Raw genomic sequence first — 60,948 nt, forward strand, 5'->3', positions numbered from 1 at the left:
GTGCTGACGAAACTCTCCCTCGACCCTCTCCTGGATCAAGAGTTTGAGGGACGTCATCAAGCTGAACGTGTGCTGAACTCAGAGGTGTCGTACATTCGGTACTAGATCGATTGGATCATGAAGACGTTTGACTACATCAAACGCGTTAACCTAACACTTCCGCTTTCGGTCTACGAGGGTACGTGGGCACACTCTCCCCCTCTCGTTGCTATTCATCTCCTAGATAGATCTTGCGTGATCGTAGGAAATTTTTTGAAATTGCATGCTACATTCCCCAACAGATATGGCCATCATCTTGTGATTTTGATCTCCATGTCCAATGCATTGTCATGATCTCCATCGTCACCGGCTTGACGCCTTGATCTCCATCGTAGCGTCGTTGCGTCGAGGTCGTCACACCAACTATTGCTTCTACAACTATCGCTAACGCATAGTGATAAAGTAAAGCAATTACATGGCGCTTGCACTTCATACAATAAAGAGAACACCCTAAGGCTCCTGCCGGTTGTCGATATTACAAAACATGATTATCTCATACATCAACATATATCACATCATATCTTGACCATATCACATCACAACATGCCCTGCAAAAACAAGTTAGACATCCTCTACTTTGTTGTTACAAGTTTTACGTGGCTGCTACGGGCTTCTAGCAAGAACCGTTCTTACCTACACATAAAACCACAATGGTGATTCATCAAGTTTGTTGTTTTAACCTTCTTCAAGGACCGGCCGCAGTCAAATTTGATTCAACTAAAGTAGGAGAAACAGACACCCGCCAGTCACCTTTATGAAAAACTAGTTGCATGTATGTCGGTGGAACCCGTTTCATGTGCATGGACATGTAAGGTTGGTCTGGGCCGCTTCATCCCACAATACCGCCGAATCAAAATAAGACGTTGGTGGTAAGTAGTATGACTATCACCGCCCACAACTCTTTGATGCCACTGTTGGGAAACGTTGCATGGAAAACAAAAAAATTATACGCACACGCAAGATCTATCCATGGAGATGCATAGCAACGAGAGGGGGAGTGTGTATATGGACCCTCGTAGACCGTAAGTGGAAGCGTTTAACAACGCAGTTGATGTAGTCAAACTTCTTCGCGCTCCAACCGATCAAGTACCGGACGCACGACACCTCCACGTTCAGCTCGGTGACATCCTCCACCTTCTTGATCCAGCAAGACAGCGAGGTAGTAGATGAGTTCCGACAGCACGACGGCATGGTGACGGTGATGGTGAAGTGATCTCCGCAGGGCTTTGCCTAAGCACTACGAAAATATGACCGAGGGAGTAAGCGGTGGACGGGGGCGCCGCACACGGTGAACCAATTGTCTGTTGTGTGCTAGGCGCCCACCTCCCACATATATATAGATGGGAGGGAGGGAGGAGCGGCCAAATGACGCGCCTAGGTAGGAGGAATCCTACTTGGGGTCCCTCCCAATCCGCGCCCCCCTTTCCTTATTTGGAGTGCGGGGAAAGGCACGGGAGGGTCGCGCCGCCCCTTTCCTTTCTCCCATGAGAGAGAGAGGCAGGAGGGGCTAGCCCTCCCCCTTTTCCTTCCCTAGGGATGGACAAACAAGGGAGGGGGTGCACCAGCCCCCTTGTGGGCTGGTTTGTCCCCTTCTTTTGGCCCATAATGCCCATAACTTGCCGAGGGGTGCCCGGAACCCCTTCCGGTGACCCGGTTCCTTCCTGGTACGTCCCGAAACACTTCCGATGTCCAAATACCATCGTCCTATATATGAATCTTTACCTCTCAAGCATTTTAAGACTCCTTGTCATGTCCGTGATCTCATCCGGGACTCCAAACAACATTAGTCACCAAAACATATAACACTATATCGTCAACGAACGTTAAGCGTGCGGACCCTACAGGTTCGAGAACTATGTAGACATGACCGAGACACCTCTCCAGTCAATAACCAATAGAGGAACCTAGATGCCCATATTGGCTCCTACATATTCTACGAATATCTTTATCGGTCGAACCGTTATGACAACATACGTAATTCCCTTTGTCCATCGGTATGTTACTTGCCCGAGATTCGATCGTCGGTATCTTCATACCTAGTCGAATATCGTTACCGACAAGTCTCTTTAGTCGTTCTGTAATACATCACCTTGTGACTAACTCCTTAGTCATTTTCTTGCAAGCTTATGATGAGTATTACCGAGAGGGCCCAGAGACGATACCTCTCTGATACTCGGAGTGACAAATACTAATATTGATCTATGCCAACTCAACAAACACCTTTCGAGATACCTGTAGAGCATCTTTATGATCACCCAGTTATGTTGTGACATTTGATAGCACACAAGGTCTCTGGGAGTTGACATGGAGAAAGAAATAGCAATAAAATTGAACGATCATTATGCTAAGCTAACGGATGGGTCTTGTCCATCACATCATTCTCCTAATGATGTGATCCCATTATCAAATAACGACACATGTCTATGGTTAGGAAACCTTAACCATCTTTGATCAACAAGCTAGTCTAGTAGATTCTTACTAGGGACACGGTATTTGTTTATGTATTCACACATGTATTTAGGTTTCTGATCAATACAACTCTAGCATGAATAATAAACCTTTATCATGAATAAGGAAATATAAATAACAACTTTATTATTGCCTCTAGGGCATATTTTCTTCAGGGACTTGCCGTCATAGCTCGCCATAGCTGCAACTTCGTCTACTTCGTTTGTGTCCAATGACCAGACCAAGACGTCACAGAACCCCAGCTTGATCAATAAACTTTTCCTCTTATATTCGCAATATCTAGATTGCAATCTCAGTTTCTTACTTGTTCTTCGTTTGCTTGCAGGAAATAGACTCTCGTGGTCAGGTTGATCGTGCTCCGGCGTGGTCAATAACCTCTCGGAGTTGGTTTAGTGATTCCTAAGGCGCGACGTCCTCGCCTGTTCGTAGTTAGATCGTCAAAGTCTACTGCTCCGAAAACCATAATCACCATTGTTGGGGAACGCAGTAATTTCAAAAAAAAATCCTACGCACACGCAAGATCATGGTGATGCATAGCAATGAGAGGGGAGAGTGTCGTCCACGTACCCTCATAGACCGTAATCGGAAGCGTTATGAGAACGCGGTTGATGTAGTCGTACGTCTTCACGATTCGACCGATCCAAGTACCGAACATACGACACCTCCGAGTTCAGCACACGTTCAGCTCGGTGACGTCCCACAAACTCTGATCCAACAGAGCTTCGAGGGGGAGTTCCATCAGCACGACGGCGTAATGACGGTGATGATGATGCTACCGACGCAGGGCTTCGCCTAAGCACTGCTACGATATGACCGAGGTGGAATATGGTGGAGGGGGCACCGCACACGGCTTGGAACAATCAACTTGTGTGTCTTTGGGTGCCCCCCTGCCCCCGTATATAAATGAGCAAGGGGGAGGCCGGCCAGCCTTGGTATGCCCCAAGGAGAGGAGGAATCCTCTTCCTACTAAGAAGAGGATTCATCCTTTCCTAGTCCAACTAGGAAGAGGGAAGGGGGGAGGAAAGAGAGGGAGAGGGAGAGGGAAAGAGGGGCCGCACCCCCTCCCCTAGTCTAATTCGGACTCCTCATGGGAGGGGGCACGCCACCTCCTAGGCTACTTCCCTCTCTCTCCCCTCAGTCCCACTAAGGCCCAATACTTCCCCGGGGGGTTCCGGTAACCCCTCCGGCACTCCGGTTTTCTCCGAAACCATCCGGAACACTTCCGGTGTCCGAATATAGCCGTCCAATATATCAATATTTACGTCTCAACCATTTTGAGACTCCCCATCATTTCCGTGATCACATCCGGGACTCCGAACTACCTTCGGTACATCAAAACACATAAACTCATAATACCGATCGTCACTGAACTTTAAGCCTGCGGACCCTACGGGTTCGAGAATAATGTAGACATGACCGAGACTCGTCTCCGGTCAATAACCAATAGCGGAACCTAGATGCTCATATTGGTTCCTACATATTCTACGAAGATCTTTATTGGTCAAACCGCATAACAACATACGTTGTTCCCTTTGTCATCGGTATGTTACTTGCACGAGATTCGATCGTCGGTATCTCAATACCAGTTCAATCTCATAACCGGCAAGTCTCTTTACTCATTCCGCAATGCATTATCATGCAACTAACTCATTAGTCACAATGCTTTCAAGGCTTATAGTGATGTGCATTACCGAGAGGGCCCGGAGATACCTCCCCGACAATCGGAGTGACAAATCCTAATCTCGATCTATGACAACTCAACAAGCACCATCGAAGACACCTGTAGAGCACCTTATAATTACCCAGTTACGTTGTGACGTTTGGTGGCACACAAAGTGTTCCTCTGGTACTCGGGAGTTGCATAATCTCATAGTCATAGGAACATGTATAAGTCATGAAGAAAGCAATAGCAACAAACTAAACGATCATCGTGCTAAGCTGATGGATGGGTCAAGTCAATCACATCATTATCTAATGATGTGATCCCGTTGATCAAATGACAACTAATGTCTATGGTTAGGAAACATAACCGTCATTGATTCAACGAGCTAGTCAAGTAGAGGCAAACTAGTGACACTCTGTTTGTCTATGTATTCACACATGTACTAAGTTTCCGGTTTAATACAATTCTAGCATGAATAATAAACATTTATCATGATATAAGGAAATATAAATAACAACTTTATTATTGCCTCTAGGGCATATTTCCTTCAGTCTCCCACTTGCACTAGAGTCAATAATCTAGTTCACATCGCCATATGATTTAACACCAATAGTTCACATCACCATGTGATTAACACCCACAGTTCACATCGCCATGTGACCAACACTCAAAGGGTTTACTAGAGTCGGTAATCTTAGTTCACATCGCCATGTGATTAACACCCAAAGAGTACTAAGGTGTGATCATGTTTTGCTTGTGAGAGAAGTTTAGTCAACGGGTCTGCCATATTCAGATCTGTATGTATTTTGCAAATTTCTGTGTCAACAATGCTCTGCATGGAGCTACTCTAGCTAATTGCTCCCACTTTCAATATGTATCCAGATTGAGACTTAGAGTCATCTGGATCAGTGTCAAAACTTGTATTGACGTAAACCTTTACGACGAACCTTTTGTCACCTCCATAATCGAGAAACATATCCTTATTCCACTAAGGATAATTTTGACCGTTGTCCAGTGATCTACTCCTATATCACTATTGTACTCCCTTGCCGAACTCAGTGTAGGGTATACAATAGATCTGATACACAGCATGGCATACTTTATAGAACCAATGGCTGAGGCATAGGGAGTGACTTCCATTCTCTTTATATCTTCTGCCGTGGTCGGGCTTTGAGTCTTACTCAATTTCACACCTTGTAACATAGGCAAGAACTCTTTCTTTGACTGTTCCATTTTGAACTACTTCAAAATCTTGTCAAGGTATGTACTCATTGAAAAAAACTTATCAAGTGTCTTGATATATCTCTATAGATCTTGATGCTCAATATGTAAGTAGCTTCACCGAGGTCTTTCTTTGAAAAACTCCTTTCAAACACTCCTTTATGCTTTCCAGAAAATTCTACATTATTTCCGATCAACAATATGTCCTTCACATATACTTATCAGAAATGATGTAGTGCTCCCACTCACTTTCTTGTAAATACAGGCTTCACTGCAAGTCTATATAAAACCATACTTTGATCACTTTATCAAAGCATATATTCCAACTCCGAGATGCTTGCACCAGTCCATTGATGGATCGCTGGAGCTTGCTCACTTTGTTAGCACCTTTAGGATCGACAAAACCTTCTGGTTGCATCATATACAACTCTTCTTTGAGAAATCCATTAAGCAATGCAGTTTTGACATCCATTTGCCAGATTTCATAAAATGCGGCAACTGCTAACATGATTCAGATAGACTTATAAGCATCGATACGAGTGAGAAAATCTCATCGTAGTCAACATCTTGAACTTGTCGAAAACATTTTTTGTGACAATTCGAGCTTTATAGATAGTAACACTACTATCAGCGTCCGTCTTCCTCTTGAAGATCCATTTATTCTCAATGACTCACCGATCATCGGGCAAGTCAATCAAAGTCCATACTTTGTTCTCATACATGGATCCCATCTCAGATTTCATGGCCTCAAGCCATTTTGCGGAATCTGGGCTCATCATCGCTTCCTCATAGTTCGAAGGTTTGTCATGGTCTAGTAACATGACTTCCAGAACAGGATTACCGTACCACTCTGGTGCGGATCTCACTCTGGTTTACCTACGAGATTTGGTAGTAACTTGATCTGAAGTTACATGATTATCATCATTAGCTTCCTCACTAATTGGTGTAGTAGTCACAAGAACAGATTTCTGTGATGAACAACTTTCCAATAAGGGAGAAGGTACAATTACCTTATCAAGTTTTCTACTTTCCTCCCACTCACTTCTTTCAAGAGAAACTCCTTCTGTAGAAAGGATCCATTCTTAGAAACAAAACATCTTGCCTTTGGATCTGTGATAGAAGGTGTACCCAACAGTTTCTTTTGGGTATCCTATGAAGACGCACTAATTCGATTTGGGTTTGAGCTTATCAGTTTGAAACTTTTTCACATAAGCATCGCAACCTCAAACTTTAAGACACGACAGCTTTGGTTTCTTGCCAAACCATAGTTCATACGGTGTCATCTCAACGGATTTAGATGGTGCCCTATTTAACGTGAATGCAACTGTCTCTAATGCATAACCCCAAAACGATAGTGGTAAATCGGTAAGAGACATCATAGATCGCACCATATCCAATAAAGTACGATTACAATGTTCGGACACACCATTATGCTGTGGTGTTCCAGGTGGCGTGATGTAACACCCCGGTGTAATGATGCTACAGTAACCCCTGGGGTTCAGTTAATTATTTTGCTAAACAAGTGCTTGATCATCTTTGTCTCCTCTCTCTTTCAATTTCCAGTTGAATTCAAATTCAAATTTTGTGTGGAATTCAAAATGCTCAAACATGAAAACTAAAATGTTCATCATGTGTAAAATATTCTCCTCGTAATATTGGTGGTGATCCAGCATTTTTGCAAAATGCCTAGGTGGGCTAAAATGGCTAAAACAGAAAAGCAAAAAAGAAAAGAAAAAGGGAAAGCAAAAAAAGGGAAGGGGCCAGAGCCCCTGGCCTCCCCCTCGACCTCGGCCCACCCCTCCACCCGGGTCAGCTGGCCCAACAGGCCATGTGGCCCACTCCCCCTCTCCCTGTCGCTCTCCCCTCCCCATGTTCAACCGACCGTGGGCGCGCGCTCACGCGTCGCCGCCGAACCAGCTTGCCGTCGACGATGAGGGATAAGACACCCGACGCCTCGGGCTCCCCTCTCCCCTCCCACTTGCCCTGATGCCCCCACTCGCGCCAGTCCCTATCCCCTCTCCCCGCTTGCTCCGTCGCCTCGCCTCCTTCTCAGAGCCACCGCCCGAACGCCTCTGCCGCCGCACACCGTCGTCCTCACGGTCCCCGTCGCCTCCGAGCCGAGCCATCATGCCGTAGAGCTCCGCCCTCGCCTTCTTCATCGACCGGTGGCCTCAGCTGGTGCTGGGAGGCCCTGTCGGTGCCGGACGCCGCCACGCCCTTCGTCTTTGACCTTCGGACGCCCGAGCTCGCCGCCGTCGATTCGCTCCGGCGAGCTCTCCCCCGAGCCCGCTTTGCACATCTGCAGGAGCGTTGTGAGCTCCTCTCCTTCTCCCCTCACTCCCTACTCATCCCCGCGCTCGTAGCCGCCGACCACGTCATGGCCGTACTCGTCGCCGTAGACGAGCTCGCCGCCGTGACCACTGTAGCCCGAGCTCGCGTCCGAGCTCGTAGACGAGCTCCTAGAGCTCGTGCGAGTCCAACAAGACCCCTAGCATGCCTTCCCGTGCCATGCAGCACCGTATCCGATGACGCCCGAAGTCCGGCGTCCGCTACGGTGCTCGCCGCCGTCACCCCCGTCCAGCTCCGGCCTCGTAACCACTCCGGTTGGACGCGGCATCTTCTCCTCGTTCGAACGCGCCCGCCCGTGGCCATTTTGGCCGCCGGACGGAGAATCCCGACGCACGGCCGCGCCCTCCGCCGCGTTTTTGGTCGCCGGAGTTGTCTCCGGCACCGACGCCGACGTGGCGTAGTGGGCCCCGCCTTTGTGTCACTGCCAGTGGGGCCCAGGGACCCTAGTTGACTGGGTTGACCAGTCAACCCTGCTGACTGGGCAACCCCAGCCACTGACCAGTGGGGCCCTCCCCCCTAATTAATAGGAATTAATTAAATTAGTTTAGTTAACCTAAATTAGACACTGATAGGTGGGCCCAGTAGTTTTACTAACTAATTTTAGATTAGTTTGCTACCCTGTTTAACCCACTGTCTATGACAGGTGGGTCCCCCATGTCAATTTGACCAGTCAACCGAACTGTTGGCTACTGACGTCACTCATACGCCATGCTGACGTCATATTCCTTTTCTGTTAAATTAAGTAATTCCAAAATATTGTTTAATCTTTAAAAATTCATAGAAAATAAACCGTAACTCCGATGAAAATGTTTTCTATATGAAAGTTGCTCAGAAAAATCCCACGAATCCGAATACGCAGTCCGTTCATCTGTCACATGCCCCTAGCATGCTGAACATGGAACATTCCCCCCTCCGGTCCTCTGTGTGACATAGATCCGGAACCGGGAAAACATTCCCGGTTGACTTCTCCCTTCGCCGGTATCGTGTAGCACCGTGTTAGAACACGTCTAGCTCTGCCTGTTGTCCTATAATGCACTTGCTTGCTCTGTATTTACTGTTTCTTCCCCCTTCTCTCCGGTAGACCTCGAGACCGATGATGCCGCTGTGATCGACTACGTCACCAACGACCTCTTCTTGTCTGAGCAACCAGGCAAGCAAACCCCCCTTGAGCATTCCGATATCGCCTATTTCTTTTCCTCTCATGCTTGCATTAGAACTGCTACTGCTTTCTGTATGATCCTACTCTGATGCATAGCCTGTTGTTGTTACCTGCTTTTATACCTTACCTACTTATCCTAAGCTGCTTAGTATAGGTTGGTTAGAGATCCATCAGCGACCCCCACCTTGTCCCAGTTGCCTCGCTTTATGTTCGATGACTCGATCAACGTGATCGGCGTCCAGGCCCCAACACCGCACATCACCCCCTAGTTGTACGACTCTGTAGAGTTACCATCGAGTGTCGAGAGTGGGACCTCTTACATCACTCCTGATGAGATCTCTGTAGTGTAGCTATACGGTCGAGGTCATCGAGGGTGATTTCCTCCTTAACCACTTCCGTTACCGCTCTATCGTGCAACCCCTCAAGTGTGAACCTCGAGGGTGGATCCTCTTACGTTCACCTTGATGATAACATCGAGTGGGATTCACCGGGGGTGATTCCTCAGGTTTTCCCCTTGGTGTTAGACACACAGTTACTATGGTTACTATGACTTTGCACTGAGCCATGTTACTAAAGACGGGTCGGCCCTGAGGGGCACCCGCGCGAGCTTAATTGCGAGTGATGTGGAGACGGGTTGACCTGGAAGGTGCCCGCGAGATACTTACGAGGCGTGGCCGGGCATTCTTAGACCTTGCCGCAAGTACTCGAGACGGGGCGACGGGGTCACATCGATCGTGAGTCTCTGCTCATTACCGCGCGTTCCTAATCCAGTACGATTTGGATATTTGATCCGAGGGGCCTCTGGCCTGATAGCACTAACCATCACGTGGGCATAGTATGGGCGTTCTGCGTCGTATGCATCAGTCGAAGCTTATTAGATGTCAGCGACTGAGCGGCGCGCGCCGGGTTGGACTGCGTAAGCACCTGCCTTGTTGAAGGAGGTAGCTAGGTCTGCTCACCGGCTGCCCACGCAACGTGCAGGAGTTCTCGGGGAGATGGCCCATGACCCCTGGGGGCATAGATTTAGTCCGGCGTGCTGGCCTCTCTATTAAGCCTAGGTCGGGTTGCGGCGTATTGTTTGGCCAAGGCCGGGCATGACCCAGGAAAGTGTGTCCGGCCGGAGTTAATCGAGCGTGGTGAGTAAGTTGGTGCACCCCTGCAGGGAAGAAAACATCTATCGATAGCCTGTCCTACGGTAACGGACACTTGGAGTTGTATCCCGATCGATACAACTAGAACTGGATACTTGTGATGAGAATTGGATGGTGATGAGAATTGAATTGTGATGACAACTGGATAGTATGGCTCTGGGATTGCTTTCTCGCAGGGAGTCGAGAAAGGATCTCTGGCCGAGGTTGATAACACTTCTACTACTTTACTTTATGCTACTCTACTCCTTCCTGTTGCTGCAAGATGGTGGTTTCCAGAAGATGCTAGTCCTCGATAGGCTAGGCTTTCCCCTTCCCTTCTGGCATTCTGCAGTTTAGTCCACAGATACAACCCATTCCTTTGATACAGATGCATATTTAGTTTAGATCTGATGTAAGTCTTGCGAGTACTTTGGATGAGTACTCACGGTTGCTTTGCTACTCCTTTTTCCCCATACCCGATTGTTGCGACCAGATGACGGATCCCAGGAGCCATACGACACCATAGAAGACTACTGCTACCCCGAGGGTGCCTACTACTACGTGACGGCCACTGACAACTTGGAGTAGTTAGGAGGCTCCCAGGCAGGAGGCCTTGCCTTTTCGATCGTTGTTGCTTTTGTGCTAGCCTTCTTAAGGCAAACTTGTTTAACTCATGTCTGTACTCAGATATTGTTGCTTCCGCTGACTTTGGTGTTTTCGAGCTTATGTATTCGAGCCCTCAAGGCCCCTGGCTTGTAATATAAAGCTTGTATTATTTTAATTTGTGTCTAGAGTTGTGTTGTGATATCTTCCCGTGAGTCCTTGATATTGATCATACACATTTGCGTGTATGATTAGTGTACGATTGAATCGAGGGCGTCACACGTGAGTTGCGAAACTATTCCACATTGCTTCAAATCAAGACCAAACTCGTAACTCAAATATTCTCCTCCACGATCAGATCATAGAAACTTTATTTTCTTGTTACGATGATTTTCCACTTCACTCTAAAATTCTTTGAACTTTTCAAATGTTTCAGACTTATGTTTCATCAAGTAGATATACCCATATCTGCTCAAATCATCTGTGAAGGTCAGAAAATAACGATACCCGCTGCGAGCCTCAACACTCATCGGACCCCATACATCAGTATGTATTATTTCCAATAAGTCAGTTGCTCGCTCCATTGTTCCGGAGAACGGAGTCTTAGTCATCTTGCCCATGAGGCATGGTTCGCAAGCATCAAGTGATTCCAAAAGCCCATCAGCATGGAGTTTCTTCATGCGCTTTACACCAATATGACCTAAACAGCAGTGCCACAAATAAGTTGCACTATCATTATTAACTTTGCATCTTTTGGCTTCAATATTATAAATATGTGTATCACTACGATCGAGATTCAATAAACCATTCACCTTGGGTGTATGACCACAGAATGTTTTATTCATGTAAACAGAATAACAATTATTCTTTGACTTAAATGAATAACCGTATTGCAGTAAACATGATCCAATCATATTATGCTCAACACAAACACCAAATAACATTTATTTTAGGTTTAACACTAATCCCGAAGGTAAAGGGAGTGTGCGATGGTGATCTTATCAACCTTGGAATTACTTCCAACACACATCATCACCTCGCCCTCAACTAATCGTTGTTTATTTTGCAACTCCCATTTCGAGTTACTACTTTTAGCAACTGAACCAGTATCAAATACCGAGGGGTTTGCTATAAATACTAGTAAAGTACACATCGGTAACATGTATATCAAATATACCTTTGTTCACTTTGCCATCCTTCTTATCTGCCAAGTATCTAGGGCAGTTCCACTTCCAGTGACCATTTCCTTTGCAGTAGAAGCACTCGGTTTCAGGCTTGGGTCTAGCTTTGGGCTTCTTCATGGGAGTGGCAACTTGCTTGCCATTATTCTTGAAGTTCCCTTTCTTTCCCTTTCCCCTTTACTTGAAACTAGTCGTCTTGTCAACCATCAATACTTGATGCTTTTCTTGATTTCTACCTTCGTCGATTTTAGCATCACGAAGAGCTTGGGAATAGTTTCCGTTATCCCTTGCATATTATAGTTCATCACGAAGTTCTAGTAACTTGGTGATAGTGACGAGAGAACTCTCTCAATCACTATCTTATCTAGAAGATTAACTCCCACTTGATTCAAGTGATTGTAGTACTCAGACAATCTGAGAACATGCTCACTGGTTGAGCTATTCTCCTCCATCTTGTAGGCAAAGTACTTGTCAGAGGTCTCATACCTCTCGACTCGAGCATGAGTCCAAAATACCAATTTCAGCTCTTGGATCATCTTATATGCTCTGTGGCGTTCAAAATGTTTCTGACGTCCCGGTTCTAAGACGTAAAGCATGGTGCACTAAACAATCAAGTAGTCATCATACCGAGCTTTTTTAAACATTCATAACGTCTATATCTGCTCCTGCAATAAGTCCGTCACCTAGCGGTGCATCAAGGACATAATACTTTTGTGCAGCAATGAGGATAACCCTCAGATCACGGAGCTAGTCCGCATCATTGCTACTAACATCTTTCAACTTATTTTTTATCTAGGAATATATCAAAAATAAACGGGGAGCTACATCGCAAGCTATTGATCTACAACATAGATATGCAAATACTATCAGGACTAAGTTCATGATAAATTAAAGATCAATTAATCATATTACTTAAGAACACCCACTTAGATAGACATCCCTCTAGTCATCTAAATGATCACGTGATCCAAAACAAGTAAACCATGTCCGATCATCACGTGAGATGGAGTAGTTTTCAATGGTGAACATCACTATGTTGATCATATCTACTATATGATTCACGCTCGACCTTACGGTCTCCAGTGTTCCGAGGCCATATCTGCATATGCTAGGCTCGTCAAGTTTAACCCGAGTATTCCGCGTGCGCAAAAATGGCTTGCACCCGTTGTATGTGAACGTAGAGCTATCACACCCGATCATCACGTGGTGTCTCGGCACGACGAACTGTCGCAACGGTGCATACTCAGGGAGAACACTTATACCTTGAAATTTAGTGAGAGATCATCTTATAATGCTACCGCCGAACTAAGAAAAATAAGAAACATAAAGGATAAACATCACATGCAATCAATATAAGTGATATGATATGGCCATCATCATCTTCTGCCTGTGATCTCCATCTCCAAAGCACCGTCATGATCACCATCGTCACCGGCTTGACACCTTGATCTCCATCGAAGCATCATTGTCGTCACGCCAACTATTCCCTCCACGACTATAGCTACCACTTAGTGATAAAGTAAAGCAATTACATGGCGATTGCATTTCATACAATAAAGCGACAACCATATGGCTTCTGCCAGTTGCCGATAACTATGTTACAAAACATGATCATCTCATACAATAAATTTAGCATCATGTCTTGACCATATCACATCACAACATGCCCTGCAAAAACAAGTTAGACGTCCTCTACTTTGTTGTTGCAACTTTTACGTGGCTGCTACGGGCTGAGCAAGAACCGTTCTTACCTACGCATCAAAAAACACAACGCGGTACAGTGATTGCTTTTTGATCTTCAGAAAGAACCATGTTCATTGAATCCGATTCAACTAAAGCTGGAGAAACAGACACCCACTAGACACCTGTGTGTGAAGCACTGATGTCTACTACACAACCTTCTTCTTTTAGACGTTGTTGGGCCTCCAAGTGCAGAGGTTTGTAGGACAGTAGCAAATTTCCCTCAAGTGGATGACCTAAGGTTTATCAATCCGTAGGAGGCGTAGGATGAAGATGGTCTCTCTCAAGCAACCCTGCAACCAAATAACAAAGAGTCTCTTGTGTCCCCAATACACCCAATACAATGGTAAATTGTATAGGTGCACTAGTTCGGCGAAGAGATGGTGATACAAGTGGTATATGGATAGTAGATATGGGTATTTGTAATCTGAAAATATAAAAACAGCAAGGTGACTAATGATAAAAGTGAGCGTAAACGGTATTGCAATGATAGGGAACAAGGCCTAGGGTTCATACTTTCGCTAGTGCAAGTTCCCTCAACAATACTAACATAATTGGATCACATAACTATCCCTCAACATGGAACAAAGAGTCACTCCAAAGTCACTAATAGTGGAGAACAAACGAAGAGATTACGGTAGGGTACGAAACCACCTCAAAGTTATTCTTTCCAATCAATCCGTTGGGCTATTCCTATAAGTGTCACAAACAGCCCTAGAGTTCGTACTAGAATAACACCTTAAGACACAAATCAACCAAAACCCTAATGTCACCTAGATACTCCAATGTCACCTCAAGTATCCGTGGGTATGATTGTATGATATGCATCACACAATCTCAGATTCATCTATTCAACCAACACATAGAACCTCAAAGAGTGCCCCAAAGTTCCTACCGGAGAATCACGACGAAAACGTGTGCCAACCCCTATGCATAGGTTCATGGGCGGAACCCGCAAGTTGATCACCAAAACATACATCAAGTGAATCACGTGATATCCCATTGTCACCACAGATATCCACGGCAAGACATACATCAAGTGTTCTCAAATCTTTAAAGACTCAATCTGATAAGATAACTTCAAAGGGGAAACTCAATCCATTACAAGAGAGTAGAGGGGGGAAGAAACATCATAGGATCCAAATATAATAGCAAAGCTCACGATACATCAAGATCGTATCACCTCAAGAACACGAGAGAGAGAGAGAGAGATCAAACACATAGCTACTGGTACATAGCCTCAGCCCCGAGGGAGAACTACTCCCTCCTCGTCATGGAGAGCACCGGGATAATGAAGATGGCCACCGGAGAGGGATTCCCCCTCCGGCAGGGTGCCGAAACGGGTCTAGATTGGCTTTCGGTGGCTACGGAGGCTTCTGGCGGCGGAACTCCCGATCTATTGTGTTCTCGGACGTTTTTAGGGTATATGGAGATATATAGGCGGAAAAAAGTACGTCAGGGGGGCCACGAGGGTGGAGGGCGCGCCCAGGGGGTGGGCGCCCCCCTGCCTCGTGACCTCCTCGCAGATCCCCCGACGTGCACTCCAAGTCTTCTGGGCTTCTTTCCTTCCAAAAATGAGTTCCGTGAAGTTTCGGGTCAATTGGACTCCGTTTGGTTTACCTTTTCTTCGAAACCCTAAAACAAGGTAAAAACAGAAACTGGCACTGGGCTCTGGGTTAATAGATTAGTCCCAAAAATGATATAAAAGTGTATAATAAAGCCCATAAACATTCAAAACAGTAAATAATATAGCATGGAGCAATCAAAAATTATAGATACGTTGGAGATGTATCAGCATCCCCAAGCTTAATTCATGCTCGTCCTCGAGTAGGTAAATGATAAAAACAGAATTTTTGATGCGGAGTGCTACTTGGCATAATTTTAATGTAATTCTTCTTAATTGTGGCATGAATATTCAGATCTAAAAGATTCAAGACAAAAGTTCATATTGACATAAAAACAATAATACTTCAAGCATACTAACTAAGCAATCATGTCTTCTCAAAATAACATGGCCAAAGAAAGTTCATCCCTACAAAATCATATAGTTTAGTCATGTTTCATTTTCGTCACACAAGAATGCTCTCATCATGCACAACCCCGATGACAAGCCAAGCAATTGTTTCATACTTTAGTAATTTCAAACTCATAAACTTTCACGCAATACATGAGCGCGAGCCATGGATATAGCACTATGGGTGGAATAGAATATAATGAGGGGGGTTATGTGGAGAAGACAAAAAGGAGAAAGTCTCACATCAATGAGGCTAATCAATGGGCTATGAAGATGCCCACCGATTGATGTTAATGCAAGGAGTAGGGATTGCCATGCAACGGATGCACTAGAGCTATAAATGTATGAAAGCTCAACAAAAGAAACTAAGTGGGTGTGCATCCAACTTGCTTGCTCACGAAGACCTAGGGCACTTGAGGAGGCCCATTGTTGGAATATACAAGCCAAGTTCTATAATGAAAAATTCCCACTAGTATATTAAAGTTACGAAACAAGAGACTCTCTACAATGAAGATCATGGTGCTACTTTGAAGCACAAGTGTGGTAAAAGGATAGTAACATTGTCCCTTCTCTCTTTTTCTCTCATTTTTTTGGGGCCTTCTCTTTTTTTATGGCCTTTTTTTGGGCCTTCTCTTTTTTATGGCCTTTCTCCTTCTCTTTTATTCCTCACTTGGGACAATGCTCTAATAATGATGATCATCACACTTCTATTTATTTACAACTCAATGATTACAACTCAATACTAGAACAAGGATGACTCTATATGAATGCCTCCGGCGGTGTACCAGGATATGCAATGAACCAAGAGTGACATGTATGAAAGAATTATGAACGGTGGCTTTGCCACAAATACTATGTCAACTACATGATCATGCTAAGCAATATGACAATGATGAATGTGTCATGATGAACGGAATGATGGAAAGTTGCATGTCAATAATATCTCGGAATGGCTATGGAAATGCCATAATAGGTAGGTATGGTGGCTGTTTTGAGGAAGATATAAGGAGGTTTATGTGTGACAGAGCGTATCATCACGGGGTTTGGATGCACCGGCGAAGTTTGCGCCAACTCTCAATGTGAGAAAGGGCAATGCACGGTACTGAAGAGGCTAGCAAGGATGGAAGGGTGAGAGTGTGTATAATCCATGGACTCAACATTAGTCATAAAGAACTCACATACTTATTGCAAAAATCTACAAGTCATCAAAAACCTCGGCACTACGCGCATGCTCCTAGGGGGATAGATTGGTAGGAAAAGACCATCGCTCGTCCCCGACCGCCACCCATAAGGAAGACAATCAAATAACACCTCATGTTTCAAATTTGTTACACAACGTTTACCATACGTGCATGCTACGGGACTTGCAAACTTCAACACAAGTAATTCTCAAATTCACAACTACTCAACTAGCACGAATTTGATATTATTACCCCCATATCTCAAAACAATCATCAAGCATCAAACTTCTCTTAGTATTCAACACACTCATAAGAAAGTTTTATTATTCTTGAATACCAAGCATATTAGGATTTTAAGCAAATTACCATGCTATTTAAGACTCTCAAAATAATCTAAGTGAAGCATGAGAGTTCATATATTTCTTCAAAATAAAACTACCACCATGCTCTAAAAGATATAAGTGAAGCACTAGAGCATCAACAAACTACTCCGAAAGATATAAGTGAAGATCAATGAGTAGTTGAATAATTATGCAACTATGTGAAGACTCTCTAACATTTAATAATTTCAGATCTTGGTACTCTATTCAAACAGCAAGCAAAGCTAAAGAAAATTACATTCTAAGAACGGCAAACATCATGTGAAGAAGCAAAAACTTAGGATCAACCGATACTAACCGATAGTTGTTGAAGAAGAAAGGTGGGATGCCAACCGGGGCATCCCCAAGCTTAGATGCTTGAGACTTCTTGAAATATTATCTTGGGATGCCTTGGGCATCCCCAATCTTGAGCTTTTGTGTCTCCTTAATTCCTCTCATATCATGGTCTCCCTAAATCTCAAAAGCTTCATCCACACAAAACTCAACAAGGACTCGTGAGATAAGTTAGTATAAACCATTGCAAAAACCTTATCATACTCTAATGTAGAAAATCACTAAAATTATTATTCAACATTGCATACTAAATGCCTCTGCATATGTAATAGTCCTATCCTCAAATATAATCATTAAAGAAGCAAACATATGCAAACATAACAGCAATCTGCCTAAACAGGATAGTCTGTAAAGAATGCTGCAACATCCATACTTACCTAGCTCCAAAAATTATGAAAGAAAATTCCCACAGTAGTAAATTTATCAGAGCTTAATATGCAAAAGGTTTCAAAATTTTATCACATTCTGACTTTTATAGGGAATTATTGCAACAGCGGTAAACTTTCTGTTTTCAAACAGCAACATGTGGACTTCTAAAATAGGCATAGTAAAGACTATCAATGCCACTTTTATTGAAATAAAGGATGCAAAACATTATTCTAAATAACAGCAAGCAAATATTAACAAAATAAATTGACGCTCCAAGCAAAACACATATCATGTGGCGAATAAAAATATAGCTCTAAGTAAAGTTACTGATGAATGAAGACGAAAGAGGGGATGCCTTCCGGGGCATCCCCAAGCTTAGGCTCTTGGTTGTCCTTGAATATTAACTTGGGGTGCCTTGGGAATCCCCAAGCTTAGGCTCTTACCACTCCTTGTTCCATAGTCCATCGAATCTTTACCCAAAACTTGAAAACTTCACAACACAAAACTTAACAGAAAACTCGTAAGCTCCGTTAGTATAAGAAAATAAATCACCAATTCAAGGTACTGTAATGAACTCATTTTTTATTTATATTGGTGTTAAACCTACTGCATTACAACTTCTCTATGATTCATACCCTCCGATACTACTCATAGATTCATCAAAATAAGCAAACAACACATAGAAAACAGAATCTGTCAAAAACACAACAGTCTGTAGTAATCTGGATCAAGCGTATACTTCTGGAACTCATAAAATTCTCAAATAAATTTCTGGACCTGAGTAATTTATCTATTAATTATCTGAAAAAATAATTAACAAAATAGCACTCTCCAAATAAAAATGGCAGTAGTTCTCGTGAGCGCTAAAGTTTCTGTTTTTACAGCATGATCAACAAGACTTTCCCCAAGTCTTCCCAAAGGTTCTACTTGGCAAAAACACTAATTAAAAGCATAAAACCACATCTAAACAGAGGCTAGATGAATTATTTATTACTAAACAGGAACAAAAAGCAAGAACAAAAATAAAGTTGGGTTGCCTCCCAACAAGCGCTATCGTTTAACGCCCCTAGCTAGGCATGATGATTTCAATGATGCTCACATAAAAGATAAGAATTGAAACATAAAGAGAGCATCATGAAGAATATGACTAGCACATTTAAGTCTAACCCACTTCCTATGCATAGGGATTTTGTGAGCAAACAACTTGTGGGAACAAGAATCAACTTGCATATGAAGGTAAAACAAGCATAACTTCAAAATTTTAAGCACATAGAGAGGAAACTTGATATTATTGCAATTCCTACAAGCATATGTTCCTCCCTCATAATAATTTTCAGTAGCATCATGAATGAATTCAACAGTATAACCATCACCTAAAGCATTCTTTTCATGATCTACAAGCATAGAAAATTTACTACTCTCCACACAAGCAAAATTCTTCTCATGAATAATAGTGGGAGCAAACTCAAAAAAATAACTACCATGTGATTGAAAATTAAGATCAAGATGACAAGATTCATGGTTATCATTGTTCTTTAAAGCATACGTGTCATCACAATAATCATCATAGATAGGAGGCATGCTTTCATCATAATAAATTTGCTCATCAAAACTTGGGGGACAAAAAAAATCATCTTCATCAAACATAGCTTCCCCAAGCTTGTGGCTTTGCATATCATTAGCATCATAGATATTCAATGCATTCATACTAACAACATTGCGATCATGCTCATCATTCAAATATTTAGTGCCAAACATTTTATATATTTCTTCTTCTAGCACTTGATCACAATTATCCTTTCATCATACTCACGAAAGATATTAAAAAGGTGAAGCGTATGAGACAAACTCAATCCCATTTTTTATAGTTTTCTTTTATAAACTAAGCTAGTGATAAAACAAGAAACTAAAAGACTCGATTGCAAGATCTAAAGATATACCTTCAAGCACTCACCTCCCCGGCAACGGCGCCAGAAAAGAGCTTGATGTCTACTACACAACCTTCTTCTTGTAGACGTTGTTGGTCCTAGAAGTACAGAGGTTTGTAGGACAGTAGCAAATTTCCCTCAAGTGGATGACCTAAGGTTTATCAATCCGTAGGAGGCGTAGGATGAAGATGGTCTCTCTCAAGCAACCCTGCAACCAAATAACAAAGAGTCTCTTGTGTCCCCAACACACCCAATACAATGGTAAATTGTATAGGTGCATTAGTTCGGCGAAGAGATGGTGATACAAGTGGTATATGGATAGTAGATATGGGTATTTGTAATCTGAAAATATAAAAACAGCAAGGTAACTAATGATAAAAGTGAGCATAAACGGTATTGCAATGATAGGAAACAAGGCCTAGGGTTTATACTTTCGCTAGTGCAAGTTCCCTCAACAATACTAACATAATTGGATCACATAACTATCCCTCAACATGCAACAAAGAGTCACTCCAAAGTCACTAATAGCGCAGAACAAATGAAGAGATTATGGTAGGGTACGAAACCACCTCAAAGTTATTCTTTCCAATCAATCCGTTGGGCTATTCCTATAAGTGTCACAAACAGCCCTAGAGTTCGTAATAGAATAACACCTTAAGACACAAATCAACCAAAACCCTAATGTCACCTAGATACTCCAATGTCACCTCAAGTATCCGTGGGTATGATTATACGATATGCATCACACAATCTCAGATTCATCTATTCAACCAACACATAGAACCTCAAAGAGTGCTCCAAAGTTCCTACCGGAGAATCACGACGAAAACGTGTGCCAACCCATATGCATAAGTTCATGGGCGGAACCCACAAGTTGATCACCAAAACATACATCAAGTGAATCACGTGATATCCCATTGTCACCACAGATATCCACGGCAAGACATACATCAAGTGTTCTCAAATCTTTAAAGACTCAATCCGATAAGATAACTTCAAAGGGGAAACTCAATCCATTACAAGAGAGTAGAGGGGGGAAGAAACATCATAGGATCCAAATACAATAGCAAAGCTCGCGATACATCAAGATCGTATCACCTCAATAACACGAGAGAGAGGGAGAGAGAGAGATCAAACACATAGCTACTGGTACATAGCCTCAGCCCCGAGGGAGAACTACTCCCTCCTCGTCATGGAGAGCACCGGGATGATGAAGATGGCCACCGGAGAGGGATTCCCCCTCCGGCAGGGTGCCGGAACGGGTCTAGATTGGCTTTCGGTGGCTACGGAGGCTTCTGGCGGTGGAACTCCCGATCTATTGTGTTCTCGGACATTTTTAGGGTATATGGAGATATATAGGCGGAAAAAGTACGTCAGGGGGGCCACGAGGGGCTCACAAGGGTAGAGGGGGCACCCAGGGGGGTGGGCGCGCCGCCCTGCCTCGTGACCTCCTCGCAAATCCCCCGACGTGCACTCCAAGTCTTCTGGGCTTCTTTCCTTCCAAAAATGAGTTCCGTGAAGTTTCAGGTCAATTGGACTCCGTTTGGTTTTCCTTTTCTTCGAAACCCTAAAACAAGGTAAAAACAGAAACTGGCACTGGGCTCTGGGTTAATAGGTTAGTCCCAAAAATGATATAAAAGTGTATAATAAAGCCCATAAACATTCAAAACAGTAAATAATATAGCATGGAGCAATCAAAAATTATAGATACGTTGGAGACGTATCAAGCACGTCGGTAGAACCAGTCTCGCGTAAGCGTACGCGTAATGTCGGTCTGGGCCTCATCCAACAATGCCGCTGAATCAAGAATCAACTAGTGACGGCAAGCAATAGGTATATACCCACGCCCACAACTCCTATGTGTTCTACTCGTGCATATAACATCTACTCACAGACCTGGCTCGGATGCCACTGTTGGGGAACGCAGTAATTTCAAAAAAATTCCTACGCACACGCAAGATCACGGTGATGCATAGCGACGAGAGGGGAGAGTGTTGTCCACATACCCTCGTAGACCGTAAGCGGAAATGTTATGAGAACGCGGTTGATGTAGTCGTACGTCTTCACGATCGGACCGATCCGAGTACCGAACGCATGGCACCTCCGAGTTCAGCACACGTTCAGCTCGGTGACGTCCCACGAACTCCGATCCAGCAGAGCTTCGAGGGAGAGTTCCCTCAACACGACGGCGTGATGACGGTGATGATGATGCTACCGACGCAGGGCTTCGCCTAAGCATCGCTACGATATGACCGAGGTGGAATATGGTGGAGGGGAGCACCGCACACCGCTTGGAACAATCAACTTGTGTGTCTTTGGGTGCCCCCCACCCCCGTATATAAAGGAGCAAGGGGGAGGTCGGCCAGCCTTGGTGCGCCCCAAGGAGAGGAGGAATCCTCTTCCTACTAGGAAGAGGATTCATCCTTTCCTAGTCCAACTAGGAAGAGGGAAGGGGGAAGGAAAGAGAGGGAGAGGGAGAGGGAAAGAGGGGACGCGCCACCCTCCCCTAGTCCAATTCGGAATCCTCATGGGAGGGGGTGCGCCACCTCCTGGGTTGCTGCCCTCTCTCTCCCCTCAGGCCCACTAAGGCCCAATACTTCCCCGGGGGGGTTCCGGTAACCCCTCCGGCACTCCGGTTTTCTCCGAAACCATCCGGAACACTTCCGGTGTCCGAATATAGCCGTCCAATATATCAATCTTTCGTCTCGACCATTTCGAGACTCCTCGTCATGTCCGTGATCACATCCGGGACTCCGAACTACCTTCGGTACATCAAAACACAAAAACTCATAATACCGACCGTCACCGAACTTTAAGCGTGCGGACCCTACCGGTTCGAGAACTATGTAGACATGACCGAGACTCGTCTCTGGTCAATAACCAATAGCGGAACCTGGATGCTCATATTGGTTCCTACATATTCTACGAAGATCTTTATCGGTCAAACCGCATACAACATACATTGTTCCCTTTGTCATCGGTATGTTACTTGCCCGAGATTCGATCGTCGGTATCTCAATACCTAGTTCAATCTCGTTACCGGCAAGTCTTTTTACTCATTCCGTAATGCATTATCCCGCAACTAACTCATTAGTCTCAATGCTTGCAAGGCTTATAGTGATGTGCATTACCGAGAGGGCCCAGAGATACCTCTCCGACAATCGGAGTGACAAATCCTAATCTTGATATATGCCAACTCAACAAGCACCATAAGAGACACCTGTAGAGCACCTTTATAATTACCCAGTTACGTTGTGACGTTTGGTAGCACAAAATTGTTCCTCCGGTACTCGGGAGTTGCATAATCTCATAGTCATATGAACATGTATAAGTCATGAAGAAAGCAATAACAACAAACTAAACGATCATCGTGCAAAGCTAACGGATGGGTTGAGTCAATCACATCATTCTCTAATGATGTGATCCCGTTAATCAAATGACAACTCATGTGGAAACATAACCATCATTGATTCAACGAGCTAGTCAAGTAGAGGCAAACAGTTGACACTCTGTTTGTCTATGTATTCACACATGTACTAAGCTTCCGGTTTAATACAATTCTAGCATGAATAATAAACATTTATCATGATATAAGGAAATATCAATAACAACTTTATTATTGCCTCTAGGGCATATTTCCTTCAACCATCTCATCGAAAGACGGGACACCTTTGTCTCTATCAATGGGTCCACAGTGTCCATATAATTTTAAAAGTGTTCACACGTCTATATATTAAAAATTCCATGTACTTTGAATAAAGTGTTCATACTCTAGAAATATTGTTCATCTAATAAAAAAGTTTCTGTGCATTTTCAAGAAAATAATCATTTAATTTAAAAAGTTTTCATGTATTTCTATGATTGCGTAATTTTGGAAAGTGTATGGCATTTTAGAAACATTCTTGTAATTTTCAGAAAAGTGTTCACACATTTACAAAGACAAAAAATATAGTGGATCAACCTGGAATGTTTCAGTACCTCCGGATTGGTATGCGTGGATGCTTTGGAGGTCTCATCTTCTTCAACACTAGATCTCTAGATCGTCCCAGAGAAATTCACATGACTAGAAGGTACAACCTAGTTGTGGGAATCGGCAAATCTTCACCAACTCTTCTTCCTCTACTTCTGTTGTGTGGATCGTCAATAAGATGATTGTTACCTAGTGTTCATGGGCTTGTATGTGCAGGGATTTTGTTGTCGTTGCGTATCACGTTGCCCTACAAGCCGTTCTAGCCGTCATGGCATCCATTCCCGGTCACGCCCTCGCGCTCGTGGCGCGGGTGCTCAGCGACCTCCTCCATCTTCTGTCGCGTCTTGTTGGCTTAGAGGTGGATCGTGCGCTCGGATTCGACCATCCCAACACGGCGGAAAATTTGTTTGAGATGACACAGCGGTAGGCGACCGCCTCCTTGGTGGTCTTGGCCGATTGAGGGCCTAGTCCTCCACGAGCGCGGGGGCCGTGAGGACCCAGGGCGGTGCTTGTCGTGGTTCTAAGTCTGACAGTAATGTAGGGAGGTAAGTATGGAGAGGCAAGATCTTAGCTATGGAGAAGTTGTAAGCACACGAGGTTTACGAGTTCAGGCCCTTCTCAGAGGAAGTAATAGCCCTACGTCTCGGAGCCCGGAGGCGGTCGACTGGATTATGCGTGTATGAATTACAGGGGTGCGAACCCTTTACACTGAGGAGGGGGTGGCTTATATAGAGTTCGCCGGACCCCTCCGGCCCTCAGTTATGCAGGGTTTTAAATACATTAAGGTCGGGCGTTACTGGTAACGCCCCTAATAAAGTGCTATGATGACCATAAAGGCTACTTAATAATCGACCTTAGCATGCGGAGTGCCTTTAGGTCTCCTGGCCGTCGAGTGGTTTGGTCTTGGTCGAGTGATCGCTTCTTGGTCGAGTGTCTTCGAGTCTGTCGAGTGGAACACCTCCAAGTCGATTGAAAGGTGATTTCTTCTAGAGATGTCCTTGGGTAGGGCAGTTTGGACAGGTCCATGACCCTACCCTAGGTACATAGCTTCGTCATTAGCCCCCGAATGGATCGAGGTTTGAGTGGGGAAGGAGTTGAGAATTTTCCCGACTCATTTTTCATGCCATGAGCATATCTGGTTTCGGATCAATGAACCTGAGTGATGACAGCAACTTCCTTTTCAGTCGCCTTGATCCATTCTTAGCTTTTTGTCGAGTGAGTTTCTTTACTTGAAAGGCTCCGAGTGACGGTGCGGAGGAGATCTTCGGTCTGACAAGTTGTTCTGCTGCCCGCGGATTTCGCGGGATCCGAATTTTCGGAAGCGCGCAGGACGGGGGAGGCCGCAGTAATCGGATGGGATAGAGCGGAGCCGCCTCGATCCCCGCACCACCTTTTTCGCCATGTATCACACGCGCGATTGTTACAGGATTTGACAGGGCCGCCCGGGCCTACCAGTCAGCCACTCGGAAGCGGCCTCATATAAGGCGTCGGACCGGGGTCTCTTCGAACAGTGCGTCCCCATTATCTCTTCTCCTCTTCACGCTCCCTCGCCGCGCTCGCTCTCGCCCCAGCGCCACCGCTCCGTACGCGTTTCGCCGGTGACGATGGGGAAGGAGAAGACGGCGGCTCTAGAGCGGGCGAAGAAGGCGACGGCGAGGTCGAAGGGGAAGGCGACCAGTCGGGGCGGATCCTCCTCGCGAACCGGCCTGCCGAAGGGCTGGATCCAGGGCGACTGGATCCACTCAATGATCACCCAAGAAGACCTCGACGACCTAGCCGAAGGAGGGCTGATCCCCTATGAATCGGCGCGGCTTCCGGGGAAGGAATCCGAGCCGCAACCTCGGGAGGGTGAGCGCGTTCTCCTTGCCACCCACGTCGACCGTGGATTTTCCTTGCCTCCTCACCCTTTCTTTCGGGGATTTCTGAACTTCTTTGGGGCACAACTCCACCACTTCACTGCCAACACAATCGTTTATCTCGCCGCTTTTGTTTCTTTGTGTGAGAATTTCCTGGGTTGTCGGCCTCACTGGGGCCTTTTCAAGCACATTTTCACTTGTCGCTCCCAGACGGTGAAAAAAGCTAATCCGAGTGACCAGAGGACTCAAGTGATTTAGATGTGTGGGGGTCTTGGTGTCCAGATGAGAGGGAAAAGCTCCTTTCCGGCCATGATTCTTCCCGACTCAATTCGCGGATGGCAGTCGACCTGGTTTTACTGCAAAGACCAGTCGACGCCAGGGCAGTCGACTGGCCTCCCTCCTTTCACCATGGACCGAGTGAGGAAACCCTCCCCTTTGAAGGTGCTCCCGGAGGATAAGGCGTAGGTGAGGGTGCTGGTAGAGCGAGTGGTCCAGCTTACCCGTGACGGGGTCACCGGTATGGATCTCTTGGAGGTCTTCCTTCAGCGGCGCATCCAGCCTCTTCAAGCCCGAGACCATCCGATGTGGATGTATTCGGGTCTTGAAGACTCCACTCGGATTCACCCGGAGGAGGTTGATGACGACACACTGGAGAAGTGGCTGTCGGGCATGACCGGGAACAAGGACAACCCCAGGGGAGCCAGGAGAGTTCCTCCATTCGACCAGTCTCATGTACCAGAGAAGGTCCGATTCTGAGCTTTTGTTTGTAATCTGAATTCACTCGCGCAGTTGCCTATACTGAGTCGACTGACTTTGTTCTTCCTGCTTTCTTTCAGGCCATTATTGAAATGTATTCAATGCCCAACGGAGAGCAAGAGCAGGACCCGGAAGGAGAGGCGAGCGGCGGCGACAGTGGCGAATGGGATTCTGACGGTGGAGGGGACGAAGAAAGCGACGATCCAAGTGAGGAAGAAGAAGTCGAGTCGCCTCCTCGCAGGGAGAGGCGGTCCAAACTTGACCAAGAACGACCGAGCGCCCGTGAAAAGGCGATTGCTCAAGCTGGTCAGTCTTCAAAGCGTCCTCGGACCTCTTCGCCAACTCCGACTGAAAAAGCGTCAAAGCATCCCAAAGTCGCAGAGCCGAAGCTTCGGAAGGCGTTGCCGAAGATTAAGATTGACATCCCCATCGCTTCCGCGTGAGTGTCTCCCTTCATATTTACTCGACGCCCTGTGCTGTTTGTTTTTCTTGTTTTAACCGGACGAACTTTGGAACTGTTAGTGCTGCTACTTCCGGGACCTCAGCTTACAGGGACGATGATGAGGTGATGGAGGATGCGGTCACTTCTAATCTGGGTATGATTTCTGCCATACTGTCTTTATTTTGGTCAATTCAACTGCAATGTGTACCATTGGGTGATGTGATTTTGTTGATTGAACTTTGAACAGCCCCTAACATTATTGACCTCCCTGATGATGATGATGAAGAGCCCGAGAGGCCTTTGACAAGGAAAAATAGGCAAGCTCCTGCGAGCGAGGTGCCACAATCGACGCCGAGGGCGGAGCCAGTCGTTCAGGACGCTGGCGATGCCAATCGGGGTTCTGTTACCTTCGCCGTGCCATTGTCGAGTGCCTTGCCTTCCTCGTCGACTGCTCAGGCCCCTGTCAACCCGCCTTCAGTTTTTGCGACCCATCATGTCCCAGAGGACGAGGTGAATGTTGCCAGGGAAGCCATACGCCAGGCGGGCATTATGATGGAGAAGGTGAAGACGGTGCGGGACGCCAGCCAAGCCGCCTACGATGCCAGCTTGGCTCTCCAGAGCAACGTTCAGGTTAGTTGGTCGCCGCTTGTTTTGTTAGGATATGCTATCTGAAGACTCTTTCCGAAAATCTTTGCATCTGTACACCCACTGGGTGCGTCGATTGAATTTTTGAACTAGTGGGGGCACGCTGAGTGCACCCACTGGGTGTAGTCCCCGAGACTATGGTGGACTGCTGGTAGTCGACTGTAGTCTTTGTATTTTGTCGAGTGTAAACCGAATTGGTAGTTTGTCTCTTCCACTCGATCTGGTCGAGTGGGATCAGAACCGGTGGGGGCACGCCAAGTGCACCCACTGGGTGTAGTCCCCGAGACCGCGGTCGACTGCTGGCAGTCGACTGTGGTCTGAGTTCTACTTTCTCTCCCTTTTTTTTACTCCCTACACTCGACTCCGGCGGTCCGGTCGAGTGGGATCAGAACCGGTGGGGGCACGCAAAGTGCACCCACTGGGTGTAGTCCCCGAGACTATGGTGGACTGCGGGCAGTCGACCGTAGTCTTAGTACTTAATGTCTTTGTCATTTTTCGCTGTAAAATAACTTCTCTCCTTTGATTTTAGAAATCTTGCGATCTTGGAGCTCGCTTTGCTGACTTGTAGAAACAGCAGATTCAACTGAACCTTGACTTGGAGCTGGCCAAGACAGAGCTGCAAAAGGTCAAGGACGGCGCCACTGGTAAGACGAGTTTGTCGACTGGTCTGTCTTGGGCTTGAGTACCCTTCTACTCTTTCTGAATCAATCATCATTTCTTTGCAGAAAAACTGAGAGAAGCTCCGGTGAAGAAGGATCAGGATTTGGCTGCTGCTCAAAAGGAGGCTGACGACGGGACCGCTCTGGCTGAACAGAAACTGGCTTCGGTCGGCCAGTTGGAAGAAGAGAATACCAAGCTGAAATCTGCTATGAACGAATCCAACAAGGAGTGCTCGCGCTGGAAGAAGGAGAACCTCAACCTGTGCGAGAAGATGGAAGGCATCGCTCGCGGGAGGGACGATCTGGAGAGCTATCTGAGGAGCCTTGCCAAGAAGTTGTTCCTCAAGCTTGAAGGTGCACATTTTGTTCCGACTGATTTTTTTTGTGTCGACTCAGCATATGAAAATTGACTTATCCTTGGATCGTGAATGCAGAGTTTTGCCAGGACTTCAAGGAGGAGACTGGGCGGATCGAACCAGGTTTGGATCCAATCAATTCTCCCATGAAAGATGAAACTGCCATGAATCTGCTCCGACTGGAATCCCGCATCGACGGTGTCGTGGACTACTTGGCTCGACTGAAGGTCGCCATGTCACGGATCGACCCAGCACTTTGGCCAGAGGCCATGCTCCAAAATGATCTTGAGTCGCTGATGACTCGACTTAACGAAATCCCTAACCGAGTTCAGGAGTGGAAGAAGTCTTCTTCCCGGTGTGGCGCTGATGTGGCTCTGTCTCTGGTTCGCGTCCATTGCAAGGAGGTGCGACAAGATAAGCTGGCAGCAATCAAGGTCGCCAACACCCAGAAGCATGACTTCCGATCTTTTATGGAGACTTTCATCGCTGCAGCCACTCGGATAGCCGACGGTGTCGACTTAGACGAGTTCATCGAGCCTGCTAGTCCTCCTCCCGCGGAGTGAACAAACTTTTATGCCTCACCTTAAATTTGCCTCGGAATGCCGAGTGGTTTTTGTAACCGTTAAACTCTTTCGGGCTGAATGCCCGAGCACTTCGATCTGTGGTCCGGAACCTTTAGGATTTATTTGAACTTGGTTTATCGTTGAATGTCTTCATGAATCCCATGTCGAGTGAACTCGTTATTCATTCGAGACAACTTTTGTATTTGTAGCGCAGCTCCGAAGGAGAAGGAAGCAGTCGACCTGCGCCTCGTTGCCCTTGCGGGTCGGCGAAGCTCCTCAAGAGAAGGTGGCAGTAGTCCTGCACCTCGTCGTCCTTGCGGAGTGGGATGGAGCGCACGTTGTATTTGTGGCGAAGCTCTCCAGGGGAAGGCGGCAGTCGACCCGCGCCTCGTTACTGCAGAGCGGGATGGAGCGCACATTGTATTTGTGGCGAAGCTCTTCAGGAGAAGGCGGCAGTCGACCCGCACCTCGTCGTCCTTGCAGAGCGGGAGGAAGCGCGCGTTGTATTTGTGGCGAAGCTCCTAAGGAGAAGGCGGCAGTCGACCTACACCTCGTCGTCCTTGAGGATTGAGATGTGTTTCATACTTAGGAGAGTACTGGACTGCAGCTAAGCCCCCGAGTGGGAGGTTTGCTCTCCACTCGGTAGGATTTTTCAAACTTAGGCGAGTGCCGGACTGCAGCTAAGTCTCCGAGTGAGAGAACTTAGGCGAGTACTGGACTGCAGCTAAGCCCCCGAGTGGGAGGGTTGCTATCCACTCGGTAGGATTTTTTCAAACTTAGGCGAGTGCCAGACTGCAGCTAAGTCTCCGAGTGAGAAAACTTAGGCGAGTACTGGACTACAGCTAAGCCACCGAGTGGGAGGGTTGCTCTCCACTCGGTAGGATTTTTTTCAAACTTAGGCGAGTGCCGGACTGCAGCTAAGTCTCCGAGTGAGAAAACTTAGGCGAGCACTGGACTTCAGCTAAGCCCCCGAGTGGGAGGGTTGCTCTCCACTCGGTAGGATTTTTTCAAACTTAGGCGAGTGCCGGACTGCAGCTAGGTCTCCGAGTGAGAAAACTTAGGCGAGTACTGGACTGCAGCTAAGCCCCCGAGTGGGAGGGTTGCTCTCCACTCGGTAGGATTTTTTCAAACTTAGGCGAGTGCCGGACTGCAGCTAAGTCTCCGAGTGAGAGAACTTAGGCGAGTACTGGACTGCAGCTAAGCCCCCGAGTGGGAGGATTTCTCTCCACTCGGTAGGATTTTTAAATACTTAGGCGAAACGGGTTCGCAGCTAAGCCCCCGAGTGGGAGGCTGGCTCACCACTCGGTAGGAAATTATTTTTACAAACTTAGGCGAAGCGGATTCGCAGCTAAGCCACCCACTGGGGGATTTCTTACGCAAACAAAAAACAATAACAATCACTGGGAAAATTATAACGCTCTTCTCTTTGATAAATAAACTACAGGAGTTTTTTCTTATTACATCTCATCCGAGTGAGGATTCAAGTATAAAAGGGCCGGAGTAGCTCCGCATTCCAGGATCGTGGCTCATCAATCTGGCGATCGACATTGTAGAGGTGGTACGCTCCATTGTGGAGGACTCTGGTGACTATGAAGGGGCCTTCCCAAGTAGGAGCGAGTTTGTGTGGTTTTTGCTGATCCACGCGGAGGACTAAGTCTCCTTCTTGGAAGGCTCGACTCTTCACATTTCTGGCATGGAATCGACGCAAGTCTTGCTGATAGATGGTCGATCAAATCATGGCCATTTCTCTTTCTTCTTCCAGGAGGTCGACTGTGTCCTGTCGGGCTTGTTCTGCTTCTTCTTCAGAGTAGAGCTCGACTCGAGGGGCGTTGTGAAGCATGTCACTCGGCAAGACTACTTCGGCTCCGTAGACCAGAAAGAATGGGGTTCTTCTGGTCGATCGGTTCGGGGTCGCCCTCAATCCCCAAAGAACTGATGGAAGCTCGTCGACCCATGCACCTGCTGCATGCTTGAGATCGCGCATCAATCGAGGTTTCAGTCCTTTGAGAATTAGGCCGTTTGCTCTTTCCGCCTGTCCATTCGACTGAGGGTGAGCGACCGAAGCATAGTCGACTTGTGTGCCCTGAGAGGCGCAAAAGGCCCTGAATTTGTCGGAATCGAAGTTTGACCCATTGTTAGTCGTTGTGAAGCATGTCACTCGGCAAGACTGCTTCGGCTCCGTAGACCAAAAAGAATGGGGTTCTTTCGGTCGATCGGTTCAGGGTCGTCCTCAATCCCCAAAGAACTGATGGAAGCTCGTCGACCCGTGCACCTGCTGCGTGCTTGAGATCGCGCATCAATCGAGGTTTCAGTCCTTTGAGAATTAGGCCGTTTGCTCTTTCCGCCTGTCCATTCGAATGAGGGTGAGCGACCGAAGCATAGTCGACTCGTGTGCCCTGAGAGGCGCAAAAGGCCCTGAATTTGTCGGAATCGAAGTTTGACCCATTGTCAGTGATGATGCTATGCGGAACTCCATATCTGAATATCAACTCTCTGATGAAACTGATAGCAGTGCAAGCATCAAGATTCTTGATAGGCTTAGCTTCAATCCATTTGGTGAACTTGTCGACTGCTACTAGCACATGAGTGAAGCCGCTCCTGCCCATTTTCAGTGGTCCAACCATGTCCAACCCCCAAACAGCGAAGGGCCAGACGAGTGGAATGGTTTTCAGAGCTAACGCGGGCTTGTGCGACATATTGGAGTAATACTGACATCCTTCACATTTGTCGACTATCTCTTTTGCCATTTCATTGGCCCCTGGCCAGTAAAATCCCGCTCGGTATGCTTTAGCCACAATGGTCCGAGAGGACGCATGATGACCATAGGTCCCCGAGTGGGTATCGTCAAGGATCATCTGACCTTCTTCTGGTGTTATACACTTCTGACTGACTCCAGTCGCGCTTTCTCTATACAATTGTCCATTTATGACTGTAAAGGCCTTGGATCGACGGACGATCTGTCGAGCCTCTTCTTCGTCCTCTGGGAGTTCTTTCCTTAGGATGTACGCGATGTACGGTACTGTCCAGTCGGGAGTGATGACCAAGACTTCCATGATCAGGTCGACCACAGCTGGAACTTCAACTTCAGTCGGATCCGTGGCACTTTTTGGCTGTGGGGCCTCTTCAGTGAAGGGATCCTCCTAAACTGATGGTGTGTGGATGTGTTCCAAAAACACATTGCTGGGAATGGCTTCTCTTTTGGAACCTATTTTTGCCATATCATCAGCTGCTTGATTTTTCAGTCGGGGTATGTGATGAAGCTCTAACCCCTCGAATTTCTTCTCCAGCTTTCTCACTTCATTGCAATAACCAGTCATGGATGGACTTCTGACGTCCCATTCCTTCATCACCTGATTAACCACCAAATCTGAGTCGCCATAGACCATGAGGCGTCGGACGCCGAGTGAAATGGCCATGCGCAACCCATATAAAAGTGCTTCATATTCCACCTCGTTATTGGAGGAATCAAAGTGGATTTGAAGAACATATCTGAGCTTATCTCCTTGGGGGGAGACCAACACCACCCCGGCACCGAAACCATTCAGCATTTTGGAACCATCGAAGAACATGGTCCAATGCTTCGAGTGAACCTGAGTCGGCAGTTGCTGTTCAATCCACTCGGTGATGAAATCTGCTATTGCCTGGGACTTGATAGATTTCTTTGCCTCGAACTTGATATCTAGAGGAAGGAGTTCAATCGCCCATTTTGCCACTCGACCAGTTGCGTCTCTGTTGTGCAGGATCTCTGACAATGGAGCATCGCTGACGACTGTAATGGAATGATCAGAGAAGTAGTGAGCAACTTTCTTTGTGGTCATATAAATCCCATATACAAGCTTCTGATAATGAGGATATCTTTGCTTCGACGGGGTCAAAACTTCAGAAATATAATATACTAGGCGCTGAACTTTGAAGGCTTTTCCTTCTTCTTCCCGCTCGACCGTAAGTACCATACTGACGACTTGTCCCGTGGCTGCGATGTAAGCAGCAAAGGCTCCTTGCTGATTGGGGTAGCAAGCACCGGCTGGGTGGAGAGCGGAGCTTTGAGCTCTGCAAACGCTGCATCAGCTTCGGGAGTCCACTTGAACTTGTCGGACTTCTTCATCAATCGGTAAAGAGGCAATGCCTTTTCACCGAGACGAGATATGAATCGACTTAAAGCGGCCAAGCAACCAGTAAGCTTCTGGATGTCGTGCACTCGCACAGGACTTTTCATTCGGAGTATAGTACCGACTTTTTCTGGATTGGCGTCAATTCCCCGTTCGGAAACGAGGAAACCGAGTAATTTTCCACCAGGAACTCCGAATGTGCACTTTGATGGATTAAGCTTGATATCATACCTCCTGAGGTTGGCAAAGGTTTCAGCAAGGTCAGCCAGCAGGTCGGAACCCTTCCGTGACTTGACCACAATGTCATCCATGTACGCTTCCACATTCCGACTGATTTGAGTGAGCAAACACTTCTGAATCATCCTCATGAATGTGGCTCCGGCATTCTTGAGGCCGAACGGCATGGTAATATAACAGAAGCACCCGAATGGAGTGATGAAAGCTGTTTTGATCTCGTTAGGTCCATACAGACGGATCTGATGGTACCCGGAATAGGCGTCTAAAAAAGATAGTCGCTCACATCCCGCAGTCGAGTCGACTATCTGATCGATGCGGGGGAGAGGAAAATGATCTTTCGGGCAGGCCCGATTGATATGTTTAAAGTCAATGCACATGCGAAGTGACTTGTCCTTCTTGGGGACCATGACAACGTTGGCGAGCCACTCGGAGTGGTAGATTTCTCGGATGAACTCCGCTGCTAAGAGCCGAGCCACTTCATCGCCAATAGCCTTTCTCTTCTGGACGTCCAACCGACGGAGATGTTCCTTGACAGGTTTTACTTTTGAGTCGACTCTTAGGCGGTGCTCAGCCAGCTCCCTGGGAACACCCGGCATGTCAGAAGGCTTCCATGCGAAAATGTCCCAGTTCTCATGGAGGAACTGGATGAGCGCTTCTTCCTATTTGGAGTCGAGTGTTGTTGAGATATGAGTTGGAGCAGCGCTGGGATCGGTCAGGTGGATGTGAGCTGTCTTCGTTTCGCCAGACGACTGAAAAGCTGATTCTGTAGCGGGCTTCTTGGCTCGCAACAAATCACTCGGGTCAGCAGTCTTATGGTATTCCTGCAGCTCCACCACTGCCATCTGAGCATCAGCGATCTTTGAACCTTTCTGAAAACATTCTTCCGCTTTCTTTCGATTGCCCGTAATAGTGATCACACCTTTGGGGCCAGGCATCTTCAATTTGAGATACACATAACATGGTCGGGCCATGAAGCGTGCATAAGCCGGCCTACCCAAAATATCGTGATAGGCGCTCTGGAAGTCTACAACTTCAAACGTCAACCTTTCTTTGCGGTAATTCTTGGAATCACCGAAAACCACATCAAGAGCAATCTGGCCGAGTGATTCAGCCTTCTTCCCAGGAACGACTCCATGGAAACTCATGTTGCTGGTACTGAGTCTGGACATCGGAATGCCCATCCCTTTCAACGTCTCAGCATATAATATGTTCAAACCACTGCCACCATCCATCAAGACTTTGGTTAGTCGAGTGCCTTCAACAACTGGGTCGACCACCAAAGCTTGCCTCCCAGGGGTGGCAATGTGCGTTGGGTGATCGGACCGGTCGAATGTTATGGCAGTCTGAGACCACTTCAGATAACTGGGTGTCGCCGGAGCAACCATATTCACCTCTCGGTTGATAACTTTCAGTCGACTTTTGCTTTCAACATCAGCAAAAATCATCAGGGTGGAATTGACCTGGGGGTATCCATCGTCACTATCTTCCTTGTTCTCAACTTTGTCCGACTCCTTTTCCTTATCTTTGGGCTGCTTGCCCTGGAACTGCTGGATCAAGAGTCGACACTGTCGAGTGGTATATTTCGGGTAAATGAAGTTACCCTCTTCATCTTTCTTGGTGTGGACGAGACATGGCAAATCCAACACATCATTTCCGTCCTGGTCTTTAACTTTCTTGGGGTTCCAAGGTCCTTTGGGTTTCCCTTTAAACTTTCCTTGGGTTACAGCCAAGGCTTCCCCAGGAGCAGCTGGCTCGGCTTTCCTCTTCTGTTTCCGATTGGAATTTCCTCCAGTTTCTTGAGCGGCTGACTTGAGCTTGCCACTCCTGAGTTGATCCTCATCTTCACCATTAGCGTACTTGGTGGCAATCTCCATCATCCGATTCAGAGACATATCTCTGGTCCGACCAAATTTCAGATTCAGTTCTCTGTACTTGACGCCTTCTTTGAAGGCACAGACTGCTTGATGGTCAGGCACATTCTCTACCGTGTGATATAACGTGATCCATCTCTGGATGTAATCCCTCAAAGTTTCATTCGGCTTCTGCATGCAAGACCGCAGTTCCGTCAGCCCTGCCGGTCACTTGCATGTTCCTTCAAATGTGGTGACAAGCACTCGGGCGAGATCTTCCCAGGTGTAAATGCTGCTGGGTGCTAACTGGTTCAGCCACGCTCTGGCCGAGCCCTCCAACATGAGAGGCGGGCGCTTCATGGCCACTTCATCATTGCCGCCGCTAATCTGGACGGCCACTCGGTAGTCTTCAAGCCAAGTATCGGGCTTGGACTCACCAGTGAACTTGCTGACTCCAGTCGCCAACCTGAAGTTGGGAGGAATCACAGCGGCCCTGATGGCTCTACTAAAGCACTCTGGCCCCGAAACATGTGCTCTGCTGCTGGTAGGTGCGTCTCTGTCATGACCTTCTCGGTGAGCTCTGTTCCTGTCGACCAAACCTTGAACGAGAATGGATCTCGCATCAAAGCCTGGCTCCCTGGAGTCGACTGGAATCCTTCGCCCAATACTACGAGGGCGCCTGTCATCCTGCTGTCGAGGCGCATACAACCCGCTCCTCGGGGGAGGGGTGGGCACTCGACGTCGATTGTCACAATCGAATCGGTGATCATATTGCTCATGGTTCCCGTACTGATTACGCCGGTCCCCACGTCCCTCACGCCTCGGGGGCGATCTTGGGCTATGAGCCGACTGGACTGTGTCTGCAGCAACGGATCTGCTGTGAATCCTGTTCCGCGACTGAGAAACAGCGGAATTCTGGTCTCCTGCTGCCCAGAGTAATGCTCTGATCTGCAGCAAGCCTCTGCCAGCCTCCGACTGGGAAGGCTGAATCGACTCTGCTATATGGGCCGCAGCTGCTAAATTCTGAATCGAAGTTCGATATACCTGCGGAGGCGGGAAGAGCTGACGTCGACTGGATTCGGGAACCCGTTGTCGCGCATGCTCGTCGAGTGCTCGCTGGAGGTTCTCTAGTCGAGTGCGCTCGTCCAAGTTTGCCAAGCGCGCGTCCTCCAAGGCACGAGCCTCGGGGGTTTCTCCGACGATGGGACTGTGCAGCGCATCCATGTTCCGGCGACGAAGTTCTTCTCTCTGCAACGACGTGAGAGGCTCGGGGAGATATTCCTCATGGGGACGCGACGGGTCGCCTCCACCCGCGCCTCTGTCGGTGCGGGGAAAACCGGGAGGACTGGGCGGTCCATCGACCATCAGAACCTCCGCCGCCGGATCACTGTTGTCGCACTCGGATGCGGTCTCTGTAGAGCCAGTCGATAGATCGAACAGGCCGTAGAAGGATTCGTCGGGCTCGATCGCCGCGACTTGAGGGGTGGCCGACTGGCGTGCCACCGCGTGTCTCACCCACCGCTGAAGTCTCGACCGACCGGAGCGCTTGCGCCGGCGGGAAACAGGGAGGGAGGACAGCACAGGAGCCGACCGATAGTGGGTCGACGGTTGCCGCAAAAGGATGCCGCGGACGCACGCGCGAAAGTGCGTCGCCCCGCGGACAGGGAGCGCGTCCACGTCGAGCGGAGCCTCCTGAAGCCAAGCAGAGTCATCGGCGATGAACGTGAGCGCGCCGAGACGGATCTCGCGGCCCTCCACCAAAACTCCGCCGGAAACCATGATGATTCGGATCGGAAAAGATCGCAACTCCTCCAACAAATCGCTAAAACACCTGCCCCACGGTGGGCGCCAACTGTCGTGGTTCTAAGTCTGACAGTAATGTAGGGGGGTAAGTATGGAGAGGCAAGATCTTAGCTATGGAGAAGTTGTAAGCACACTAGGTTTACGAGTTCAGGTCCTTCTCGGAGGAAGTAATAGCCCTACGTCTCGGAGCCCGGAGGCGGTCGACTGGATTATGCGTGTATGAATTACAGGGTGCGAACCCTTTACACTGAGGAGGGGGTGGCTTATATAGAGTTCGCCGGACCCCTCCGGCCCTCAGTTATGCAGGGTTTTAAATACATTAAGGTCGGGCGTTACTGGTAACACCCCTAATAAAGTGCTATGATGACCATAAAGGCTACTTAATAACCGACCGTTAGCATGCGGAGTGCCTTTAGTCTCCTGGCCGTCGAGTGGTTTGGTCTTGGTCGAGTGATCGCTTCTTGGTCGAGTGTCTTCGAGTCTGTCGAGTGGAACACCTCCAAGTCGATTGAAAGGTGATTTCTTCTAGAGATGTCCTTGGGTAGGGCAGTTTGGACAGGTCCATGACCCTACCCTAGGTACATAGCTTCGTCAGTGCCCCCTTGGCCTTGGCGAACATCGTTGAGCATTGTGCCCAATGCTCCTCTAGCCCGTCAAGACATTTGGATTCCCCTGACGACGAGAATGACCCGCTACATTGGAGGTAGTAGTCGAGGTGGCTATAGGGCTTTGGTTGGGAGGACTCTTGCTTCACCGGGGTCGGGCACCATTTGGCACCAAGGCGGCGGGGACGACTGCCCGTAGTGTCTGATTTGGACACTGTGGTTATGGGGAGGGGTCTGCGTCGCCAAACCTCGGTCGGCCAACGACTTCCACATTGTGAACAAAGGCGCTGCATAAACTCAGCGTTTGTTGCCGCGGGTAGGGCGGGCTCCACCTCCTTCACGGGCTTCTCCTTCAAGACGTCGTCATTTGAGAGCAACTCCTCCTTCGTGGTGGGCGAAGCGGTGGATGAAGATGAACCCGATGATCGAGGGAGGTATCATGGATTCGCTCGAAGCCCCCCCTCAGATTTGTAGTCCTGGTGTAGCGGAGGTTATTCCGAGCGGTAGCCGCCGAGCAGCCACCGTGCTCGAGTGTTCTTTGCCTTGGTCTTCTTGCCCATTGCGGCGGCCGATGGAGGTATTGTGTGTGACAACTCTCAGATAGGGGGAGTCAGATGATAGGTTTTGGGAAGACGCCAACCGGTTTTAAGATCCGAAGTGGGCTTCTCGGGCGGCGCGCCAACATGAATGCGACTAGACGGCGAGACGGTGATAGCGGCTTCAGTGATGGGGGTTCTAGAGCCGGAGAGGGTTTTCGGATAGAACTGAGTTGTTGGAAGTCGGCAGACGTATGAGCTCCTCAAGAGCTCCCCGATTTTGGGCCGACATAGAGGATTTCAAACATCTGAATCAGTCTGGTCCGATTTGGTGAGCTGCATTGAAGGCCTAAAAATGTTTTGAACCGTTCATTTCAAACATTTAGGATAATTTGATGAGCTGCGGATGTCATATTGGGAAGAGTTCACAACGGTGTGATACAGGGCACCCTTAGCAGTGAAAGCTTGTCCAACCTGTCTACAAAAAATGTTTTTTCAGAAAAGAAAAGAAAAAAAACAGTTTGTTAAAGCTATCACTGAGCACTCGTGGGACAGACGGTGGTCCCGACGCGCTACTTTAAGTCCCACGTGTCAGTGTGATGGCGAGCAACCTGGATAAGAAGGACCTCATAAAACCTCGGGCTACCTCCGAATAGAGAGGCAACCCAACGAAGCAAACCGCGACAGAAACTGGTGGCTGGGCCACTGGTTTCATTTATCCTTTTCCTTTTAGCTGACGATCGATAGAAGCCAGTGGGCGCGCAGCGCAGCTACAAATACGCCACCAACCTGACCCGCTGATCCCATCCAATTCCCCATTCCCAAAAAAAGTCATCCGGTCCGAGAATCACTGTAAGAGATTAGGAACCTCGTCCACCGGAGATGGAGAAGATGAGCTCGTCGGTGCAGTCCTGGGCGGACCAGCACAAGCTCGCCACCGTCGGTTAGTCTCAGCCCCTCGGTCCCCCCTTCCCTCCCGCGATCTCTGATCGGTGTTCTTGTACGTAGTTGTGATGCGAGACCGGGCACTAATTTTGGCTGCGTCTTTGCCGTGGATGCAGGGGCGATGTGGACGACGGCGGTTGGCGCCTCGGTGGCGTGCGGCCGGCGGCGGGGCAAGGCGGCGGGGTTCACGGTCGCTGCCGCACTCGGCGGAGCGGCGCTGGCGCACCAGTACTACGCAGCCAAACGGAGGGAGGAGGAGGCGAGGTGCTTCGAGCTGGACTTCTACTCGCAGCTGCCGGCGGCCACCGGCGAGGACGGCCAGGAGAACGAGCGGTGGAGCTACTAGCGGTGGATCAGACGCTCAGATCACGGCCGGCCGGCCGTGGATCGAGACGAGACGATGATGATGACGACCAATTAGGAGTACCAGTTAATTAATGGCCCATGACGTGGCGCGGCTCATTTGTCCTAATCCATCCAGCGGGGAAGACGGGATTATCTTATCTGCTTTGTACTATCCATCCATCCAGCAAGTGGCGTTGTTGTCTCCATCATCTAGTAGGTGTGATGGAGGTGGGGGTAGGATTATTAGGTTCCCTTCCCTCTTCTCTATGTCTATGATTGAAGGAACCAAGAAACCCAGCGATGCCTTGCGGATTATAGTAGATAGAATTCTGTCTGTTTGGATGATGTTGATCGAATAAGCAACAGCGAGTCGCCTGAGTTATCCAAGTTTTAAACTTTTAATAGTGTCCGGCACACAGTGAGAAGCGAGGCCGGCCTTAGTCATGAGAAAAGAATCCTGGAATCCGTGGTTGCTACATTATCCATTCAAGGGGTCCATATGTTAACTGGATCTGGAAGGAAGAATCTTTCCCGAAGGAAAGTGGAGAAAAGAGAGAGAAGCTGGCATTTTAATTTCAGTTGCACACAACTGATACTCATGACAAATGCAATTGCAAGGTATGGTAATGTCTTTGAGAATCTTTGGAGTATTTTGCTGCAACATGCAACATAATAAAGCATATAAATTAGGTGTAAAGTTATGGCTACAACGGCAACCAGCAAATTTCCTTCGGCATCCGTCCGCGATCCACGCATGCGGATGCGGGAGGCATCCATCCAACCGTATCATGTATATGTCCGTCACTGAATTCAAATTCAAATGTACCCTGATCCACATAACGCGTCGGATCGCATCTCCGATCACAACCAAAAAGAGGCAAATATGCTTAGTCTTTACATGCCCAAGTCCAAAGGAACATTAGTCTGGCAGTCCATGCATTTCTGCCATGTCAGACCGATAATCCCAGCAAGCTGCTCCCCGATCAAGAAGGTGTCGTCGCTGCTGTGTAGGCAACCTCCGCGTCCGCCTCCGCCAACTCATCTTTGTGCCGCCGCAACATCTGGTAGCGGACGGATTGCACGATCATTCTAGCGTCGGCATCCAAAAGAGTCGACATTCAAGGTCAACATGTTGACGTCCTCCGCATTGGCGGTGATCACCGTCCTCTTTTCCTCGAGTGTGGCCTTCCTCTCTTCAAGCTTGATCTTTTTCTCCATCGCCTCCATCAACTGTTTGAACCTCTCCGCCTTCCTCTCCTCCTTGATGTTCGAGCTCCTCATGCATGCCTCCTCCTTCTTCGCCAAGATCTCCTCGAACCTCTTCGTCAGCTTAGCCGCCGCACCTTCTCGCTTTGCCCTCTCCTCCTCCCACTTCTTACCCCATAAATTTCTTCTAACTTTCTTCGGCGGTTCTTGCGTTGGGTCGGTAGGGTCACCGGTTTCTTCCTCATTGGCTTGGGCGGCGGTTCCACTTTGGTTGACCATTTAACTTCAACTAACAATGCATGACGGTGAAGGACTTCTTCTCCAACTTCTTGTACACCACACAAGCACGAGTAGGCTACAAAGTGAAATAATGCATATCCGTCTAGTGAGCAACAAAGCAATACATGTCCGGCTAGTGATCAACAAAACTAAAGCATATCTGGCTAGTGATCAACTTACTTGCTCCGTGATTTGTGCACCGCTAGACCACCGTGCGATGAGATACCAAGTGCCCACAATACTTGGACATGACCTCTTGGATGGTGTACCATCGATTGGTTGAGGGACTTCCACTCACGGTTGCGGATGACCGCGTCAGAGTAGGGCGTGAAATGTTTGTGTTCATGAAACCATACGTGAATGTTCCTCCAAAAGGTTGTTCCCTTTTGCTCCGTGGCATGGCGAGGGTCAAGGCTAGTGGCCAACCATGCATCGCACAATAGCTTATCCTCCCGCATGTTGAAACTCTCTCCTCTACCCTTCTTCTTCGGATCGCCAGTTGTATCATTTGGATCATCGTTGTTGCCGTCCTCCTCCTCCTCTCCAACCCCTCCGAATGCTACTCTCTGGCGGCCCAATGGTGTTGTTATTGTTGTGTGTCATCGTTGGTCTGAGTGTAGGACCGCTTCGTGGCCGTCTGGGTGTAGGACTGCTGCTGGTAGTTACCGGATTGGGTGGGATCCAAGTCTTCCACCAGCCCGTCCTCATAGACCCCTCCTCCTTCCTCGCCTCCGTCATGGATGATGTCGAGCATCTCCCTATCCGTGTCGTACACTGGCTCCCCCGCTCTGGGCATTGTAGCGAACAACACGCGGCCACCCATCTGCTCCCCGGTCGCCGGCCGCGCCAGGACGAGCTGCGGCAAAGAATACTCTGAGAAGAGCGGCGCCGTGTTAACGTCGACGATGTAAGGCACCGTACTGGCGGGGGTTCCGAGCTGCTTGGAAGTGTAGTAGCACGGAGGCTTGTAGGACTCCGGCCGCGGCGCTGTCTCTACTGTCGGCGTGCCTATCTGCCGGCATCCACCATGGCCACGCTGACCGCCTCGTCCGCCACAACCTCCACGCCCATCGCCACCACCAGGCCCACCGACGGGCAACCGCTTCTTGAGCTTCTCCTCCTTTGCTGCCTTTGCTTTGACACGACGATTTTTGTCGCGTCTCTGAGTTGGTCTTCTAGGCGAGCGTGATGCTCGGATCCTTCGGCACCTCGCCGGCTCCATCTCCGACAGGTTCTCCGACGGTTCCATGCGTCGGCGGCGGAAGGAAGGAGAAGATGGGGGGAAAGAGCGGGAATTAGGCGGAGAGCGGGGTGGAATGGACGAAGAAAGCGGGGGATTTTGACGCGGAAACAGAGTTGGATGCTACAAAAATGCGGGCTCCGCCTTCCTTTTGGAAGGGCCAGTGGGCGGAGAGCGACGTTTCGCGTGTCTGGACTCCCGTAAAGCACCCCACGTTTGTCTCCGGTTTACAGGAAAAATCGCGTCCGGACCATTCTGCGGACCGATACAGAACCGCGTTGGATGGCATCCGCGGTCCGGACGGTTGCGGGAGGTTTGAAAGTCGGCGTTGGAGATGCCCTAATGCAACGACAACAATTTAAACGTACCTTTGAATCGCATGCAGGTGCACCAAGCCACTAATTAATAATTGCATAAAATAAAGAAAAAATTATAGAGGCCACCGTCAAGTTAGCCTTGCGGCAGTCATCTTGTCTATCCTCTTTCACTATCCTATTACCCGGGACCAACATCCACAAGCAAAACAAGGAATTCAGCAAGGAAAACGATGCACAAGACAACATAGAAGATATCATTGCTCAACTGGCGATGTTGCCTCGTCCAACCAGAACGATCAGATGTGAAGTTGCCACTCCATGAAACGGAACTCGGAGCAACACCTTAAAGACCTGATCCACCTATTGTTGCTGCCAACATTGTTAAAAAATTGAATGTGACATTTTGTTAGGTCAACACCAAGGACACACCTGAAGAGAAACTGCAGACTGTGCCTAAGAAGACGAAAAATGCTACATCTGCTGAAGGGGCTGGGACAGGAAGGAAGAAAGGCAACAAGGAGTAGCATAGGAAGTTTGCAGTTCTCTGGCAGTTGTTGTTAGGTGGCTCTTTTGGTTTTGGGGTATGTTTGTAATAAGCACTATGTTATTCAGACACTTTTTTTATGTCACCCTGCGATTGGGTATGATGTAAAACTGTAAATAGGCATCCAGTTTGCTAGACATTGTCCAGGTTACCAGCTTTCAAGATCAGTGTGAAACGCCACGCTGGTACAAAAGAGCATGCGTGCCCGGGCGCAACAAAGAGTTTCCGGGAGCATGACTGCTTGCAGTAGCGCCTGTTAATCCTGAGCCCATCGTTAATCGACCTATCTGACTCCAGCCGACTTTGAACGTTTTTTCGGTCACGAGAAGATGTGCACCAACAAATACCTGCACACAAATTCCACCACCCTGCCAAGAGGCGAATCTTACCATGTTAGAGTTATTTTTTTTTCGGGAAGATATAGAGTTGAACCTATTCGATTGTCCTTTATACTTCTACTAGATGACTCGTTGCGCCAATGGCGCAAAGGCCGAGAGGGAGCCAAGTATTGCGAAAATATTTAGACACCCAAGTCAAAAACCAAATGTGGCCAACACTCCCGCATCCTCTACTTGGAAGCCGCCTTTTCTCACCGGATCTAACATAGATACATGATTCTTCAAGAGAAAATTTCAGAGAAAATATAAAGCATGGAAGGCTTTAAGTTGTACTATTGAGACCATACCACCATATCTTCATTTAGTTTCATGATACATGTGAGAAGCTGTGAATCCAAAAAAAAACAACTAAACTAACTTCCAAACAAACATTTCAAGTTTGGAAGCCACAAAGAAGCAGCCCAGATCTCTCGTTGTAGTGCAGGTACATGTCCTTAATCCTGCATCCACAGCCCATAATTTTTCAACACCTAAATCCACAAAATCCAGCTGAAGGAAATCATGGCAGAAACATGCGTCGTGGCTTACGTCTCCGAGAAAGACTTCTTGGCATTCTTGTGCAGGTTGGACACAGCAATCCTCACTGCGAGCTGCAGAAGAAGCACACAGGCACCTTCCTTCACCGAGGGGGGCAACACTTGCAGCGCCGCAACAAGGCTTGCTCCGAGTGTAATCATCAGCATTCTTAGATACCTAAACAAACAATCAAAAAAGAACATGCTATGAGCAATCAAAAAAGAGAAATTATACAGCCTCAAAAATATATACACATGAAATAATGTTATTCATTTGACTTAAATCCCAGTCCCAATACAGGCAAGACTACATCAAGATACATTTCGTCAAAGAATCACAGAAGTGTAATGCTAAGATTAAATTATAAAGACTATATCCCTCCTTCCCCACCAAAATGTGGCCACATTCAGGCTTTGTCATCCCTTAACTAAATTTCTGACCATTTGAAGATCACAACCAAATTTACTTTCTTAGAAACACCATCATGTAAAACACAGTAAGCATTCTAATACAAAAACGTGCTCTTACATTGATATGCCCAGGATTAGATCTCCTTAAACCTTACTTTACAATGATACATCTCTGGGATATGAAACGGACAATCGTACTGAACATAATCATCATGTTTGTGGAAAAGATAAAGGATTATAGCTAACTAATGCATGATGTTTATTAAACGGTTAGCACCCAAATGCAAACCTAAGGGCCTCTGCGTAGCATGATAAGGAATAATGCCTCAAAGTAATACTATAAGAAAGGAACAAAATAGGAAGAGACGGGGTACCATGCTCTCACCTACAATAATTTCCTTCCATCTATGGGTTTTCCCCTGATCAAACCATCTTGAAATAGCAGTGTTGAACGCCAATTTTTGTTCAACACGCCAAGAGGAACCCAACAAATACACCTGCAAGCAATAAAAGATGGGTTAAAAGTTCACCCATCTAAGCAGGTATCCAACCAAAATCAGAAAAAAAAAAGATATAGGATGGTCTAATCCCTTCAGGATATCGGCAAACCAGATTAGAGCAGATTGACAGGAGTATCAATACCTCAGAACTAAACACGGTAAAGTAAAAATAAAAATACTTTATCAGCACATTCTTACTAAAACCAAACATTAAGCATACTGAAATAAGTAAGTTCTGTTTTCAATAGAATTCGTGAGATTATTCCATTCTCAAGCAAGCGCGCATATGCAGAACACCTTTTCAGTGAAGCACAATGGAAGACATGATCGAGGCAAGATTATAAATAAAATAAAAGGACAACCAACGAAAATATTTGCAACAAAATTATTCAAACATCATGTATCCCTTGGCTTCCTCTGCAAACGCCTGCTAAAGCAGAGTAGAGAGGTACCAGGTAGCTTACTTTTTTGCCAGACACACAAGCAAGTGTGAAGCTGCACAAGAAGATACCTTAGAGAAGCCGTCAATGGAGCCAGTCTGAGCGAGCCAAAGAAGTGTGTGACCTTCCGGTGGCCATTATACGGGTCGGGGTCCTCCTCACGGCAGCGAATCCTCGTGGCGCCGTTATCACCTGCTAGGTCTGGGGTGCAAAAAAGTTAGGGCGGCGGAAAAGAAGGGTGATGCTGCAGCGGACAACGAGACTGGGTCTAAATATTAATATGCCATCATATTTCATATTGTAAAAAGGAGATAGAAATGTAGCAACCTGGCATAACTAATTATCTATACTAATTATTGTCGGATGATTGCATATAATCACTCATCATGAGTAACCGACAGACTGAATGATGGAATGAGAGGAGAAATATATCTAATGAAATTGAGTAAGAGAGGGAAACTTGAAAGGAAAAAAACTCAGCACTTGCAAATGAAAAACATCATATAAAATGGATAATCACCAATCAGGCGATTTGTAAGATATGAGCTTGTTGTTGTGATTATCACAAATCTAGTTGATGGATGATTGGAATCAGCTATCACACTGAATAAACAATGTTCATGGCAAAGTTTCACTGACAGGAATCAGCTACAATCACAGAAATGTTTGTTTATGACTGGTCTTACACAAGTAGCAAGCTTCAAATCCGCACACAGGAATAACGGATTTGTATATCTATGCGACTATGCCATGTGTATTGCACACTTTATTTAGACAAGCATGCAAGGAAAATGTATTCATGGCAGAGTTTCAGTTTTGTGCCATGAAGAGAGGTCGTAAGTGTGTTGTCCAGAACAGAGATGACCATATGTATCAAGAATGGTGAGGTATGGAGAAAATACACTCTCTCGGGAACACAAGCAGGTTGGTATTTTTTTCCTGCATCTATTTCTTTTACCTGAACTAAAGGTAATACTATGACAGCTACTATTAATGGAACTAACCAACGGCAGCCTGCTCTCACATGTTTCAATTCTTCTGTAACATATGCGCTTTATTCAGACAAGCACACGAACAAGACAATCATCGAAATAGTATTATGTTCTCATCAATGGTGCTTAAGTTGCTATGTGCATTCTTCTCAACTCAGAGATATGCATGTACAGAGGTTGGTTTTAGATCAATTGGTAATCACCTGAACTAACTACAGTACACGGTCTGTAAATCAAGATTGGGAACATACCATGAACATGATTTGTGTAGTATTTATCTGGCTGGTACCACACACACACAATCTGCTGTTGTTGCAGGAACTCATGGCAAAGGAGGGTAGGCACACGTGCTTGCTGGAGCTCGATGTCTGGCCGGTTGAGGCCCAGCTACAAAAGTTCAGGCTTTCTCAGTCAACAATCTACTAAAATGTAATTAATATATAGCAGATCAATATTAAAAAATCCCGGCAAAACATGCCGACCAAAATAAAGAGGTAGAAAGCCTATTTTAAATCCATGACTGGTTACAAAGTTGCATCAACCTACTACACTAAATATATAATGGCAGTTCTGGATGATGCTTAACATGGTGCATAGTTTGATGGTACAGTGGCAACCTCATAAACTTTGCATACAACAACCTGTAAAGAAATGTGAACCAAAATAAAGTGTCATTGATCGAAATGATAGAACATACCTGAACGCCCCTTCTTCATATCCCATATCTAAAACAGAAGCATGCCGAATCGTTATAGTAAGAGGTTGTCAGTGCGTAAATCAGGCCATCGGCAAAAAGAACCAGAGAGACCGACCTGCAAAAAAAATTTGCAATCCTTTTACAACAACGAATCTTGAGCAAGCAAATGACGTGAAGGGAACAAAAGATAAGCAATCAACATGGCCAATGAGCAAAGGTGCTGCAGGGCAGAAGCAACTACACCCAAACTCATGGAGAAGCAACCTGAAATTGGTAAAACAAAGTGGCAGCTAGAAATTATCCTGAACCAACAAGAAAATGCCATGGTCAGCCATCACCCAAGCATGAGAAATAAATAGTTAAATACAGGGCATTTTCAGTGAAAATAAGGAATTTATTCCAGCTTAAAGTTGGGCTAGGCAACTAATTACAGAAAAAATGAAATGACATGACTTACATAGATTAATCCTCCCCTGTCAGCCTTCTTGGATTTTCATCAAACACATCCTAGGCACAGAGAAAGAAAACCTGCAAGATTTGGGCTTGGAAAACTTGGCCTTCCAAGCGATCCACCAGCGCACCTACACCGCTCGCGCGAGGTTTCCGAGCGGACAAGCTCGGAAAGGCTCGGAAACGCCTCGCAGCCCACACCCCGCGTACCTGTTCGCTCGTTCCTGGACGAGCTCCTCTCGCTGCGACCCCATCTCGCTCCTGACTCCCCTGAAGCAACCGGCGGCGGCAGAGGCGGTTAGTTCTCCGGCCCTCCTCTCCCTCCCCCATCCGTCCCTTCCCTCCTCTCCCTCACATCCGTCCCCTCATCCTCTTCCATCTATTCTTCGGCCATGGAACGACCTGCAGCCTTGCTGCTCCTTCCCTCACCCGCCACGCCCGCCAGACCCCTGCCGACCGCCACCATCGCCTGCATCCAGGCCGCCAACAGCAGCCTTGACCCGGCCCCCACCCTCGACTCACTCCGGAGGCGTCGACCTCGGCCGCGAGGAGGAAGAGGCGGGGGAGCCCGTCCCGCGCGAACCCAGAGCAGGCGGTGGAGACGGGTTAGCCCGCGAAGCGCTTGGCCACGACAGCCTGCGCGCGAGCGATGGGAAGGCGAGGAGGAGGAAGAGGCTAGGCGGTGGAGGAGTAGCAGTCGGCGGCGGGGCTCCTAGGGCGCAGGAGGAGGAGGTGGGAGGGAGCGGCGGCGGACGAGGGAGGGAGGAGTGAGGGGCGCGGGGATATGGATTGGGGCTAGGGTTCGACGCCGTTTTCGTCCCTCGCGCGGTGCGGTGTATTTTTCACTCGTGTGGTGCGGTGCGCCCTCTCTTTTTCCCCACGCGCAGCACGGTGCGGTGGTTTTTTCCCCTCGGATGGTGCGATGCGCTGGAGCCATCGGTTCTGCCTAAGAGTCTAGGAGGCTTTATATGTTCGACTATGAATCATTTTAAAAAATCAGGAAAAAGCAAAGAGGTTCGAGGAGAACTGTGAATTGACATCCAATGAAATTAGTTTAGCCTCGTTTCCTCAATATTTAAGTCATGGGGGATGCGCTGGTGATGGGGATGGGTATTTTCTTGGAAATAAAATTTTGTTTACATTACACTCCCTCTGTTCCATAATATATTATGGGACGGAGGGAGTATATAAAATTATGTAGAATGTAGAAACCAATCCGGGTGTTTGGTCTAGTGGTATGATTCTCGCTTCGGGTGCGAGAGGTCCCGAGTTCGATTCTCGGAACACCCCATTTTTTCTTAATTGCCTCAATCCACCATAAAATACCCATTAGCTACTCTGAATTTTCGTACAGACATACTGCTCAAATGCATACATCTTGATTCTACTTGCTACCATGCTACACGTACTCCCTCCGTTCGTTTTTATAAGGCGTTTCAGACAGCTGAGTTTGAACTGTTTAGTACACTCTCTGAATTTACTAAAACGTCTTATATAAGTGAACAGAGGGAGTACCATATATAGACATGGCAGTTCTCACTTGACCACCACGGTTAATTAGCTCTAGCACAAGCAGCAGCTAAAGAAACAACAAAATCGCTGCACATCCTTCTCTGCATAGACGAAGCTCGACGGCAGTTTCTTCAGAACCAATTCGAGTAGTCAAAATCTCTGAGCTTCCGGAAATGCTTCTCCACATCCTGTCTCGATTTCGTCCACTCTTCTCTCTGGATGATAGTGGTGGCGTCGTCTCTTTGCGACTGTGATACCAATGACCGAAATTAGCTCTACAAGCTTGTTGCTAACAAGAGAATAATTGTGAAGCAAGTAAACCACCTTGTCAGTTATTCTGAAAGACTCGCCTCCATCCCGTATGAGTAGCAGGTCATTTCTCCTATCTCTCTTTTTTCCTTCAGGGACGTTCACCTGCCAAAGACGACTACATATCAGTCACCACAGACAGTACACCAAAATATATGATGTCTTATATTTTGATACGGAGGGAGTACTTAACAAAGAAAAAAAATCACTTAAAAACAAGTTTTTGGTGTTAGAGAAGTCTGCAATTCACCTACCCTAGTTTCTTGACATCATCAGGCTGCTAATAGTTTTTATTTGTTTTTTAAATTGATATTTATGGGTTACGGATATTTATTAAATGATCAATGAAAGGATTGAGAATCTCAGTGTCCGACCATAAATTTTGATTGTGAAGACACTTGACCTGTAGTAAATTCAGATAATACTAATATTTACATGAGACTCCACAAATATGGACCAAGACTAATATGATTGACATTGTGTGACAAATAACAGGTAATATCCAGAAGAAACTGCACCATTTGACATTGATACATCTGATTAGAATCCAGAATCATCACTAGTAAACAAACAGAGCAAATGAACAATGACTAGTGAAAACTTATCTTTCAGGCACATAGGTGAGATGGCTGAACTATTTAGATTAGATGAGAAACTAGTATAAAATTAGTTACAGTAGATTCCATATGCATGATTACTTTTTGCGAAAGATATAGTACATGATTACTTAAATACATAAGAGAAACTATTGTTTTCATATCATGAAAGAATTAAGATTTCAATTGTCTTACCACTACTTTCGCTCTTGTGATTGACCTTGTTTTTGAGTCAATGACATAAATCTCCTCAAAATCAAGGAAAAAATCTGTATCGCTGAACCGCCTGTTTCTGTAGTGTTTTGTTAAGAAAACCTACAGCAGAAGAAACAAAAATGAAATACATATACTTAATAAAATCATGAAGCTAGATGCATATGTACTTAATATATCATATCATGGAAAAGAATATTTAGTATTAACAATAAGCTAGCATGTGGTAAAGCTGCTGCCTTGTGACCATGAGGTCACGGGTTCAAGTCCTGGAAACAGCCTCTTACAGAAATGTAGGGAAAGGCTGCGTACAATAGACCCAAAGTGGTCGGACCCTTCCCCAGACCCTGCGCAAGCGGGAGCTACATGCAGTGGGGCTGCCCTTTTTTTAACAATAAGCTAGCATGTCCAGTGAGCAGAACTGCTCGCCTATAAACATACTAAGGTGAAAGCAGTAAAACATATGATGCAGTTAACAACAGTTAAGTGTCCCAAATCTTGGGCTGGAAATCAAGTTAAAGCTTGGCTAGTAGAAAACCCACTGATGTAGCCGTGCAGCTTAAGCATCTCTAACTAAGTAATTGTACTTATTAGCTGATTTCCTGTTTTAGCACCTACAATAATTTGCACTGTGAGGACAATAAACAATGCATTGCACATCCCGTAAAGAAGCTATAAGAAGTGTAGAATCTGCCACGCGGGATGTTTTTCAGGAGTTTCACTGCTAACTTCACGTGAACCGAAGCTTGGATATGCATCAACAACAACAACAAAGCCTTTAGTCCCAAACAAGTTGGGGTAGGCTAGAGCTGAAGCTCATAAGATCTCGCAACCAACTCATGGTTCTGGCACATGGATAGCAAGCTTCCACGCACCCCTGTCCATGTCTAGTTCTTAAGTGATACTCCAGTCCTTCAGATCTCTCTTTACGGACTCCTCCCATGTCAAGTTCAGTCTACCCAGACCTCTCTTGACATTATCAGCACACTTTAGCTGTACGCTATGCACTGGAGCTTCTGGAGACCCGCGCTGAATATGCCCAAACCATCTCAGACGATGTTGGACAAGCTTCTCTTCAATTGGATATGCATATTAAGATTAATTTTACCTCACAAGTCAAAACTACCATTGGCAAGGACATGTCTCACCAAGCAACTATGATGCATTACTACTGCAAATCGAGTGACAAAAACTAAGGATGCAAGCAGCACACCCAGTTTCCCACATACTAGCTCACTCTAGTACAAATGTTGAGGCCATTAGTACACTTAAATGGCATGGCTAGCAGGACAAGCGGGCCACTGCTTGCATCCCTAGCAAAAACCCTGGACAGAACTTCAGAACCTTTATGGCTGTTAAATACTTAATTCCCAAGCCACATTCAGCCAGTTCATTTGGTTTACAACAGAAGGAACATAACGGAATGGCACAACAAACTAGCAGAGTAGGCAAAGTTCTCAGACATACCTTCATAATCTCCCTCTCTGTCTTGTACAGGGGATCACGCAGATGCTCAACCGGTGGCTCACTTACATGGTAGCGGCCAAAGTTTTTCTTCGCGCACCTCACATACTGAATTTCAAAGAGAAAATCAACAATTAATAACCTAATGCATTTTACATGCACCAAAAATAAGAAATAGCAAGATATGTGCACCTTTTGTGGCATCGGGGCAAGAACCCTTGGAATGGAGTAGATGTCGGTGTCAGGCGGTGTGACATACATCTGTTGCACACAGTGCCATATTGAGCAGAACAAGCACCACACAGTTAGCTTAAAGATTACTACTCCCTTCCATCGATATTAATTGCCGTTTATTTAGTACAAGTTGTACTAAACCAGCGACAATTAATATGGATTGGAGGGAGTAGTTGTCAACTGTCCTAATATTGCCATCGATTGACATGTTGGTCTGTTAGATGAAATGTCACATAGGCCAAACGCATTTTTGCAGACATGAATGGTGAAATAGTCTATTTCAAATAGAGCAGGAAATTACTGGAAAATGTAGTAGATGAGGTGAATTACTAGGATATACCTCTCGGAAGTCGTAGACGTCTTGGTCAGGGTCGGGCACCTTGCGGATGAAGAAGTCGCAGTGAAGCAGGCGAATCTTGTGGAACTCATCTTCGTCGACGGTGTAGTCGACGACGGTGTCGGAGGCGGACGCCCCAGTGGACACGAAGCTCTCAGCCGCGACCATGGCGATGTCCCCCTCCCCTTCCTCGCCTCCGCTGCCAACCCCGGAGAGCTGCGGCCGAGGCTTGACGGGGGCGAGGAGGCGGTCGTAGTCGACGTCGTAGTCCTGCTCGTTGTCGAGGTCGTCGTCGTCCCCCACACCGTCTTCTCCGTCGAGGTCAAAGTCGCCCGCATCGCCGAAGTCGTCGTCCATGTCGCCGTCACCGTACGCCGCCGAGATGTCACGCTGCCGCCGGCCCTGCCTGTGGGGGAGGAGGAGGGGCGCTGGGGTGGTGAGGAGGGAGAGGGAGAGGGAGTGAGCAGGAGAGAGCTTGAAGGTGGAGGTGGGGTTTAGGGTTTTGGAGAGCAGAGAGGGGAATGGATAGGGAGAGGCAGTCGCGAGCGGAGTGGTCGCCATTAGCGCGAGAAGGTTTTGCACTCTCGCCACTGTCCACCCCGTATGCGACTTAAAATGGGAAAATAAACATTTTGTCCTCGAGCGTTTTTTTTCATGGTAATACGTTTTCATAACTTGTAAACACCGATCTGACGAAACTAAAAAGACAATATAAAGCTAGCATTTGCACACAAAAAATGACCTCCAACTTACGCGCTTATTATAACCGTCGTTTATCATAGCCGTCCCTAAATTGAGAAATGCTTCACTAAATACAGAAATACATCACATCTATGGTCCTTCATACGGTTATGTGTACTCTGAAACGATGCAGCTTTGCCACATACCCCTCCCCTCCCCCACACATGTTCGATGCACAACTTGCGAAAAAGACCCATCTATTTCCATAATCCTGTCGCACCCCACGACAGCCGATGGTTGTACCTTTGCGATATGGCCTCTACTGACATCGCAAATCCATTCGAGCCATGTGCCACCCGAAACGCCTCTTCCCTCATCCTCGAGGACCACGACGTCCCGCGGCGGTGCGACGTGATCATCATTGTGGCGTCGACCGAAGAGGCTAGTGAGCAATTAACTGTGTTCGGACGATTTTCTATACTAAATTCAAGTTTAATTCGAGCTCATTTGCCTACTCGGAATTGTAGGGTTTCAGTCCGCTGTGTTGAAGCTTTGTTTTTTCCTCGGTTCACAGATGAAGGCACTGGCTTCTACATTGTAGAGTTAGTGCATTACGGTTTTTTTTGTATAATGGAGCGAGTAGGTCTTATCTCTTATATGAATGGAAAGGTCTTTTATGATTTCCATGATGCTAGGAAAATTTGCATGTCAGATATTGTATGACTTAGTAGAGGATTTGGAGTACGAGAGGGGAGGAAGAATAAATATATGTTCGTTGCTCCCTGGAGTGCAAATCAATGAGCATGGACTTAAATTGATTGCACAAAACAATGACAACAACTGCATTATACGACTGGTTAAAGAGGGGCACATATTATCTAAAGTCCGGATTTGATCATTTAGACAACATGTGTGTGTGTAAGGGCAGTCATGGAACAGAGGGGGTGAATTGGATATTTTGAAAATTATTTCAAATAAAATGAACTAACCGAAGTTTAACGGAGACAAAATGGACGGACAAATACTACAGTGAAGACTAACTACACAGACAACAAAGTACTTAGCAGACATACACACTAACATGTTGAAGACAAAAGCAGAAGCATGGAAGCATGGAGCATAGCGATGACTAAATTAGGCATAGCTCATGCCGCGGAATAGAAAGGGATACATCAAAGTCTTCGCAATAGAGAACATAAAGGGAGCAAGATCTTCGGAATACAAAGTACAAAAGTAAATTGAGTGCGAGGAAATAGAACCTGAAGGCTTGGTGAAGAGAAATTTGTTCGCCTTGTTCAAGTTACTGACACAACTCTATGTCTGATTGGAAGGTAACTAAGCCTCCTTTTGATGTTTATAGTGGGCGAAGACTGGTACAAACATACGTCCTACTGTTGGGGAACGCAGTATTTCAAAAAAAATCCTACGATCACGCAAGATCTATCTAGGAGATGCATAGCAACGAGAGGGGAGAGTGTGTCTACGTACCCTCGTAGACCGAAGGCGGAAGCGTTGAGTAACGCGGTTGATGTAATCGAACGTCTTCGCGATCCAACCGATCAAGTACCGAACGCACGACACCTCCGTGATCTGCACACGTTCAGCTCGGTGACGTCCCTCAAACTCTAGATCCAGCTAAGGCCGAGGGAGAGTTTCGTCAGCACGACGGCTTGTTGACGGTGATGATGAAGTTACCGGCGCAGGGCTTCGCCTAAGCACTACGACAATATGACAGAGGTGGAAATCTGTGGAGGAAGGCACCACACACGGCTAAGAAATCAACTTGTGTGTCTATGGAGTGCCCCCCTCCCCCGTATATAAAGGAGGGGAGGAGGGGGCCGGCCGGCCTCATGGGGCACGCCTCAAGGGGGGAATCCAATTCCTACTAGGAGTAGGTTCCCTCCTTTCCTAGTCCAACTAGGAGGGGAAGGAAAGAGGAAGAGGGAGAGAAGGAAAGCCCCCACCCCAATTCGGATTGGGCTTGGGGGGCGCGCGCCTCCACCTAGCCGCCTCCTCCTCTCTTCCACTAAGGCCCATGAAAGCCCATTAACCCTCCAGGGGGTTCCGGTAAACTCCCGGTACTCCGGAAAATGCCCGAACCTATCCAAAACATTTCCGGTGTCCAAACATAACCTTCTAATATATTAATCTTTATGTCTTGACCATTTCGAGACTCCTCGTCATGTCCGTGATCACATTCCAGACTCCGAACAACCTTAGGTACATCAAATCACATAACTCACAACACATATCGTCATCGAACGTTAAGCGTGCGGACCCTACGGGTTCGAGAACTATGTAGACATGGCCGAGACTCATCTCTGGTCAATAACCAATAGCGGAACCTGGATGCTCATATTGGTTCCTACATATTCTACGAAGATCTTTATCGGTCAAACCACATAACAACATATGTTGTTCCCTTTGTCATCGGTATGTTACTTGCCCGAGATTCGGTCGTTGGTATCATCATACCTAGTTCAATCTCATCACCGGCAAGTCTCTTTACTTGTTCTGTAATGCATCATCCTGTAACTAACTCATTAGTCACATTGCTTGCAAGGCTCATGGTGATGTGTATTACCGAGAGGGCCTAGAGATACCTCTCCGACAATCTGAGTGAAAAATCCTAATTTCGATCTATGCCAACTCAACAAACACCATCGAAGACACCTGTAGAGCATCTTTATAATCACCCAATTATGTTGTGACGTTTGATAGCACACTAAGTGTTCCTTCGGTATTCGGGAGTTGCATAATCTCATAGTCGTAGGAACATGTATAAGTTATGGAGAAAGCAATAGCAATAAACTAAAACGATCATAGTGCTCAGCTAATGGATGGGTCTAGTCCATCACATCATTCTCTAATGATGTGATCCCATTCATCAAATGACAACACATGTCTATGGCTAGGAAACTTAACCATCTTTGATTAACGAGCTAGTCTAGTAGAGGCATACTAGGGACACTCTGTTTGTCTTTGTATTCACACATGCATTATGTTTTCGGTTAATACAATTCTAGCATGAACAATAAACATTTATCATGATATAAGGAAATATAAATAACAACTTTATTATTGCCTCTAGGGCATATTTCCTTCAGTATCCCACTTGCACTAGAGTCAATAATCTAGATTACATAGTAATGATTCTAACACCCATGGAGTCTTGGTGCTGATCATGTTTTGCTCGTGAGGGAGGCTTAGTCAACGGGTCTGTAACATTCAAATCCGTATGTATCTTGCAAATCTCTATGTATCCTTCCTTGACTTGATCGCAGATGGAATTGAAGCGTCTCTTGATGTGCTTGGTTCTCTTGTGAAGTCTAGATTCCTTTGCTAGGGCAATTGCACCAGTATTGTCACAAAAGATTTTCATTGGACCCGATGCACTAGGTATTACACCTAGATCGGATATGAACTCCTTCATCCAGACTCCTTCATTTGCTGCTTTAGAAGCAGCTATGTATTCCGCTTAACACGCAGATCCCGCCACGACGTTTTGTTTAGAACTGCACCAACTGACAGCTCCCACATTTAATAAAAATATGTATCTGGTTTGTGACTTAGATTCATCCGGATCAGTGTCAAAGCTCGCATCGACGTAACCATTTACGACGAGCTCTTTGTCACCTCCATAAACGAGAAACGTATCCTTAGTCCTTTTTAGGTATTTCAGGATGTTCTTGACTGCTGTCCAGTGATCCACTCCTGGATTACTTTGGTACCTCCCCGCTAAACTAATAGCAAGGCACACATTAGGTCTGGTACACATCATTGCATACACGACAGAACCTATGGCTGAGGCATAGGGAATGAATTTCATTTTCTCTCTATCTTCTGCGGTGGTCGGGTATTGAGTCTGAGCCAACTCCACACTTTGTAACACAGGCAAGAACCCTTTCTTTGCTTGATCCATTTTGAACTTCTTCAAAACTTTATCAAGGTATGTGCTTTGTGAAAAGTCTAATTAAGCGTCTTGATCTATCTCTATAGATCTTGATGCCCAATATATAAGCAGCTTCACCGAGGTCTTTCATTGAAAAATTCTTATTCAAGTATCCTTTTATGCTACTCAGAAATTCGGTATCATTTCCGATCAACAATATGTCATCCACATATAATATCAGAAATGCTACAGAGCTCTCACTCACTTTCTTGTAAATGCAGGCTTCTCCAAAAGTCTGTATATAACCATATGCTTTGATCACACTATCAAAGCGTATATTCCAACTCCGAGATGCTTACACCAGTCCATAAATGGATCGTTGGAGCTTACACGCTTTGTTAGCACCTTTTGGATCGACAAAACCTTCTGGTTACATCATATACAACTCTTCTTTAAGATATCCATTAAGGAATGCAGTTTTGACATTCATTTGCCAAATTTCATAATCATAAATTGCGGCAATTTCTAACATGATTCGGATGGACTTAAGCATCGCTATGGGTGAGAAGGTCTCATCGTAGTCAACTCCTTGAACTTGTCAAAAACCTTTTGCAACAAGTCGAGCTTTATAGATAGTAACATTACCGTCTGCGTCAGTCTTCTTCTTGAAGATCCATTTATTCTCTATGGCTTGCCGATCATCGGGCAAGTCAACCAAAGTCCACACTTTGTTCTCATACATGGATCCCATCTCAGATTTCATGGCCTCAAGCCATTTTACGGAATCTGGGCTCATCATCGCTTCCTCATAGTTCGTAGGTTCGTCATGGTCAAGTAACATGACTTCTAGAATAGGATTACCGTACCACTCTGGTGCGGATCTTACTCTGGTTGACCTACAAGGTTCGATAGTAACTTGATCAGAAGTTTCATGATCATCATCATTAGCTTCCTCACTAATTGGTGTAGGAATCACTGGAAGTAATTTATGTGATGAACTACTTTCCAATAAGGGAGAAGGTACAGTTACCTCATCAAGTTCTACTTTCCTCCCACTCACTTCTTTCAAGAGAAACTCCTTCTCTAGAAAGGATCCATTCTTAGCAACGAATATCTTGCCTTCAGATCTGTGATAGAAGGTGTACCCAACAGTCTCCTCTGGGTATCCTATGAAGACACATTTTTTCGATTTGGGTTCGAGCTTATTAGGTTGAAGCTTTTTCACATAAGCATCGCAGCCCCAAACTTTAAGAAACGGCAATTTGGGTTTCTTGCCAAACCATGGTTCATATGGTGTCGTCTCAACTGATTTCGATGGCGCCCTATTTAACGTGAATGCATCCGTCTCTAAAGCATAACCCCAAAATGATAGTGGTAAATCAGTAAGAGACATCATAGATCGCACCATATCTAATAAAGTGCGGTTACGACGTTCGGACACACCATTACACTGTGATGTTCCAGGTGGCGTGAGTTGCGAACTACTCCGCATTGTTTCAAATGAAGACCAAACTCATAACTCAAATATTCACCTCCACGATCAGATCGTAGAAACTTAATTTTCTTGTTACGATGATTTTCCACTTCGCTCTGAAATTCTTTGAACTTTTCAAATGTTTCAGACTTATGTTTCATCAAGTAGATATACCCATATCTGCTCAAATCATCTGTGAAGGTCAGAAAATAACGATACCCGCCATGAGCATCAATACTCATCGGACCGCATACATCAGTATGTATTAGTTCCAATAAGTCTGTTGCTCGTTCCATTGTTTCGGAGAATGGAGTCTTAGTCGTCTTGCCCATGAGGCATGGTTCGCAAGCATCAAGTGATTCTAAAATTCCATCAGCATGGAGTTTCTTCATGCGCTTTACACCAATATGACCTAAACGACAGTGCCACAAATAAGTTGCATTATCATTATTAAACTTATATCTTTTGGCTTCAATACTGTGAATATGTGTATCACTACTATCGAGATTTAGTAAAAATAGACCACTCATCAAGGGTGCATGACCATAAAATATATTACTCATATAAATAGAACAATCATTATTCTCTGATTTAAATGAATAACCGTGTCGCATCAAACAAGATCTAGATATAATGTTCATGCTTAACGCTAGCATCAAATAAAAATTATGCAGGTCTAATACTAATCCCGAAGGTAGATGTAGAGGTAGCGTGCCGATCGCGATCACATCGACTTTGGAACCATTTCCCACGTGCATCGTCACCTCGTCCTTAGCCAATCTTCGCTTAATCCGTAGCCCCTGTTTCGAGTTGCAAATATTAGCAACAAAACCAGTATCAAATACCCAGGCGCTACTGCGAGCATTAGTAAGGTACACATCAATAACATGTATATCAAATATACCTTTCACTTTGCCATCCTTCTTATCCGCCAAATACTTGTGGCAATTCGGCTTCCAATGACCAGTCCCTTTGCAGTAGAAGCACTCAGTCTCAGGCTTAGGTCCAAACTTGGGCTTCTTCACTTGAGAAGCAACTTGCTTGTCGTTCTTTTTGAAGTTCTCCTTCTCCCCTTTGCCCTTCTTCTTGAAACTAGTGGTCTTGTTGACCATCAACACTTGATGTTCCTTCTTGATTTCTACCACAGCAGCTTTTAGCATTGCGAAGAGCTCGGGAATTGTCTTATCCATCCCTTGCATATTATAGTTCATCACGAGGCTTTTGTAGCTTGGTGGTAGTGATTGAAGAACTCTGTCAATGACACTATCATCAGGAAGGTTAACTCCCAGTTGAGTCAAGTGGTTGCGGTACCCACACATTCTGAGTATATGTTGACTGACAGAACTATTCTCCTCCATCTTGCAGCTGTAGAACTTATTGGAGACTTCATATCTCTCAATTCGGGCATTTGCTTGAAATATTAACTTCAACTCTTGGAACATCTCATATGCTCCATGATGTTCAAAACGTCGTTGAAGTCTCGATTCTAAGCTGTAAAGCATGGCACACTGAACTATCGAGTAGTCATTAGCATTGCTCCACCAGGCGTTCATAACATCTGGTGTTGCTCCTGCAGCGGGCTTTGCACCTAGCGGTGCTTCCAGGACATATTTCTTTTGAGCAGCAATGAGGATAATCCTCAAGTTACGGACCCAGTCTGTGTAGTTTCTATCATCATCTTTCAACTTAGCTTTCTCTAGGAACGCATTAAAATTCAACGGAACAACAGCACGAGCCATTTATCTACAATAACACACACATGCAAAATACTATCAGGTACTAAGTTCATGATAAATTAAATTTCAATTAATCATATTACTTAAGAACTCCCACGTAGATAGACATCCCTCTAATCATCTAAATGATCACGTGATCCATATCAACTAAACCATGTCCGATCATCACGTGAGATGGAGAAGTTTTCAATGGTGAACATCACTATGTTGATCATATCTACTATATGATTCACGCTCGACCTTTCGGTCTTAGTGTTCCGAGGCCATATCTGCATATTCTAGGCTCGTCAAGTTTAACCCGAGTATTCTGCTTGTGCAAAACTGGCTTGCACCCGTTGTATGTGAACGTAGAGCTTATCACACTCGATCATCACGTGGTGTCTCGGCATGACGAACTGTAGCAACGATGCATACTCAGGGAGAACACTTATACCTTGAAATTTAGTGAGAGATCATCTTATAATGCTACCGTAGTACTAAGAAAAGTAAGACGCATAAAGGATAAACATCACATGCAATCAATATAAGTGATATGATATGGCCATCATCATCTTGTGCCTTTGATCTCCATCTCCAAAGCACCGTCATGATCACCATCGTCACCGGCTTGACACCTTGATCTCCATCGTAGCATCGTTGTCGTCTTGCCAACTATTGCTTCCACCACTATCGCTAACGCTTAGTGATAAAGTAAAACAATTACAGGGCGATTACAATTCATACAATAAAGCGACAATCATACGGCTCCTGACAATTGCCGATAACTGTGTTACAAAACATGATCATCTCATACAACAATTTATATAATCAAGTCTTGACCATATCACATCAGAACATGCCCTGCAAAAACAAGTTAGACGTCCTCTACTTTGTTGTTGCAAGTTTTACGTGGTTGCTACGGGCTTAGCAAGAACCGTACTTACCTACGCATCAAAACCACAACATGGTATACTGATTGCTTTTTGATCTTCAGAAAGAACCCTGTTCATTGAATCTGATTCAACTAAAGTTGGAGAAACAGACACCCGCCAGCCACCTGTGTGCAAAGCATGTCGGTAGAAGCAGTCTCATTAAC

General features: G+C 46.4%; 3 protein-coding genes, 1 long non-coding RNA gene and 1 other non-coding gene across 11 annotated transcripts; 3 read left to right on the plus strand and 2 right to left on the minus strand.

Moving 5' to 3' along the window:
* The first annotated feature begins 26,433 nt into the window (after positions 1 to 26,433).
* Positions 26,434 to 27,455, plus strand: LOC147971238 (uncharacterized). Its single transcript, XM_087523881.1, has 3 exons — positions 26,434 to 26,780; positions 26,864 to 26,937; positions 27,031 to 27,455. The coding sequence occupies exons 1-3, from the start codon at positions 26,434 to 26,436 to the stop codon at positions 27,453 to 27,455; spliced, it is 846 nt and encodes a 281-aa protein (XP_087380007.1).
* An 11,338-nt stretch (positions 27,456 to 38,793) lies between these two features.
* On the plus strand, positions 38,794 to 39,823 carry LOC125508692 (uncharacterized). Its single transcript, XM_048673463.1, has 2 exons — positions 38,794 to 39,089; positions 39,208 to 39,823. The coding sequence occupies exons 1-2, from the start codon at positions 39,029 to 39,031 to the stop codon at positions 39,435 to 39,437; spliced, it is 291 nt and encodes a 96-aa protein (XP_048529420.1). The 5' UTR covers positions 38,794 to 39,028; the 3' UTR covers positions 39,438 to 39,823.
* Positions 39,824 to 43,666: 3,843 nt separating this feature from the next.
* Positions 43,667 to 48,312, minus strand: LOC125508693 (uncharacterized). Of its 7 annotated transcripts, none has more exons than XR_015604594.1 (7): positions 47,433 to 48,310; positions 47,176 to 47,277; positions 46,976 to 47,090; positions 46,530 to 46,665; positions 45,358 to 45,487; positions 44,732 to 44,843; positions 43,667 to 44,113 (listed from the first exon to the last, which is right to left on the minus strand). It is a non-coding gene; the product is annotated as an uncharacterized LOC125508693 (long non-coding RNA). The 7 variants fall into 7 exon arrangements; XR_015604595.1 differs by having other exon boundaries at positions 47,176 to 47,239; positions 47,433 to 48,307; XR_015604592.1 differs by having other exon boundaries at positions 46,976 to 47,277; positions 47,433 to 48,312.
* A 331-nt stretch (positions 48,313 to 48,643) lies between these two features.
* TRNAP-CGG (transfer RNA proline (anticodon CGG)) lies at positions 48,644 to 48,715 on the plus strand. The gene has a single exon. It is a non-coding gene; the product is annotated as a tRNA-Pro (tRNA).
* Positions 48,716 to 48,727: 12 nt separating this feature from the next.
* On the minus strand, positions 48,728 to 52,696 carry PTAC6 (plastid transcriptionally active 6). Its single transcript, XM_048673465.2, has 6 exons — positions 52,094 to 52,696; positions 51,712 to 51,780; positions 51,523 to 51,627; positions 50,038 to 50,157; positions 49,262 to 49,351; positions 48,728 to 49,185 (listed from the first exon to the last, which is right to left on the minus strand). Exons 1-6 carry the CDS (start codon positions 52,649 to 52,651, stop codon positions 49,069 to 49,071), a joined length of 1,059 nt encoding a protein of 352 aa, XP_048529422.1. The 5' UTR covers positions 52,652 to 52,696; the 3' UTR covers positions 48,728 to 49,068.
* Between the last annotated feature and the right edge of the window lie 8,252 nt (positions 52,697 to 60,948).

Source organism: Triticum urartu, chromosome 5A (genome assembly GCF_056163025.1).
Source record: "Triticum urartu cultivar PI428250 chromosome 5A, HENAU_Tu73, whole genome shotgun sequence".
Taxonomy (NCBI): Eukaryota; Viridiplantae; Streptophyta; class Magnoliopsida; order Poales; family Poaceae; genus Triticum; species Triticum urartu.

Excerpts from the sequence above, each read along its gene's own strand:
- LOC125508692 (XM_048673463.1), top strand. The coding sequence starts at position 39,029 with ATGGAGAAGATGAGCTCGTCGGTGCAGTCCTGGGCGGACCAGCACAAG. Across the intron at positions 39,090-39,207 it reads GCACAAGCTCGCCACCGTCG|GGGCGATGTGGACGACGGCG; the intron begins GTTAGTCTCAGC and ends CCGTGGATGCAG.
- PTAC6 (XM_048673465.2), bottom strand. The coding sequence starts at position 52,651 with ATGGCGACCACTCCGCTCGCGACTGCCTCTCCCTATCCATTCCCCTCT. Across the intron at positions 50,158-51,522 it reads CAGAGAGGGAGATTATGAAG|GTTTTCTTAACAAAACACTA; the intron begins GTATGTCTGAGA and ends CTTCTGCTGTAG. Across the intron at positions 49,352-50,037 it reads TCACAAGAGCGAAAGTAGTG|GTGAACGTCCCTGAAGGAAA; the intron begins GTAAGACAATTG and ends CGTCTTTGGCAG.
- LOC147971238 (XM_087523881.1), top strand. The coding sequence starts at position 26,434 with ATGTATTCAATGCCCAACGGAGAGCAAGAGCAGGACCCGGAAGGAGAG. Across the intron at positions 26,781-26,863 it reads GACATCCCCATCGCTTCCGC|TGCTGCTACTTCCGGGACCT; the intron begins GTGAGTGTCTCC and ends TGGAACTGTTAG. Across the intron at positions 26,938-27,030 it reads TGCGGTCACTTCTAATCTGG|CCCCTAACATTATTGACCTC; the intron begins GTATGATTTCTG and ends AACTTTGAACAG.